General features: G+C 37.8%; 2 protein-coding genes across 17 annotated transcripts in view; one reads left to right on the top strand and one right to left on the bottom strand.

Moving 5' to 3' along the window:
- The first annotated feature begins 14,237 nt into the window (after window positions 1-14,237).
- Window positions 14,238-35,877, top strand: LOC123770877 (uncharacterized). 2 transcript variants are annotated; one of them, XM_069305897.1, is made up of 9 exons: window positions 14,238-14,343; window positions 17,101-17,248; window positions 17,757-17,916; window positions 21,710-21,858; window positions 23,643-23,828; window positions 24,885-25,004; window positions 26,734-26,820; window positions 31,168-31,306; window positions 34,073-35,877. In XM_069305897.1, the coding sequence occupies exons 2-9, from the start codon at window positions 17,108-17,110 to the stop codon at window positions 34,123-34,125; spliced, it is 1,035 nt and encodes a 344-aa protein (XP_069161998.1). In that variant the 5' UTR covers window positions 14,238-14,343; window positions 17,101-17,107; the 3' UTR covers window positions 34,126-35,877. The 2 variants fall into 2 exon arrangements, with proteins under 2 accessions (XP_069161998.1, XP_069161999.1); XM_069305898.1 differs by lacking the exon at window positions 14,238-14,343 and adding an exon at window positions 14,886-15,050.
- Window positions 35,878-53,136: 17,259 nt separating this feature from the next.
- Window positions 53,137-61,313, bottom strand: part of tty (tweety) — a 158,644-nt gene continuing 150,467 nt past the window's right edge. For 8 of the 15 annotated variants that reach the window (XM_069305882.1, XM_069305887.1, XM_069305892.1 and 5 more), the window contains one exon: window positions 53,137-59,595. In XM_069305882.1, coding sequence (XP_069161983.1) covers window positions 59,382-59,595 — 214 coding nt within the window. In that variant the 3' untranslated portion in view covers window positions 53,137-59,381. The remainder of the gene's footprint in view (window positions 59,596-61,313) is intronic. The other 7 variants (XR_011223058.1, XR_011223057.1, XM_069305893.1 and 4 more) reach the window with 7 other exon arrangements.

Here is a 61,313-nt window from a genome sequence, read left to right as displayed (position 1 = left end):
AGAATGTATGTATACTTATACTGCATTACTAATTGTAAAGACTAGTTTCGATAGATTTCTGTGTAATGGTATTTGTTTCATGTGAATGTTTATAGAGCCAATGCTTCATCTTAAATGTTTTTGTAAGTTACTTGCCTTTTTGTGACTTTACCTGATTATTGTACTTCATTTGACTTGATCAGAATTTTATAGCGGTGAATATATGAAAAAACAAATGTAAGGTGACCAAATCACACGTCAGAAGATCGAGAAATGACGATGTTTCGGTCCTTCCTGGACCATATTCAACACAACTTGATAATGGTTTAGGACAGACCAAAACGTTGTTGTTTCTCTATCTTCTGATGTGTGGTTTTGTCATCGTATCCTCAGCCACGTTATTGTGACTCATCGTCTGCAAAAAAAAATGTGACATTTAATTAAGTCAAGTCTCCACTGCTGGATGTTATTAATGTTTGTAAATAAGAGGACTACACAAACTGGGTGAATATAATAATATAATACAGTAATGTAATAATATAACTATAGAATTCCCTCTATTCAGTATTACCCAACATTACTTTTATGTATTCTAGTTGCCGGATATGTTTGTCAAGATTTAAAACAAAAATTGTTGTTCAGACTTATTTTTATATAGTAAAGAAGCTTTGTAAATGTGCTATAATTTATATAAGGTTCTCCTTGTGTACACATTTATAGACTACCTTTGTCAGTCTGCTAATGCATAGTAATACAACTGACAAGTAGTATACAGTAGTATGTACAGAAACTAAAAAGAATTTGCCTTGTAAATCCAGTTTTATATGTAACATGTGACCTCTGTGATACAATTCTTCATTCGTGTACTCATAATCTTTCTTTCAATGAGTTATTGGTAAGTCTGTACTTTGGTAGTGTTTTATCCATGAATCAATGATTCAAAGGCAACTCAATCCATTAGAAATTTGTCTACATGTGTAATGTATTTTTTAAAAGCACAATGGGTTTGTTATGATAGACTTGACTTCTTTCAAATGTAGAAATATAAGTGAAAACTTGTACTTCTACATTTGGCAAGAACATATGTATTGTTTATTTCTATTTGTGGACACAATACAAGTGAAACATTAATTAACAGCAGGTGGCTTTATAATATTACCAATTTTGATTTTCAGTGCTTGTATTGTTGATAGAATAGATTGCTGGGGCACTCCACTGAGTGTATTATTTTATTGTATTGCTTTAATGTATCAGGACTCTTTATTATTCTTGCACAGGTATGATGTAACATTTTTTTAGTGAAAGCCCTTCAGATGCTCGACGAGCCAGAAAATAACCAAGCAGGAAAAACGTGCCGAGTAACATTTCAACGCTGTCATTGAACATCATTTGCACCATTACAAATGACGCATCCTACATCATTGTCATTTGGCCAGAATTCACTGGCGGGTTTATGGTCCATAAAGGCGTCTTATTTTCACTTGACTCTCATCAACCTGTGGTACCCTCGGGAGTAATTAGGGAAAGAAAAAAGTGATGAGTAACTCGGAGTGACCAGTATGCTATCAGAAAAAAGGAGGAGAGGACAACACCTTGGTATACCTTGCAAGTGATAATTGATATCACAAGAATTGCTATATAACGTCTGACTAAACTAAGCTGCCCGTCACTAAAATAACTGTGGGTGGAGCTTGATACCTCACTTTATGCTTAACATTTAGCCATCCACAGTTCACTAGCACTTGGCTCGGGTGAACAATAAAATTTTGTATTTGTTTCCCCAGTCACTTTTCCTTTATTGTATGTAGTATTCTGGTCATTATTACATTTTTTTTTTTTGTGATGCTTCATGCCCAACACTAGCTTCATATATGCCTCTTCTTTCCAAACCTGTTTTGCGTTGGTTTAGGCTGCATCTGTCACCAAGTTGGAACATGCATTGTTTCATCTTTGTCCCTCTTGTTTCATGTAGAACCTTCTTAGTCGGTCTCCCTTCTTAGGAAGGCCTGGTCGGAGACCAGGCTGTGGGGCTGTTGATTTCCGGAAGCTACACAAGGTAGATATTGGCCTAATTTTTTTATTTTATCACATTGGTTGTGAGGTTCCCCATTTTTGGAGAAAGTCTTATTGATGGCTTCATTTCTTCCTGCTTTATCCAGTGGTCATCATGGAGGGGCAGTTAAAGGAATGGTCATTCAGTCTAGGTGATGAATTTGTATAGCTACAACCTCGTCCTTCATTATTGGCCAAGAATAAGTCGCATACTTTCCATTTTGGATCTCTCCTCATTTCACCTTGATTCATCAGCCCTGATCTCCATCATATCCTCTGTCCTGTGGTCACATTGTACTGGAATCTTTAGGCTTCCCATGCCTTTTGCTCTGTTACCCTTTTTAAATCCACACACCTTGATTCCTTGTGCCACGCATCACCTCGTGCAGCTTCATGGGGTGGTTGAGGATTAGTCGGCCTCAACAACATGACCTATAATTTGCCACACTAAGGGCTTTATTTTCTGCCATGTCTTGCTCCAACATTTGGGCTGGTGGGTTCTGAAGATTGACTGGTACAGTATGTTTGAAACATTCCACCTCCGAATTATGCCTCAGTCTGCATTGCTATGTAGCTTTGGTTTGCTTATCCTGCCTGAAGTGGCTCTTTCCATTTACCTTGTCATGGTGCCTTCATTCTACATGTCTTCAACTTAGGTAAGTATCCAGTCTGTTTTCTTGTTCCTGTAGATTGTCAAATTTTGTGAACGTGGGAGTTGGCTCAAAATATCTGAGGGGCCTTAACTTGAATATATGGTGTTGACTGTATTAAAACACTTCTTTCTGAGCTGGTCCTTTGCATGCTTGCATTTCATAATTTTTGTTTCTTCTCTGAACTTGCTAGCGTTCTCTTAGCTTAAAAATTGGATTTCCAACTCACTGACGCTGGTATGATATGTGCTGCCACCTGGTGGCAGCAAGGGTAGCTTTGTTCTTTAACCAGTAATTAGCAGAATGATTATTAATTAACATAATTTGTGTTGCTAATCATTGCTTGCAGTGAGCATTGAGGATAATGCTCTTTTCTTTTGTCTAATAGTGAGCTGGTTTCATAATGGTGGTCGAAGTTAGATTTGTCAGTCACCCTTTGCTGATACTCGAAGATCATTTGCAAAGACACTAGTCATGATGGGGAACAGTTTGATGAAAGTCTACCAGGAAATATGAGTAATTGCTTGATCATAATGGCTCCAGGGGGGGTTCCACAAAATTGGAACCGAAAGAAGTGTTTCACTAAAAAAAAAAAGAAAAAATGCCCTATTTTTATTTCCCTAGGTTGTGAACCTTTACAAATGCATAATGTTAATAGCTCTGAAATCTGTAAATTATTCTTGTCCATTTTTTATTGTTCAACAAAAATTCCTTTATAAATAGGTTCATTTGCCCTGTAATTTATTTTTCTATTTACAATAGCATATACGTTATTTCTTAATAATCAGGATTTGAGAAGTATATACAGTGGCACCTTGACTTACGATTGCCCTAACTTACGATAATTTCGAGTTACTATATAAAATTGATCGGAAAATGCGACTCGACTTGCGATATTTGTTGATACACGTTCGGGTCAACTGAGCGCATGGTTCCAGGTCGCGCGGGCTGACCTGCCTCAGTTTACTAGAACCGCCTACTTAGTGACAATCATGCCTATATTTTTTTTTTTTTTTTTTTTTTTTTTTTTTTTTTTTTTTTTTTTTTTTTTTTTTTTTTTAACATCGCTACAGACAAATGTTAAAACAAAGGGAAAAACAAGTGTCGCTAGACAAATTTTTAGCGAGACAAACTAGCAGTGAACCACAACCAGGTCCTTGTGGTATGCAGGCAAAACGTAGGAGTGTGTACCCCAGAGAAATCATCATTGCCTGATGTTATAATGGAAGGGGACTCCTCTTCCAAACAGTAACACCTCTCTTCTCCCCCCCCCCCCCCTTTTTCTCACCATGTTCCATACGCCAAAAAGAGTCATCAGTAAAGGTAAGTAATAACTTGTACTGTACATACTTTTGTAGTGAAGATTTGGGTGAATTAAGTATAAAATTTACTTTGAAGTTAATTTTTTGAGTCGGGAACTGATTAATTCATTTCCCTTTATTTCTAATGGGAAAAATCGTTTCGACTTATGATACGTCTCTGGTAACGGATTACCATCGTAAATCGAGGCCCCACTGTACTAAAAATATTTTAATAGTGCAAGTTAATAATGGATACTAAGATTGTTAAACTGTTTAATCAGTCACAATATCCTAAGCTTAAATTAAATATTCCTGGAATTCAAATTTTGTGTTTATATGTACATTTTAATATTTCTATGCATGTATTTGTAAATATATTTCAGGAGACAGAACAGTTTCTTTGACATCTTCCATGTTTATATTGTATAGTAGCAAGTGTTCTCATTAATTGGCTTTCACCTTTTGCATGTTTTGATGTTATTTCTACAGGTAGTTGCCCCTCATTCGTAATTACGAATGTTAGCAAACCTTTGTTTGCTGTTAGACATTTATAATGTAAATTATGAGAGATTTAGACAATTGTCATAAATACATACCCTTTGTACAGTCCCACATTGGACAGTATAATGAAAACATTGGCAAATGCTATATAGGAAAAGTATCCCATCGGAGGGGGGGGGGGGGAATTTAAGTGTTGGTTATTCAGCGGTGTCCATAAATACCTTGATAATTTTGTTCAATGAGATGAAAGCAACCTGTAAAATGCATTAGTGGTAATATATTAAAGTGGTAGCATCATTAATCTTAAAGGTTATCAGGTTTCAAAATATCCACTATCAATATGGATACAAAGCATAGTTCGACTTTGAAGTTCCACAAACACATTCTGCATTTTCAATTATATCATTGATCACATTAGCTATCGTATGAGTAAACTTTCCGCGTGTTTTGTCCCATTCTTCCTGGCCGTGGTTTGTTAGTAATGGAACCTGTCTCTCTTTCTTCATCCAAATAATTTACTTTTGGTACAATGCACGGTCTTCCTAGCTTGCCGCCGCCTTTTTGATAATGCACATACATGTATGTATAATGCTTGCTTCTTGTAATGACCCCTAAAGCATTTTCTAACCACTGGTAAAGACTTTATCTCTGTTAACCGTTATATGCAATTCACCCTCTCTACTATCGAAACCATTGAGTATTGTGTTGGGTAGGTTTATCTTCACAATTTTAAAAAGAAAAATTGAATAAGTGAATTTCTGTTCGTGCTAAAATTTTGAATAATATTACCTGTGATACATTATATACATTTTTTTTATTTGATATAGTAACCAGGTTGTTTTAAAATACTTAAAATTTTATGAGCATCCTGTATATATCTATGAAATACAATCTTATCAACCAATAATCTATGACATGAATATGAGAATCCCAACTTTATGATCATACTATAATTGTCTAGTTTCTAGAAACCAAACACTTTGCAGAATTGTTTTGGTTTTTCTTTTGAACATCTCTGCCATCTCTATATTTTATATTTGCTGTATATTTCTGGAGAAAGTTAAAATTAAGAAGTTCATGTGTTGTGCTTTGTTAGTGTTTGATAGGAAATGGACTATGTTGTTTATATTTAATCTGAAAAGCTCAAATTATAATTACGTGCTTCCTAATGCATTTATTCTCATTTTGTGGTTTGACATAACTTTAATACTGGCAGTTAATTGATATTAATATTTTCATCAAGAATGTATTCAGTGTGATTCATTTCATGATGTGCAGGTGTGGATAGTAAGTGATGCAATTGACATCTGTTTTAGCCTCGCACCCAGTACTTGCCGAGTTGCTTAAAGGAGTTGTTACCTAATGATGTTAACATTGATCCTAAAGCAGAGAGATCTGCATAGATTCTCTTTGTGAATTTACAAGTAGACATTAATACTGTAGTGTTTGACAGACAAGCACTTTCCGCTCAGGCCAAAAGAAAAGTGTGCTTATAGCTTTCGACCAATCCAAAGTTTTTTTTGCTGATCCTAAACTTATTTCTTGGGCATAAATTACATAGAGTACATATAAATTTCAGCAACACAGTTATACAGTGTTATGTTGGGATTTAGGCTTGATACTAGGTACTTTAACCAGTTAGGTTATCCAGTGCTGTGTGTGTGCGTGCGCCATCTCATAGCTATTGTACTTGGTACATTTATAGGTATCCAGTGCCATGTGTGCATGCATGCTTGTGGGGTTTGCCTCATAGTTATTGTACTTGGTGAATTTATGCCTCCCAGATTTCCAGTATCGGTACAGTTTTGTCATATTCTTGAAGCTGTGAATGGTGGTCTTAAACCACCTCTGGTTTAATCTTATTCAATTTGTTTTTCACTCTTGGCACATACTTGTTTTTCTTTACATTTATCTGTCTCAACTTTGATTCCAATGTCAATATGCACAGCTTCAGTTTGTTGTCCCTTACCTGGAAAAGATTTTCTCGATTCTCCTCGGTATCTGGCATGTTTTGATAATGTCACCTCTTGTTCTTTTTCCTGTGCCGTTAGTTTCTACAGGGCTGTATTTACTTAGCCCGAGTGTACAGTATAGCTCATTTCCCATATCTCTGGTATCTGTGTTATTGCTACTCGTTGAATTTCTCAGTTTTTTTCATGGTTTTACCAGTTGTGGGTTCCATACTGGAGCTGCATACTCTAGGGCTGATGGGACATATATGCTGTATCTAATATTCTGAATGGTCCCTTGGACAGGTTCTTAAAAGCCATCCTTATGTTTGCTAGTCTTGCAATAATCTTGCACATGCAGTGATGTTATCCGGTTAGTGTGCCACTGGTGTTGTATCATCTCCCAGGTCCTGTTTTTTATAGCTTAACTTCCACAGCTGTGTTCCTTGTATACTGTGCTATACTTCTAGTATCCTCTTCCCATTCCCTAACCTAATTACTCAAAAATGTAGAGTAGGCAATTTAGCTCCAGTAGCCAAATTGTTCACTCATTCCTGCAGCATGTCCTAGGGCATCCTGTAGCATTGTGCAGTCCTTACCCTTCTCATCAGTTTAGCATCATCTGTAAACATTGGCATGTAGAAGCCTACCTCCTCCAGAAGATAATTTATATAAATCGGAAACAGTTGTGGTCCATGTACCAAGCCCTGTAGGGCCCGACTTCATCCTGACCTTTCCTTTCTCACTGCAACCCTCTGTAAGCTATTTTTGCAAATAGAGTAGTGCTTTATCTAGTCTGGTATCTTGCCAGTTACCCTAGCCTGCTTTTCCATTTTGCTTATCAGCCTTTTGTGGAGGACAGTGTCAAAGTGTCTTTGGCAGTTTAGAAATATGCAAATCACCCATCGATCTCCTAGTGAATCATGAGGCATGCTTTTCCTTTCTAAAACCATAGATAATTGTCATATAAAGAGTTAGTTGTCTCTAGATGTTCTAGTGTCCTCTTTCGGATTAGTTTTCTCTGGTATTTTTCAAGGTATACAAGTCGGTGGTGCATGTCTTACTAGCTTAATGCCTCATACCTGTCTCCAGTCTTCCAAGTTTTCAAAACTTCCCTATTCACCAACACTACATTAAAAACCTGGGATGAGGCCTTTTTTAGGGAATGCCACAAGAAGGTAATGATAGGACTTGCTAAAATCATAGTCTTGAGGAAAGTATGTAATATCTACATAATGTCATGATAAAAATGACCATCTGTAAACATGTTACTTAAAAAAAAATAAAAAATGCTTTTGTTAATGTTTTATGGGAGGGTAAGCAACAATAAACACATTATTGTTAGGCCTGAGAGGTAATGTCAACATTTAATTTGTGGATGTTTTATTTGTTGCATTATAAATTCACTGACATTCTCAAGTTTTTTTTTTATGTCTGAAAATAATTAAATACGTCATTGACTATGCATACGAGGTTTTCCTGATTTTTATATAATGCCTTTTACATATTCAGTATACAGTAATCATTTTTTTATAAATACAGTATGGTTATTGCAAACAAGAACTAAATTTTTATGATACCTGTACTGTATAAATGTATGTATACAGTACATACATACTGTATACACTATGGGCCAGTGTACTATAAATTTACTGAATTCTGTACCATTTTTTGTTACATTATTAGCTTTTAATTTAAAAGATGATTAAATTGTTAACAATGGCATTTTCCTGCTTTTATAATCAGATGTAAAGCATCATTATTGTTTATGGATTATTATAGGTAAAATTATTCTATGGTAAAGTAAAAATGAGTAATTTTTCTGGTGAATTAATGATGAGTTGAATTATACTGTATTCCAAATGATTATTTTTTTAAGAGAAATTTGTGATGGTATGATTTTCAGCACTTAACTGTGCAGTACAGTATCTAAATTTAGAATTTTGTAATGTTATGAAATGTTTTCTTCAGATTATATTTTACTTTAGTTTATTTCATTATAAAGGAGCAGGAAGTTAAATTTGTTGTTTATCAGTTACTGTAGCTAACAATCTTGCTCCAGTTTAGTAGTCCCCCCAATGCAATACAGCTGTATTAACTAGTTGATTTTAATGGTAAAGTAGAGGCATACACTGTGTAATTTAATATTAATTTTAGAGGTTAACATGTGTTACGTTACTTTCATGAGATCATAATATAAATTCTTTTTTATGTAGTAATGTTCTGTATAATTATACAATACTGTACTTTACTCTCAACAACTGTCAAATGTCTTGGATGCTTTAGTGTTAATTTCTAATATGATTCGGATAGATATTGCAAATTTGTGTTAATCCTTTAATAATAGTTTGTTGAAGTTCAATGAACATAATAAAAATAATTGAAACAAAAATACTATTAATGTAGTAATATATATATATATATATATATATCTGAGGCAAAGAACACAGGATCACACAACAAGTGAAGACTTGGCAACTATGTGGGACACAAGGGTGTGAGGACATGATTAGATGGTTCCAGTGATAGCCTCAATATGAGCTTTGCAGCATTTTATAGAAAGGAAATAAATATTATTTTGTTACTGTGATGTTTGTTTTATGAACCCTTCCATAATATAGTTATGGTTTACAGAACTTGCTTATTCAGAATAAGTGCTGTATGTAATACATTGATGTAATGGCGTACAATTGGCAAAATTAATTAATAGTATATTGACTGGATATAGGTAGTTACTGCTACCTACACTTTAACCCCTCTTGAATTTGCATTATAATAGATGCTGACCCCTCTACTCAGACTCGTTTAGTGTACAACCAAATCTTCAAGTTGGACTTGCTGGAAGATAGGTTTCCCCTTCTCTGGAGGAGGTGCTACATGTGTGCTCTATGGCTTCTGTCGAGTTGAGCCCTGACCCAGCTCCATCTTTGGCTCACTCTGATCCTCCTCTCACTCCACCCACTTAAGCCGGGGAAGGGTCTCGCATCCCAATGGTGTCGGGCTCATCTGGAGCGATGCCTACACTGTTTGCCTGTCAGTGGTCAGTACTTTATCTAACAGTGGTCAGTGTTTATCTAATTACCCAAGGCCTCATAGCATTACATAAGTAATGAATAAATATGGTATATTTACTCACTATAATGTTGGTGCTGAATGCAGAACATGGAAAAAAATCTATTTTTACTCTTGAAATAATATAATTAACTAACGAAATTAGAAGTAAATATGTATCAGGTGATGCCATGGGAAATCGCATAATCAGTCTATATCCACGAGCTCATTATTTGCCTCTGTAACCCTTTCCACTATCGCCCACAAGATGGGTATGAGGTGCATAACAAATGAACTAAACTAACTAGAAAGGTGTTAAGTTTTAATATTTGTCTGCATATTGTTAAAAGTGATGAGCTTTGTCTTAAAAAATACGTTCGTGGGTGTTGTATCACTCTGTCCTCTTACAAAGGACGCCCCTCCGTGGTGCCTCCTTGCCGTGGTGAGGGGCTCACGTACACCTCCCTGGGACAGGTGTGGGTTGCCTGTGCCCCCTCTTTGGGTGGTGTACGTGCTGAAGGGCACCATGTAGGGGCCTTGTGAGCCATCGGACCACCCGCTGGAGGGGTCGCCTGTGAGAGACCGCCCTGAGTGGATGGTTGGGTGTCCAGGCTGGGGCGATAGGGGGACTGGGGTCTTAGCACCAGTGTAGGAGAATGAACGAAGTAATAGGACTTTCCTGTTGAAAAGGGGGAGCACCGCTGGGGACGACACACCCTTCCTGCACTGGTCCGCGCTCGGCCTCCCTGGCTACCCTGGTAGGTGGTATCCCTTGGTTCCGGGTCCCATCCCTTATATATTGGTTTACTATATGGATGACGACTTGACTACTACTAACCAGGCTCATGGGGTGGATGACCAGGCCCCTGAGTCGGACCGTCCTGGAAGACCGGGATCTGTAGCCCCCGCTACGGGACCCGGTTTAGGCCCAGACCGGACTCTTCCTCCCTGCTCCCCTCCCTCCTCTGTGGTTGGGTCGAGCCCCATTAAGCCTGCTATGGTGACCGTCTCGTCCCCTTGCACGGCTCCATCTCTTCTTGTGACTCCTGCACCTTTCGACCCGTCTCTCTCTACGGGTTCTCATCGCCGTCCCCGCCACGGCCACTCTCGTCTTCTCCCTTCCCATCCTACTTCGTTCCATGCCTTGTTTGGTCCTGCTACATGGACTAAGTACTTTGACCTCCAACCTTTGGATTCAACTCCTCCTGACGATTTTTACCTTCATAGGCATCTTGTCGATTCCGTGGATGCCTCTGTCACCTTCAACCCCACTCGTCTTGGTACCCGTGTCGTTGCTGCTCCTTCTCAGGATGCGGCCACTCGCTTGGCCGCCTTATCCTGCCTTGGCGAGACCCCTGTTCGGGTCTCGAAGAACGCTCGATTGAATGCCAGTGTTGGCACTGTTCTCCTCCCGCACCATGTTGCGACCGGTGTTAGGGATCTCAAGGACTGCCACGAGGATATCAAGCATATCCTCGAGGCCCAGGGTCATTCTGTCCTCCAGGTGGATACATTTACTCGTCCCCCTCGTGGTCATCGCCGTCTGCCCCTTCGGGTTGTGAAGGTTACCTTTGATGGTAGGACCCTTCCGTCCTCTGTCATTCTTGCTGGTGCCAGGTGCTCCGTTCAGGAGTATATTCCATCTCCTCGGCTCTGCAGTAAGTGCTGGAAGTTTGGGCATGGTACCCTCAAATGCTCTAGTCCTGTCTCTCTCTGCCCCCTGTGTGAAAGCTAGGGTCACTAAGTTGGAGTGCACTTCTCCCCAGGCCCGCTGCCTCAATTGCGGTGAGACCCACCCTACCTTATTCTCCCGTGCGTGTATTCGTTACAAACTTGAGGTGGCTGTCCTCAACTTGAAGCACCGGGACCGTTTGTCTTTTCCTGAGGCTCGGCTGAGGCTTTCCTGAGGTTCATCGTCTCCCCTCTTTCGCCGGTGTCTCCTATGCTCGCGTGGTGCGCTCTTCCTCTCCTCGTCCTTCCCGCCTAACTCAGTCTCACAACCGTTAACGAGCCTTAAACCCGGACACGCCCACCACCACCTCCCCTGTTTCCCTCCGTTCTGTCCCGAAGGGTCCCTCTCCTGGTTCTCTGTCTAGGGCTCCCCTTCTTTCTACCCAGTCCGTCACGTCTCCTGTGTCTTCTATTTCCTCTCCTTCTAGTCCTCCTTCCCGTCCTTCTCCTCCGTCTCTTGGCTCTCCGCGCCGCCTGACTGTGCGGGCCGACGTCCATCGCTCTCCTGATGGTTGTGTTGTTCGCTCTCGCTCTTCTTCTCCTATCGAGACACTGGAGTCTGTTGCCCAATACGTTGCTGCTGGGACGCCTGTATCTTTGAGTCAGAAGCAGAAACCTGGCTCCTCTCCTTCCTCCTCCCCTGGTAAGAAAGCTTCGCTTTCTTCACCCCCTATCTCTAATTCTATTGTTCCTTTCCCTCTCGCTTCGGTGGTGGTGCCCCCTGTTCCTACTGTGGGGGTTTCTTTGGCCCCCGGTTCCATCTCGGTTACTGACCTTGCTGAGGTGCGCTCCCCTCTTTCTGCCCCCCCCCTTCTCCCCTTCCTTCTCCTCCAGACCCTGCTCGTCCACCTCTGGTCCGTCCTCCCGCTTCTTGCCCTCCTTCTTTACTCAGTTTACCCATGCCCCCTAACCCTGACTTCGCTGACCCTGATCCTGACTGTGCTTTTTTAGCGTGCTGTGTTCCTTCTTCACCTTTGTTTCTTCTTTGCTCTCTGTTGCTCTCCTCTCTCTCTTTGCTGATGTCTTTTCTTCAATGGAACATCCGTGGATTTTACGCCAATTTCCTTGACCTCCAACTTCTCATTTCACAGTTTTCGCCCCTTTGTGTCTGTCTCCAGGAACCGATGCTTGGTGCTCGTCCTGGTCGCTTCCGTGGCTATTATTTTCTCTCCCCATAATTCTTCTGCTCTCTTGATTCGCTCCGATGATCCCTTTGTCCCCTTACTTTTTTCCTCGCCTCTCCACTGTTCTGCCGCCCGTGTCTTTGTGCGTAGATGGTACACGGTTTGTGTCTGTGAGCTTAACTCACAGACACTTAATGGAGCGCCGCCCTGCTCCTTATTGTCCTAACTGCATTGTCCCTCTTACAGTTGTGCATATCCTTGTTGAGTTTCCTGACTTCCAGGACGAGCGTGTCTTGCTTTCTGACCGTCCCCTGCTGTCACTTTTCCCTCGACCCTCGATAGAATTCTTGGTGAATCGGATACTTTTGATATCGTTCGCCTTACGCGTTTCTGTTCTCTTATTGGCATCCTCAGTGATATTTAGCGCCCTCTGAATATTCCGCACATTTGATGGTGCTGCATGGCCTTCCCGGCTTGGTGCCTTCTTTGATAATTACTTACTTGTTCTCTTATATAAATTAATATTATTATACATAAAAATTCTATGTATAGTTAGAGGGTTGGTTAGGTGTTTAGGTTCTGTTGGCGATTATTTGTATGTGTAGTACATGGGTGAAGCATTTATAGCGTTGTGGTTCGAACAATATTCGTCAGTGAAGCACTTGTTCCGGAAATGTTCGAACGTCCCACAACTCTACCAGGACCTCGACTCACAACTTTTATTTATTATTTATTTATTTATTTATATATATACAAGAAGGTACATTGGGTTTGTGAGAATACATTGGAGAGTACAGTATTTACACTCTTGTAAAGCCACTAGTACGCGCAGCGTTTCGGGCAGGTCCTTAATCTAACAGATAATTTTAAGTAGGTAATTTCTATCAGAATTGATAAATGATAAAGATACATTGCAAGAGAAAAATGAGATGAGAGAGCTTAGTAAGTATATTAAAGCACATTGTTATATTAAAGCTCTGATTGATTACATTGACAGCTTGATTAGTAATTTAAACAAGATTAATAGACACCATACAGCAGATTGACAGCACATATAAGACAGCAATGATCACAATGATAAAGATGTTCAGATTGGGTACATAAAGATTGGGAGACTGGGTACAATAGATACAGATAAACAAGATTAATAAACACCATACAGCAGATTGGCAGCACATATAAGAAGACAGCAATGATCACAATGGTAAAGATGTTCAAATTGGGAACATAAAGGTTGGGAGATTGGGTAGCAATAGATACAGTGCAATTTTAAGGCAAAAAGTGAAAAACTACGAAGATGAAATTAGGTACTTTTTAGTATTGATTTTGAATGATGTAAAAGTTGGACAGCTTTTCAATTCAATAGGGAGTGAGTTCCATAAACTGGGTCCCTTTATTTGCATAGAGTGTTTACACAGATTAAGTTTAACTCTGGGGATATCAAAGAGATATTTATTTCTGGTGTTGTGATAATGGGTCCTATTACATCTGTCGAGGAAGAGTTTCAGTGCAGGATTTGCATTTAAGAACAGGGTTTTGTAAATGTAGTTGACACAAGAGAATTTATGGAGTGAGATTATGTTTAGCATGTTTAGGGAGTTAAACAAAGGGGCTGAGTGTTGTCTGAAAGCAGAATTTATTATTCTGATTTGATTTCGTTCGAACACTTCCGGAACAAGTGCTTCACTGACGAATTTTGTTCGAACCACAACCCCTGTAAATGCTTCACTCACCTACTATAAATACAAATAATCGCCAACAGAACCTAAACACCTAACCTAACCTAACTTATGCCTATATATGCACAATATGCTAATATATTATAATATTAATTTATATTTGAGAAAATTCCCATTTTGAATGGGAATTTATTTTATTAAAATTTATGAATGCGTCTGGGGGGTCGACCGCTGGATGTAATGGACTTTAGTCGTGGACGGGTTGTGGGCGCGTCTCCTAACACCTAATGGGCCTGTTCATCTTGAAGTCCCCCATGGTGTAGTTGGTAAGACACTCTCATGGCGTTTTGCGAGCACTTTGTCCTGGGTTGGTATCCTGGCTGGAGAGTATTTACTGGGTGTCAATCCTTGACGGGCATTTTACGGGCTATTCATGCCCGTGCCACCTCTTGGGGGGGCTTAATCTTTATCATTAACGGGCGTCAATCCTTAGCCTCTGTTTACCCAACAGTAACATGGGGTACCTAATTGTTAAACGATTTGGTGGGTTGTATTCCGGGGAACATAGGATTAAGGACCTGCTCGAAACGATATGCGTGCTGGTCGCTGTACAAGCATGTAAGAACTCTTGTATAAATAAATAAAAATAAGTAAGCAGGTACCAATGAGGAGTTAGTCAGTTTGTTCTGGGAAAGATCAGTGATTCGACCCTGGGGAGAGGGGGAAAGACCTCGATATAAGCCTAACATGTATATATTAATAATTAACGTATATTAATTAATTATATACATATATTAATTATATACACTAGCTGTCTGTGCCCCAACACAATGAATTATGATGATATTGGGTTTTCATGAAGACGGATGGAAAGTTGACGAACGTTGCTGTGTAAACACAACTATCTATCTCTAACAAACACCCGCCCTTCACTGTGATAACCTTACTTATTCAGCTATCCACGTGTAGGGCGCGTGTACATCTCCTCAGATAGAGATCTTCTTTAATAGTAATAAGTCACCAGGAATTGGAGGTAAGACTGTGATTTGCAAGAAAACCTGCTTTGGGGGCCTGTAGGCTGAGGTGCTCGGTAGATTTTTTTTCCCCCTATTTCAGTTTAAATCATGCTTTTGATCTCGATTAGTTTAAATGTTTTTCCCATTTCCTGCTTGAAATGCTATGCGTATTAGTGGCTTTAGGCATGGTATGTACTAGCTCTATTTACAAATCCAACATTGTATCTCATTTAGTATGTACAGTGGTCCGTCTAATTACCACAAGCTACACAAAGCTTCCTGGCAATACGTTAGTAATGAATAAATATAAGTTAGGTTAGGTTGACCTGACCTAACCTAACCGACGCTTGGATCGTCGATTTGATTTGGCGTCACCAGCTCTTTATTTTCGTCTAATTTCTTTATAAAAAGATACTTTTCAGATTAAAATTTGTTCATGTTGTACATTCGGCACCAACATTATAATGAGTAAATATATCATATTTATTCATTACTAACGTATTGCTAGGAAGCTTAGTGAAGCTTGTGTAGCTTGTGGTAGCTTGCGGTAATTAGACGGACCGTGTACAGTATGTACTTTTACCTGAATAAACATCATTAGGTTAAAAGAATTTCCTCATGTCTACTCAAAACCACTAAATCCAAGTCAAATTACCTGAAGGCCAAATAAAATATATGAATGCTTAGATAGCCTTTACCTCAGTTAAAATTTTGTTCATATACTGAAGGGAAGCTTGTAACTACCCAAGTGTAGTTAGAGGATGAGAGCTATGCTCGTGGTGTCCCGTCTTCCCAGGACTCTGTCATATAACACTTAAATTACTGAAGGTTTTGCCCTCCACCACTTTAACGTGTTCCAACCCTCTACCATTGTTTATTTTTATACACTGAGTAATCACGCTAACAAAATCCATAGGAGCTATGCTGAAGCTTCGAACCTATATGCGGGGTGTTCAGGCGCATGCTCTAGACATCTAGGCCACAACATAGTCAAATAGATTTAAAGGCTTTAGTGGAATCCTCGGGAATCCTCGAGGGTGCAATAGTACCAATCCTTTTTGACGATGTTGTTGTCTCGAGTGTGTGCCTCTGAACACCCAGCGCATAGGTTCGAACCCTCATCATAGCTCCTATGGATTTTCTGAGTTTTTTTTATAGTGCTGACAGTTTCATGAGTTATTGTTAACTAAAAAAGAACTTGGTTATCCATGACATTTTTTATCTTCAAAAGCAAGCATGTTTTTATACAAGTCGTTAATATTTCCGTAACATATCCGTTATAACGTGAACACATTATGTATTCTTCATTTAAGGTAAGATTTATTTTCATAATTCTTCTTGAAATTTAGTAGGTTTTGATAAATTTTGGTGGTCAATAATTTGAAATACCTTCTTGGAGTTTCTTGTTAACAAAACTTCTGCGACTAATGTGACACTTTAGTATGAAGTAATCTCGGGAAGATGGCATCTGTGAGGCACCAGGGCTCCTCCAGAAATTGGCGTTTCATTGCTGTACATGCAACATTGGGTTTTCTTTCTTATTTTTTTAGAGGTATTTAGAAACAAATATTACATTCAAGGCATGCATCTTCAATCATTTTTAGAATTTACTTTCTCCTTTGACTATCTCAACTCTTGGATCTATAGAATTAACCTGTTCTTGCATGTGCTGTTGAATATTAATATAGTATTGCACATTTCTTGAATTGTATGTACAGCATCAATAAGTTAAATACAGCTCTTTATAAGGCCTAGGCAAAGTGATTTTTACTGGCTTAAGATGTGATATAATACTGAAGTACAGTATTAAAGAAGAAATAGGACCAGCCTATAAATAATTGATCGTTGTAGTGAAGAGGTTCAGCAGAGCTTTAATTACTGTACATTGCTTGTAAAAATACTTGAAAAGATACTGAACATTAAAATGGGATTTAGGTTTGTAATTACTGTATTGCATAAAAGTGTAAAAAAAAAGTGCTATAATTATGTATTTTTTTAGTGCTGTATAAGGAGTATGCAGTACACTTTACAGTATTTATTATCAATATGATAATTTTGTTGTCATAGGTGTGTTATGGAAGGCCAGGGGGGCAGCTATCTATTTCCCAGCGATGGCCAACAGCAGCAACCTGAATGGGGAAGAGACCGCCCAATTTCCTTTGAAGATCTTGGGATACCAAGGTCTCGGGCAACTCGTGCTACAGTGTTTGGCAATGTAAATATAAATGGTGTTAATTTGTAATTTTTACTTCTTGATGCTTATTAATATTTGTACAGTATTTAATGCATGGTAATTTGTTACTTATGATAACAGGTAAATTACATACTGTATACTCTATACAGTATTTTATATACTGTATATAAAATTTATATACACACATACTGTAAATTCCAAACTTGAAAGGCATTGTATAGTGCAATACCATGTATCAAAGGTACAGTATTTGGTACTGTATTGCAATACTAGTACAGTACTATTTATTTTTCGGAACACCAATGTTGGGTGTTCATGGCACCATTGAGTTTGCAAAAAAGTATGTATTGTATATATTGGCATCTTCACTCCTCTGCTGTTTCTTGTCATGATTATTTTGCTACATAATTATGCACAAAATAATTTGTTTATTACATTAACATATGCACTGAATGTAGACTTGTAGAAATGTTGTGGATATGTTCAATTTTTTTTTTAGCATGTACAGTATTTTATTTAAAATCTACAGATACGAACTTGCCAGAGTCTTCGCTTCTTAGAGTGGGTCCTACTTATTGGAGGCTTGTTATCAACATTAATGACAATTGGCTTAGCAGTCTACAGATTGCTCTTCTTACCACCAGGGGCATCAGACTATGTGTTTGCTATGTTGCTCATTTTTCATTCGGGTACGTATTTATTAGTTTTCTTTCGTTGAACCGTTATTTTGGAGAGGAAAATGACATTAAGTATAGAGAGAAAAGTTCTGAAGTATCTTTTTGTGATAGGCTTCGTTTTTACATACTGTACATATTTGTCTTTCTGAGCGTAGGCCCTTCGGCTCTTTTATGGAGTACTCTAAGCACCTAGACGGTTCCACATCTTGATGCAGTATAACAAACTGTCAAAAATGGGAAACTATGGTTAATCCCAATTAATTTTGAAAATTGTTTATATTTGCCTTTGGATGATCTTGGATTAAAGTTTATTTTCATTGATTCCAACAGATGGAAATGGGAATGAAATATTAAATTTAATTTAAAATTTTATACGGTGTAACTGTTGCAAATGGTAATGTCTTCTAATTCTAACGTCTAGCTAATTCTGTTTGCCAAAGCATTAAAAGTTAATAAAACTGTCTTTTTCAATTAAATCAGTTATATAGTCATTGTTGTTATCACAGCAAATATTTATGATAATACAGTACTTGAGTAACTTGACAAATAAATTATTAATGTCTCTTCAAAGCTAGCTGTGTGTGTTCCTGCTTGAGTAATTAATAAAGATTACTTCACAGATAAAATGGTTAATTCCGACTTAATAGCATCGAATCCATCCATTCTTTTGATCATCTGACTAACAATACCTGATCTTCTGAATGGCTTTAAAATCCAAATTTTAGCTCCATATCCTACTATCCAAACAATTTCGGAAGTCTACACATGACAAATAGTGCTAATAATGCACTATTTCAGATGGTTATTGAAGAAAAGGGACTCAATGATCATATTTTATTGCCTCTAGTACAGTAAGTATATCTCTGCTCTTTAAAAATCATAATCGGAAAAGCATTCCATCGCTCAAGGTGAATAAACAGAAGTGTTTCTTAAATTATTTGTCTTCCAAATTGATTTTTTTTTTTTTGTCCAGGAACACATCCCCCATTTATGGCATTGTGCCTCTGGGGAATCTGGTAGTTAAAAGTGGTCGACTTGCAAATACATCCTATTCATAAGTTAGACTCGGCCTGTATATTACCATTCTGAACAAGGCACTTTTGAGCTGCATCAACACTGCAAATTCAGTATATTTATTAGCTTTTCCATGTCATTTATAGTCTACATGCTCATTTCCATCATTGTGTGATAAGACAACCTTGTACACTGCATCCAACTCAAAAAATAATGCAGGCGATGAGTCACAATAACGTGGCTGAAGAATGTTGACCAAGTCACAGTCGCCTTGAGAATGGTCCAGGACGGACCGAAACGTCGTCGTCGTCCCTTCATTTTCTAGTGTGGATTGGTCATCAAAAATAATACAAAAAAAAGGCTAATTAGGCATATTTGTATTGCTGTTGGTGAAGTGTTGACATCACCAATAGTATTTCCTGTACTATTGGTTATATCCTGGACCATATGCAATGAACTGTAAATGAAAGATGAATGTGAATAACAGAACCATTAATCAGACATTAGTTTGGTTGATTATAAGGTAGGGCAGACTGAACAGTCGTCCAGGGTCCTCCATGAAATAGTTGCTGTGGGGTCCTCCATGAAATAGTTGCTGTGGGGTCCTCTATGGAACCGTTTCAAAAAGTTTTAATATAGTGTTATTGGGACATATTTTGGAGTACAATTATCATATGAGGCAGATTTATATTCAAATGTAAACAGTTAAGTTGTGCTGTGATTTTCAGTTTGTAATACCAAAACAAGTGCATATGTCGTGTACACATTTTTATTGGAACGTGATGTAAGGCTTTGCTTTCTACATAGACTTGATAAGGCATTGGGAACTGAAACAAAAAATCTACTCTTCTTAGTACTGTACATTAAATTGCAACCAATTCTGTAGTTGGCAATTCAAGTACTGTATGTGTAGAATATTTTGTTCAGTGCTATCTGCTTTAAATTAAAGATATGGGATATACTGTACAGTAATATATTTATTCTTGGATATTTAACCTTCAGACAGCTTTGTTGAATTCTTGCATTTAACTTATCTAACACCATCAGGAATTAAAGTAATTGCAATATTTAATAAGAAATGCTTTGCAGCAGCTTTCTGTTCTTAAAAATGAGAAGCAATGTATATACAGTAATACTGGAAGATGTGCACTAACTCGTCAAAAGCCGATTTCCTTTCTTTAAATTCTTGTTTAAATTTGTGGTAACTCTTAGAAATCCTAGCTGCATTCATCAAAGATCACTTACAATAGATAGAAAATGTATTATGAGTTATGTATATGTTCTCTTGTCTCATTATCTAAATGTTGAATGTTATTTATTTGTATTAAGCCCTGCTTATACACAGTGGAGTCTCCCTCAGTCCCCCTTTCAATCACCGTAGTGTCTGTGCACAATGAGCAGGTGAAAATTGCCCAGTTAGGTCTCTCGTAAATGAATTAATTGACACAAGTGCTATTGGAGTAAGAATTGTTCCATATATTATATCAAAACATTGAAGAGTACCAACAATCATTACACTACACATTAATGATAAATACAAGTATTTAAAGTGACAAACTGATTTTTAAAGCAGAAAACACTCTTGCTCTCTTGCCTTCCCCCCCCCCCTTTTTCACCTCTTCTCCACTCCTTCACCCCCCCCCCCTCCTTCCTTCTTCTGAATCTCTGATCACAGGGCTCGTCTCCACCTTTCTTCTGTGCTTCATGTTTGGTCTGTCCTGGGGCTGGTTTTTTTTGTCAGCTTTGGGGTGGTCTAAATGCTTTGGCTTCGGTGTTGGCGATTGTGCGCCCTTTTGCCTTCAGTTGGGGCTGTGGTGGATGTGCTCGGGTTGTGGTAATGGTTTTCTACTTGGCTCGGTTGACATGCCAGCGAGCAAGCAAACAAGTTGGCTGGATGTGCAAAATAGTACCATTAAAAAGCAGACATGCAATAGACATGCCGAGAGAGAACTCGAGCAACATCAAAGACACAAGATTTTTCTACTCTCTCCCACTACACATACAGGGCATATCTGGCCCACTTCTTGCAGTATTCAGAAGAAAACTTGACAGACAAACACCTTCAAAGGATACCTTGTCAACCAGGCTGCGAGCAGCTGCATTGAACAGCCAGGTTGACCAGACCACAAACCAGGAGGCCTGGTCAAAGACTGGGCAGCAGATATTGATCCTCGGAATCGTCGACAGGTATATGTCGGTTATAGGCCCCACCTCCACGTTGTCCACCGCCTTGTTTTTTCCTGTTCATGTTTCCAGTGGGAGGTTGTTTCTACCATTTTGTAGGCTGTGGCTGTGTCTTTCCAGCCTCTCGGCCATGTGCTGCCACAACAGACTTTCCCTGCACCTTCTGTGCAGGGATGGTCTTCCATGGTTAGGGCCTCTCCTTCGTGGTCAAGGTAGGAATCTAAAGGTCCCCGTTTTTTTGAGCTCTAGTCACACTGGCCCTGACTGGAGTTTTCAATGTCACATGGGAAGCAAGATATTTCTAAGGTGAGCAACATAGATAAAATACTCCTTTTCAAACTGGTTACCATGTTCAATTACATAATTATATATTATTTACCAAGAAATGGTGAAAACAAATAGTCTCGATACCCTAGCAAAGTTCATCCAGTATGTGGGGTTCAGTCTTGGTTAATCCATTAGAGGGAGTCTTCACTGTATATAATTTAGCATAGTTTTGTTTTTATAGTTTTTAGCATAGTTTAGCATAGAAATTCTAAGGATTATTTTTATTTGTAATGGAGAGAATAATGCCATTAATATTATTCAACAATTTTATCAATTGCAGCCTTCTGCATAATTTACATCTTAGATGGAGTGTTTCGCGAACAGGCATTTGAGGTGCTGGCATTCGTGGCCTCATGTGTGATCCTGATTGTCTACGTTGTGATAAACTTTGTCAAAGAATCTACTTCTACATCGGATGTATTCAAATTGGTATTTATACACATACTGTACTTGATCATTTTAATACTGTATAGCATTTTACTTCTAAATAGCGCACATGTATTGACAGCTATTTAAAATTTCATATTAACATTTATTATCTAAATAGGGTAGAATTTTGTTAGTCTCTTAGGTTTTCTCTGTTTTTAAGTAAAACATTGTTTTTCCTTAACCCTTTGGTTTAAATAGTGATAGCAGTTGAATCAAAGAAATAGGGCCTTGGCTGTGATACGTGATCTCCATCCACGTGTGTGTAGAAAGACATTTCAAAGTCAAATAAGTTTTGTATCGGTCTAATGACCTTCAAAACAGGTGCTTGGATCTGGTAAATGCTGCCATCCGTTAGGAACAAAATTGAATGTCAACCTGTGCAGTAGTACTGAAAATTGGCAAATATATCTCATTCAAACCATCACATACATAAATATTTCTATCATTTTATCTGAAAAACTGGGACCTGAAAGGGCCAAGACGACTTGAGAAGAATATATGAACGTTGCAGCACCAAGTGAATGGTTGAGACGCTACACTGGACGGTCTGGGAGCTCCTGGTGGTGGTGGTCGGCAGGTGTCACTAGCGAGTAAACTCTATACTACTGTGTGCCTCATTTTCAGAATTGGTTAGATTTGCCTTGCGGTTGTCTGTTTTGTTCCACATTATTTGTGGCAGGAAATTAGAGAATTATTCTTATTTCTTGGTTAGTGATCTAGCATTTTCTGTGAAGGAGCCAGATTTCTTGCCAGGAACCAGAGGCATCTGGTTCCTGGTAGACTTTGTGACTTGCAAAGAGCCTGGTTTAACTAGGTGGCTAGCAACAGAGAGCCACCAAGGATCCACCAGAAAGACACATTCCATTACATTAAACACTGGGGAACCCCGTGGCATCCTGTAGCTATTTCGCCGAGATTGGTTCCAACTTCTTGGTCACATCAGTCGTGTAGTTTTGTTTGGCTTACCAGGGGACCAGAGCTAGAACCTGCCCCTCTTCCCCCCTCCTCATAGAGATGGAGAGAGTGGGTGACACCCCACCAACCCAACAGGAAAGCATAGTCAATGCACCAATATACACCACAGCTGGATTCAGTAGAACTTAAGCCTCAAAATTTGCCAAACTCCTTAAACAGGGAAAAAATGATTGACACTTCTCAAAAATAGCTCGAACTGGTTAGTAGCAAAGTACTACCATCAACAGGGAGCCCAAAGCTCCACAACCCTCCCAGCTCAGTTCTGTCACTGAAGTGGTTAACTTTGTCCACTGTAGTGCTCCTGAGTCAAAGCAGTCATGCTGGTCCCAATGCTTCAAGCCAACCTTCCTTAGACTTCTGCATTCTGTGGGGGCCATTTACTTGGTATTAGTCTAACTTTTAGCAAGATTCATGAGCATTTTTTCATCTGACTTGTTGTGTGGATCTAGATTTTTTTTTATTTTTTCTCTACGTGGAGCTGCACACATTCAGGATTACTTCGCTGGGTGCTCCCTGGCACTGCCCCTGCACTGGCAGTGTTACTTCAAGCTATTATCTTGTTCCATATACCCTGGTCACTCATAATTTGTATTGTGTATATTACAAAATTTTTGCATCCATGTAAATAACTTTTATGTAAATTAACAGCTTGCTTTATTTGCTAGTTTGCTATGAAATAAGTTTTAGGAATTATAATAAAGACTTGGATGAACATATATAATACAGTACTGTTATTAATTTGGGAACTAATAATATGAGAAAGGCTTGCCTCGGAAAGCAAGGCAATGATTGCTCTTTTTGACTTGCAGGTTCGACTTGTTTTGACTTCAGTGTTTGGTACTAGTATGGGAGGAGTTGGATTGGTTCTTGGATGCAATTACTGGCAATCTGAGAACCTCATCTTCAGAACTGTGGGTGCAGATAGCTCTATCCAGGCTATGTGTAGAACTCTGTTCACTGCCATCACCCTCATTCTATTTGACACCCAGATTGTGGTGAGTAGTTGTTACTGCATGTTTAATAGACGATAGTTTTCGTCTTCACATAGTTTTAGATAAATTACGTTTTATTATGCTAAGATAGTGATGTGATCCAGAGATTTGAGGTTGGCCTTTCTTAGCTGTTCGACCATCTGAAGGTGGATGACTTTTGCTTGGACAGGGGTCAAAGGTTTCCCCTCTTCTCTCTGCTCCATTTCCCCATGGTGTTGGTGAGGTCTGAGATGTTGACTGGTTGAGTTCTCTTGGCTCCCAAGTGGCTGGCTCAGTCCTTTTGTAAAGCTTTTCTGTCTTGTCCTCCCAATCCCCTTTCCCTCTCGCAACCTCTTGGGCTGTACAGTAGAGCGACGGTCTTGCTTCATGCAGGTCGGTGTTCAATCCCCGACCGTCCAAGTGGTTGGGCACCATTCCTTTCCCCTCGTTCCATCCCATATTCTTATCCTTATCCTGGGCCCCCCTTCCAAGGGCTATATAGTTGTAATGGCTTGGTGCTTTCTCCTGATAGTTCCCTTTTCAATATTAGAAATTTAGATTAATTAACATTAATACTATCCACAGGTTAATTATTTCTGATAAGCCAACAGACAGAATACTGTTATGGATAAACAGACAGATACTATGGAAGGGAAAGAATGCTGTTTATTTAATGTTTGGCTGTTGCGTTAAAAAGGTAGGGTGCCCAGGAGGCCTCAAACAGAAGTAATTCTCCAGACAAAAATAATTATTGCTGCCATCTTCATTTATTACTATTTATTTAACAATAATTTAGTTGCATGCTCTCCAATCTTACAGTTGACTTCAGATTACAAGTAATTTGCATTAAATCCCAACCCAGTCACTAGAAATGGTAACCAACAGTTAAACAGGTCAAAACTTGGTCATCTAATTTCATAATAACCCAAAATTACTTGATCCCCAAGTGACATATTTGTCAACACGATGCCTGTTCTTATCTGAATTATTGCTGGCTACCAAGCAGAAGCTTGCATGAAATTATCCCATGTGTTTACTCCAACAATTTTATATTAAATTTTTATATTTTTTTCCCTTCAGGGCAGTGTAATCATCATGGCACTTCACCATGGAATGAAGCAGCTTGATCTGGAGGAGTTGTTAACCCTAAGTGTAGGCGCTCCAATGCTGTTAGCCTGGGCAGTCATTGCATACCTGGGGGTGAGATCTTGTTCTGAATTCTCTTCACATTGGAGGATAATAGACACGTGATGATTCGGTGTTCTAGGTTGTAGGGTTTGCCATAACTTATAAATGAAATTCACAGTTTGCTAAGTAATCTTGTATGTAGGTACAGTAAATTTAGGGGTACAGTAGAGATGGGAAGTATAGTTTGGGTCCCATATAGTTTGCTGAATTGAGATTACTCTTGTATAATAAATTTTTGTGGAACATTGTCAGAAATTGTGCATATAATTAAACTTGTAAAATACTGATAAGACCCTTATGGAGAAAATAGGATCTTGCTATGTATAGGATTGGTCCAAGATACTCCTCTCTGAGAGCTGTGAAATGTAAGTGTGATTTGATGGGAGAGGGATGGAGAGAGAATAAGATGTAGCTCTTGGGGAAGGAGAAAGGTCTCGACCCTTAATTATTTGTACTTGTGTAGAAGTATTTCTTGTTGCTCTTGTACTTTGTTGTACTTGCTACTATCACTCTAAATGTAGACTGCATTCATCATCTCTGATAACAGCTTATTCTGCTGTTCACATTATATTTGTTCATTATCATGCATGTTCTGATCATGTCTCCTATGGTCTTTCTCCCTTTTAGTTTTATATTATTGAGTTCCCTTAACCTATTTTTTATTGTTCAGCTTCTTTATTTCTAACACGAGTCTCAAAGCAAATTGGGGAACTTTCTCTGCATTCTTGTTCTTCATGATGATGTGATTGAATGTCAATGCTGCACATTCTAGAATTAATCTGATAGAAAATGACAATGTCTGTAATGCCTGACCATTGGCACTAGTAGCATACATCACTAACTGTAATGCTTGTGGCATTGTGTTGTATTGTCTATGTGCCCCTTCTTTGATTCCCATAACTGCCTCCGACTTCTACTCTGACATTCTGGCCTCTTTTTCTTCTCCTAAAATTCATTGGTGTATATTTCATGAGATTAAACAATAGTATAATTGGGTCGCTTGTGATTCAATGTACAGAAGAGGATGGAAGTACAGAAGAGTTGTATGAATATACTGCTCCTAGTTATTCTTGACTAAGATTGAATGTTATTTAGTTATATTCCACTGCTATTATGACCCTACTGGGGTCATAATAGTGCTAGAAAGTTAGAACAGTTAGAAAATAGTGTTAGAAGAGCTTAGAGTTCTCAGCGACTAGTGGCAGTCTATTATAGTGGCAGTACAGTATAAAGAAATCTGGTCGAGGACTGGGCCGCGGGGGCGTCGAGACCCGAAATCATCGCAAAGTATATTGATCTGTGACCATACATGACCATGTCCTGGAAAGTCTGCTAATCTTGCCTTGAAGAGCATCCATATGATCCACTTGGAAAAAAAAAAATTTTTACGTACATTAGTCAAAAGGCTAATCTTGTCTAAATTAATGGCATAACTACTCCATATATGAATATTTTCCTATCATAAAAATCAACAATCTCGATACAAACTAAGGAGAGAGAGAGAGATTTGCACTTGTTCTTACATTCTTACGTATGTGAATAGCACTGTGGAGCAAGTCTTGCCATTTGTATTGTAGTACTGTACTGTACTTTAGTGAAATGATTAAGCTCAGTCTACCCAGTTAATACCTTTACAATTTTAAAATAGTAAGCTCATAACCCCACATATCTCGATGCATGGTATTTTTCTTTTTTATTGGAGATCATCTTCTTGCTCTAACAATGAAACCGTTTTCCACAGTTACGTCTAGAGAGTAACTACTTCTTCACAGTTGCAGTGATGTTGAGTCCGGGCCATGTAGCATTTATTTTGCTTGCTATAACGCAGGTAAGTTTTTCATTAATGATGTTTGAAATTAATAGTTAAATAACTTGCTAGATAAATAATATACAGTACAAAGGTCACTTGAAAAGTAATTCTTTCATTTATTTTGCCAAATGCAGTTCACGCCCAGTGTTTTACTTCTCAGTGACTACAGGAGAGTGAGATCTAGCTCTTTATGGCCTGCCTCCAAGCCATTTATACCTGGCATGCTAATTGCCTCTTAACACTTTCGCGCTATCTGGACGCGCCGGCGCGTCCTGTTTCGTCTAACGTAAACGCATAGTGGACATAAAGTTATGTCCTCTTTTAAAATATTTGTATAAAATTCAATTTTAATCCGATTTCATTGGGGTTTGTTTCAAATGACGCGCCATGAAGTTCTCTTTCTCACCACTAGGCCGCCTGGCGCGTTGGCCTACCCGGTCACGTGACGGGCCTATTGTTTTCGTGTCACGTGTCGTGAGTCGATCACGCTCCCCTCGCGCGCCAAACTCGAGCATTTTTACCCGTTTCCGTGTGGATTATACCCAATTACTTCATCAAAAATGGATCCAGGTCAAGGCCCAAGCACTTCTACGCCCAAGGAAGCCTCCAGGTCATCGAGAGTGGACAAAATAACCCAAATTTTTAAGAAGTGGAGCGGAGTGAAGCTCACACCAACGAAAATTCCAGGCCTTGTGGAGGATTTATCAGAAGCTGAAAGTGATGTAGAGGTATTGGAGGAAGATTTTGGAACCCACAACGATTATAGTGTACCTAGAGCTAGAGGGAATGATACGGCAACGAGTGATGAGGAGACTGAGGCCCTCACCGAGGAAGAGGAGGCACCGCGACCCCCTCCTCCTCCTCCATCTCGGCGCACACGTGGTGCATCTAGGCTACCTAGAAAAGTAGCTACCAGACATGTTACTCGTCGTAGGAACACACGACAAATTGCGCCAAGTGATTCTGAAAGTATAAGTGATGAGGAAAGTGATGAGGATTCATTCGAGCCTGCTGAAAGGCGTACACGTACAGTACGTACTCGGCAGGCTGGGGCTGGTGAGGGCTGGAGTCGTAGCAATACTTCTCCAGTTGTTGATGATTTTACTGGAGATCCTGGACTGAAAATTCCCAAGCCTACTAGTGCACTGGCTTATATTCAATTGTTCATCACGCGTGCCCTCCTTGAGTTCTTTACCGTTGAAACAAATTTGTACGCCTCGCAGTTATTCCGGATGGCCAATGAAAATGTATCAGATATTTGGACCCCAGTGAAGGTGAGTGAAATGGCGCGATTCCTAGGACTGTTCATATTGATGGGCATAATTAGGCTCCCAGCTATGAGGATGTATTGGCAAACAGCAAAGCCATGGCATGCTCGTTTCTTCAGCTTGTTCATGCCGTCCAGACGATTCCAGCATATAAACCAGTTTTTCCACACATTCAATACCAATGCAGTGCCCGTGAACAATCGTGATAAGTTGATAAAAGTGAGACCAGTGATGGATTACTTGAAAGAGAGGTTTGCTCAAGTTTACATCCCCAAGAAAGAGTTGTGTTTGGATGAGGGTACAATGGCATGGCGAGGCCGACTATCCTTCAAAGTGTACAATCCAAACAAACCAGACAAGTATGGTGTGAAACTTTATATGCTTGCTGAATCTGTCTCTGGGTACATATATGACTTTGACGTATACTCAGGTATTGGTAAGACGATAGTGGATACAGTAACGGGGTTGATGCAGCCTTTAGTGAACCAGGGTTACCATTTGTACATGGATAATTACTACAACTCGGTTACCCTGACAGAAACATTGAGAGAACGTGGGGTGTACACATGTGGCACAATTAGAATGCTACGTGGTGCCCCAAAGGTATTGCAAGCTCTAGCCAAGGGTAAACTTCCACTGGATACCACAGTATACCGCCGCAAAGATAACACCTTCATTCTCCTGTGGAAAGACAAGCGAGTGGTTTCAATCATTACCAACATCCACAATGCAGACACTCAGCGAGTTCAGCGAAGGAAGCGAATTCGCAACCGAGACGGAACAAGTGGAATACAACAGGTAACAGTGAACAAACCGACTGCAATTTGCGAGTACAATAAGTTCATGAAAGGTGTGGACCACTTCGATCAAATGGTTAAATATTACTATTTTACCAGGAAAACTCACAAGTGGACCAAAAAGATTACCTTTTATTTCCTGCAAATGGCATTGCATAATGCCTATGTTTTGTACAAATACAACACAACTGATCGAAAAAAGCTAACATTGCTACAGTTCCACGAAGTGGCAATCTGGGCCCTATTGCACTGGGACACAGAGGAGTGGCCTAAAACATCATCATCATCTCAACACTTGCGGCACGCTCCAGACATAAATGATGACACAGCTCCTGCCAATGCTGACGCCATGCCAACTCCCGGACCATCTGGTGTGAGGCGGCCTTTGTTCACTACACCACCTCAAGATGAAACAGACAACGAATCTGAACCCGACATGTCTGCCACACTGCCAGTTGACGAAACTGTTTTGTCAGATGAATCTGACTCTCCTGCAACTCCTGTTACACCTCCAGCGAGAAGACCTGGCCCTATTGTTGATTCAGAAAATCGCATGAACTACAAACTGAAACATGAAATTTACAGACTGCCAAAACGTCTCAAGTGTCATGCATGCGCACGGTCTGGTAAAAGGAAGGACACGAACTATGGATGCAAGACCTGTGGTGTTGCACTCTGTGTTCCCTGCTACACCAATTACCACCGGAAAAAGGTGTATTGGGTGGTGAAGAAGTAACCACCCGCAACAGCTTCACTCCACCTACAAACCATCTGTTGAGCAACTTCAGGAATGAAGAACCTGAAGAAGGTGGAGTGAAGAACAAATGCTCAACTTACTGTTCCACAACCAGCCTTCCCTTGGTAAGTACACCTATTTGGTCCAAGTTTGTGTAGTATAATTTAGCTCATAGAACATTCTATTGCGAAAACATTGCCACAAAAATGAATGACATACATACAATAATAATATCAGAACAGTGAAATAAGTATAAACTTTCAAAGCAACGTTTCGCGCGTGTGTCGTCCGGTCACCATTACCGGGTAACAGTGTGCCCACTTCCCACACTCTTGCGGGTGGGCCGGGACCATTATTCTACGATTATATTCATATCACTGTGTTGGGAATTTTATTGGGAGTCCATTGATACCAAAATTAAGGCTGTAGGACAATTGTAGAGGTGATAATAATCCCAAGAGTAAAAACATTTTGTTGCTGTTGAGCGCTCACGGCGACTCATCTTCGTAGTTATTTATTTCATGCTGGTATCTCTATAGCTTTCGTGACTTTTTTTACTGATGTTCTTCTAGAGAATTTTATTGCGAACACGTTGGCATCAAAATGAAATACGTAGCATGAAAACTAAGGTCAGAAAAGTAAAAAGAGTATACACATTTTTGTTTTTACGCTTAAGCGATAAAAACGCCGCGCGCACATACGGTTGGCTGAGTGACCTTCGCCGAGAGCGCGAAAGTGTTAACATTACTATTTCCATAATTTTTATTTTTAACCCTTGAAGAGCAGTTATCATATAATTCACGGGATAATGCAGTTATCGTCATATGATGATTTAAACTACAGCATTTCATTAATTTTACACATATGATGCAAATAAGTGACTATTTCACTATTAGTAATCCAATTAAAAATTTTTAAGATTGTCTTAATTTTGGAATTGCTGTATACACAGAGTAATCACACTATTGTGATGCATAAATGAGCAAATCTGTAGGAGCTGGAACACCCAGTGCATAGGTTCGAACCCTCTTCACTGCTCCTACGGATTTAATAATTGCTGCATGATTTGCTTTAAAAATGCATCTTTTTAATGAACAAATCCACTAAGGGCTGTGACGAGGGTCTGAACCTATGCCTGGGATGTTCCCAGCTGCACCTTAGTCAACTGTGCCACGACATGGTTAAAAGAATTGCAACCTGGAGTGCTACTGCCCTCACTAGGATCCCAAAGCTACTCCAAAGCCCAATTGGGTTTTCACACAATTTCCCCATTTACCCGGGCTCTGTCAACCAAATGTTCTACCTCTACGCCCTGACTTCAATACACACACAAATTACAATAACATGATATATCTAATGAACAAATTTGATCTAGAGCCTCATCACGGCTCTTGTGGATTTGTTAATTTAATATTGTGCTATTGTGATTTCAGTGTGCATCTTTTTCCTGATGGAATTTGCATTTCACAGGCAAGAAGGGAAAGTTAGTATTCATGAAGAATTAACTCTTCTTTTTTCTTAATTATTCCTTTATTATTTTGTTCTTGTTTCTTTTATGATTCAGACTGCACTCAGCAAAGAAGAAAACCTCATCGCTGAGTGCCGGTATGCTGCCAGCGCAGGAAGTCTAATTGTACACATAGTCTTGATTTACCTCATGGTCCGATGTTATCGAAATTTTGGATTAGGACTAAAAGAAAAAGGTAAGGTTTGATTGTTACTACAGTACTTTTTCCCAAACAAAAAGATTACTTAAGCAGAAGATAAAAAGAAAATAAATGCATTTGAAAGAAAAATTAAACAATATTTAGTGAAAAAACAGGAAAGCACAATTTAAAGGAAATAAGAAAGTTCAGTAAAAGGACTGATAAAGTGTTTGGAATGTTAGATATAAGTGAGAGCATATGATCAGTAGTAAAAGGGAAATTATAGGTATCTGGAGAGAATACAGTACAGTACAGTCCTCTGGTTTGAAAGTTTAATTACCATTATTGACCAAAGAGGTGCAAATGTGAATAGGATTTGATTTGGTGGTATAAGCCGAGATACAAGTCGAAACAATAAAAGGCAGTCGAGAAAAATAGATGGAGTGGTTCTGGAAAATTTGCCAGTAGACTTGGGGAAGTATTGCAAATGTTACACTCGACCCATGTGTCTGAAAATAAATTTTCGGGGTTTTAGTCCGTCCAAGACCATTATGAAGTTGAGTAAAGAGTGATAATGTAGTCGGTATCTAACATGTATCGGTAAGAATAGAAAGTGTAAGGTGAGAAGGTAGGAAGAAAAACAATGGAATATAGAAAGCTGCAGAAGATGTAATGGCAAAGACTTATATTTTTGTCTGTTTCACCTCTTTTTTTTTTTCCACTATTAGGCCTAATGCAGTTTTATTTATTCATGTAGTTTCTTCTTGCCTTCTCTACTTTCACTTTGCATTCTTGACTTAATATATTGATTTACTCCACCACTCTGTTTGCTAGACTGAAATGTCATCACTTCCTTTAGTTTCAGATGTCTGGCTTACTTTTTACAGTATTGTTGTTTCTGGTGATTAGAAATGAGCAATGATTACACCTCTGAATAAAAATAAAATAGGAATACTATGAGTAAAAGTTATAGTAATTTGTGTACAAAATGTAGTAGTAAAAGTATGACAGAATAATTAGAATGGTAGAGAAAATAAATGAAATTGAACAGTGGTGAACAAGGTTAGTTGTCTGGTGGAAGAGATTGTGTGGATAAGAGACAGATATGTGAGAAAGATTGTACAGTGCATATAGCCTATATGGACTTGGAGAAAGCATATGCCTATATTAATAGTATCAGGCCCAGGAAATTGCTGAACTTGTATGAAATTAGTCAAAATCAGTTAATCCCTCAAAATGCAGTCATAATTTGTTAATGTCCTAGACCAAGTGCTATGGTCAAAGTATTAGAGAAAAAAAGTGAATTTAGTGTGTAGGGTGAATAAATGGAGCACATCAAATTTGATGGATATGTTTACCTGCTTTTCGAACATTGCTGAGAACCAGGTTTGTCTGAATAGTCGAGTCTGCCCTCCTGTATGAGACCCTGGTTTGTCTGAATAGTCGGGTCCGCCCTCCTGTATGAGACCCTGGTTTGTCCGAATAGTCGAGTCTGCCCTCCTGGATGAGACCCTGGTTTGTCCGAGTATGCTCTCCTGCTTTTGACAAGTCTACATGTTATGGGCAAAAATTCCTGACAATTCTATACAGGTTCACTATAAAGTATACTGTAAAGTAAAGGCATGCTAATATACGAAATGTAGAAATATATTGAATAATAAGGGTGCTGAGAAAGGGTCTAGATGTTACACAGATCATCATTCCAAGACTAAATGTTAAGTTAGGTAAGGTTAGGTCTCAGCCTGCACAATTTCAAATTTGGACAAATGCATAAATAGATATTCTCTTAAAGAAAATAGTTGGCCTTCTGGATCTTACACCCTGCCACTTGTATCTGTTTAATTTCACATTTGATTGTACTATTGCCAAAATGCACCAATAAGACATAAATTTAGCCTGGCAGACTACTTCCCTTTTGCTGCATATCATTCTAAGGATGCTTGATTCCACCTCTCTCTGAGTCACTTTCTACTAAAAAATAAAAACATGTTTCCTCTTGGGGTTTTGCTGCATGTTGGAGTCTTGTTTGATGCATTGTCAACATGTTTTGGAAGCCATGGTGGCAAAATGCTTCAGATTTAAAAAAAAAAAAAAAAAAAAAAAAAAAAAAATATATGTAGGAGAGAGATCTTTAATGGTGCACAACAAAAATGTATTGGGTCGCAGCAGTACTCTTGGCTTTGTGGCACTGTGGTCGGTCATTTGGCAGACAAGGTGTCTACTTGTGTGGGATGGGTCAGGGAGAAATTAATAATGGTACTTTTTAATAATGAGAAATTAGTCAGCAGGATCGACTCTTCATGTACTCCTTGTTATTGGAAATTATAGATTAGTTGAACATTATTTTGGTGTGTGATGGATGACTGCTAAAAGTTAATGTGAACAAAAGTAACATTTCTGTACATTGGTAGAAAGAGAAGGGAATTGTGAGTATGGGTATAGTGTGAGTGGAGATATGAATGACCTCTTTAAATACAGTACTGTTTAAATTTGTTTGAACAGTATTTTGTAATCATCTTATTCAGCATTTCTTTATACAGTACATTACCTTATAAGGGTTGAAGCAGAAATTACTTAGTATACAGTACTTTATCCTAAAAAGGTACAGTAGATACAAAATTTATTTTATATTCCCTAGTTATTGATCAAATGTTCTTGGACTTTAAATAATTTTCAGTCATTTTTTTCTCGATAAGAAAATCACTCTTTTTAAAAATTAATTTTCAAATACAAACTACAATACATGACTTAAAAAAAACTAGATAAATAAGGAGTTAATCCAGATTTATTTACTTATGCAATACTCTTCTTCCTGTGTTTCAGTGTACCCGCGGCAGACCACCACCACTGGAGTGCAAAGCAGTCTGGTTCAGTAATCGTGTGACACAAAATAGTTGTATCAGTATACTTACACTAGTCCTTCAAGTGACTTATTTTACTTATCAAAGTTATAGCTCTTAAGAATAGATATTTTATTATATAAGCAAGGCCAAAGATTATGGAAAACTGTAAGAGAAGTAATATGCAGCAATAGTATGCCTAAGTCATGTGGAATAAATGTTGATATTTTTGTTTTGTTATAATGCTCAAGTTCGAGTGATAGTAATATATATATATATGTATTTTAGATGTTTGAATGATAAGTTTCAGAATATATTTACACAGTTGTTAAGGAGTGAGCAATTGCTTACACAGACCAAGAAGTAACATGTATTATTTTACCAGTTTCAGTGTGTGTGTGTGTACTCGCCTAATTGTGTTTGCTTGCTTTATTGTCGAGCTTTGGCTCTTTGGTCCCGCCTCTTGACTGTCAATCAACTGGTGTACAGATTTCAGAGTTTATTGGGCTCTATCATATATACATTTGAAACTATTAATGGAGTCTGCTTCCACTACATCACTGCCTAATATATTCCATCTGTTAACTACTCTGACACTGAAAAAGTTCTTTCTAACGTCCCTGTGGCTCATTTGGGTACCCAGTTTGTGTGTGTATACTCAGTACAGTGTGTGTATACACACAGTACTCAAGTACTGTGTGTGTAATTACCTAAATGTAGTTACAGGATGAGAGCTATGCTTGTGGTGTCCCATCTTCCCAGTACTTTGTTGTATAACGCTTTGAAAGTACTGATGGTTTTGGCCTCTACCACCTGCTCACCTAACTTGTTCCAACAGTATACCATTCTGTTGGTAGTGTGTGTGTACTCACCTAGTTGTGCTTGCGGGGGTTGAGCTCTGGCTCTTTGGTCCTGCCTCTTGACTGTCAATCAACTGGTGTACAGTTTCCTGAGCCTACTGGGCTCAATCATATCTACATTTGAAACTGTGTATGGAGTCAGCCTCCATCACATCACTAATGCATTCCATCTGTTGACTACTCTGACACTGAAAAAGTTCTAAACGTCTTTGCGGCTCATTTGGGTATTCAGTTTCCACCTATGTCCCCTTGTTCGTGTACCATGCATGTTAAACAGTTTATCTTTACCTATCCCTCCTAATTCCTCTTGAGAATTTTATAGATAGTGATCATGTCTCCCCTTACTCTTGTCTTCCAGTGCCGTGAGTTTCATTTCCCACAGCCTGTCCTCTTAATTCATGCCTCTTGGTTCTGGGACTAGCCTAGTTGCATACCCATGAAATTTTGTCTGTGTACTCTAGTTGTGGTTGCAGGGATTGGGCTTTGGCTCTTTGGTCCCGCCTCTCAACCGTCGATCAACTGGTGAACAGATTCCTGAGCCTACTAGGTTCCATAAACTGTGTGTGTGTCTGTGTGTGTGTGTATGTGAGAGAGAGAGAGAGAAGTTCATTCTCATGGCCAGTTTTAACAAGTTTTCATATTATATACATCTGCAGAGGATGATGTGTATTTTGGTGCTTGATTTGTATGTTGACTTTAAATTTCCTTTTTAACACATTAATGTCGAAAGTGTGATATTAGAATTTATATGGACCGAGATTAATTTAGTTTGTCAAGTTATGGGGCCAATTGTGATAGATGTTTTAGGCTAAGTACAGATATTTCTTTATTGTCTAAATATTAGTCATATACTCTTATTATGCTCCCTTTGAGGAAAATTATTGTTCCAATTTTTTTTTTTTTTTAAAGTATAAGTCTTTCATTTTTATTGGTGCTTTTATCATCCTTAGTACTGTAAGTGTTTTATTATATTTTATCATAGTTATCATATTACTGCAATATTATATTTAAACATATATAAATTATACTTTATAATTTACATTTTAATTTTATTTTATTATTTTATTAATTTACATATATATATATATATAATATATATATATATATATATATATATATATGTCGTAGCCAGAACGCACTTCTCAGCCTAATATGCAAGGCCCGATTTGCCTAATAAGCCAAGTTTTCATGAATTAATTGTTTTTCGACAACCAAACCTACCTAACCTAACTTTTTCGGCTACCTAACCTAACCTAACCTATAAAGATAGGTTAGGTTAGGTAGGGTTGGTTAGGTTCTGTCATATATCTACATTAATTTTAACTCCAATGAAAAAAAATTGACCTCATACATAATGAAATGGGTAGCTTTATCATTTCATAAGAAAAAAATTAGAGAAAATATATTAATTCAGGAAAACTTAGCTTATTAGGCAAATCGGGCCTTGCATTGTAGGCCGAGAAGTGCGTTCTGGCTATTAGGTACGACTAATATATATATATATATAATATATATATTATATATATATATATATATATATATATATATATATTACATATTACTGAAGGTATTTTTCTATCCTTATGAAAATTAGTCTTACACATTTGTTGGACTATTAATGCAAATTTGAACATTACATATTCTACCTATTCAAATAGGTACTTTTCCTATCCTTATGAAAATTACTTTCTACATTTGTTGGCCTATTATTACAAATTTGAATACCCATTCTATTTAAATATGTACGACCTATTCAAATAAGTACTTTCTACCTATTCAAATAGGTACTTTTTCTATCATGAAAATTGTTGTCCACATTGGAATATTAATGCAAATTTGAACATACCTATTCAAATAGGTACGACCTATTCAAATAGGTACGACCTATTCAAATAGGTACGACCTATTCAAATAGGTACGACCTATTCAAATAGGTACGACCTATTCAAATAGGTACGACCTATTCAAATAGGTACGACCTATTCAAATAGGTACGACCTATTCAAATAGGTACGACCTATTCAAATAGGTACGACCTATTCAAATAGGTACTTTTTCTATCCTTATGAAAATTATGGTTTTCCACGGAATATTAATGCAAATTTGAACATATACCTATTGTACCTATTCAAATAGGTACGACCTATTCAAATAGGTAAGACCTATTCAAATAGGTACTTTCTACCTATTCAAATAGGTACTTTTTCTATCCTTATGAAAATTATGGTTTTACACGTTTGTTGGAATATTAATGCAAATTTGAACATATACCTATTGTACCTATTCAAATAGGTATGACCTGTTCAAATAGGTATGACCTGTTCAAATAGGTACGACCTATTCAAATAGGTACTTTTTCTATCCTTATGAAAATTATGGTTTTGCACTTGTTGGAATATTAATGCAAATTTGAACATATACCTATTCAAATAGGTACGACCTATTCAAATAGGTACTTTTTCTATCCTTATGAAAATTATGGTTTTCCACTTTGTTGGAATATTAATGCAAATTTGAACATATACCTATTCAAATAGGTACTTTCTACCTATTCAAATAGGTACTTTTTCTATCCTTATGAAAATTATGGTTTTCCACGTTTGTTGGAATATTAATGCAAATTTGAACATATACCTATTGTACCTATTCAAATAGGTACGACCTATTCAAATAGGTACTTTTTCTATCCTTATGAAAATTATGGTTTTCCACTTTTGTTGGAATATTAATGCAAATTTGAACATATACCTATTCAAATAGGTACTTTCTACCTATTCAAATAGGTACTTTCTACCTATTCAAATAGGTACTTTCTACCTATTAGGTACTTTCTACCTATTCAAATAGGTACTTTCTACCTATTCAAATAGGTACTTTTTCTATCCTTATGAAAATTATGGTTTTCCACTTTTGTTGGAATATTAATGCAAATAGGTACGACCTATTCAAATATGTACTTTCTACCTATTCAAATAGGTACTTTTTCCATGAAAATTATGGTTTTCCACGGAGTATTAATGCAAATTTGAACATATGCCTATTGTACCTATTCAAATAGGTACGACCTATTCAAATAGGTAAGACCTATTCAAATAGGTACTTTCTACCTATTCAAATAGGTACTTTTTCTATCCTTATGAAAATTATGGTTTTCCACTTGTTGGAATATTAATGCGAATTTGAACATATACCTATTCAAATAGGTATGACCTATTCAAATAGGTACTTTTTCTATCCTTATGAAAATTATGGTTTTCCACGTTTGTTGGAATATTAATGCAAATTTGAACATATACCTATTCAAATAGGTACGACCTATTCAAATAGGTACGACCTATTCAAATAGGTACGACCTATTCAAATAGGTACGACCTATTCAAATAGGTACGACCTATTCAAATAGGTACTTTTTCTATCCTTATGAAAATTATGGTTTTCCACGTTTGTTGGAATATTAATGCAAATTTGAACATATACCTATTGTACCTATTCAAATAGGTACGACCTATTCAAATAGGTAAGACCTATTCAAATAGGTACTTTTTCTATCCTTATGAAAATTATGGTTTTCCACGTTTGTTGGAATATTAATGCAAATTTGAACATATACCTATTCAAATAGGTACGACCTATTCAAATAGGTACGACCTATTCAAATAGGTACGACCTATTCAAATAGGTACGACCTATTCAAATAGGTACGACCTATTCAAATAGGTACGACCTATTCAAATAGGTACTTTTTCTATCCTTATGAAAATTATGGTTTTGCACTTTTGTTGGAATATTAATGCAAATTTGAACATATACCTATTCAAATAGGTACGACCTATTCAAATAGGTACGACCTATTCAAATAGGTACGACCTATTCAAATAGGTACGACCTATTCAAATAGGTACGACCTATTCAAATAGGTACTTTTTCTATCCTTATGAAAATTATGGTTTTCCACGTTTGTTGGAATATTAATGCAAATTTGAACATATACCTATTGTACCTATTCAAATAGGTACGACCTATTCAAATAGGTAAGACCTATTCAAATAGGTACTTTTTCTATCCTTATGAAAATTATGGTTTTCCACGTTTGTTGGAATATTAATGCAAATTTGAACATATACCTATTCAAATAGGTACGACCTATTCAAATAGGTACGACCTATTCAAATAGGTACGACCTATTCAAATAGGTACTTTTTCTATCCTTATGAAAATTATGGTTTTGCACTTTTGTTGGAATATTAATGCAAATTTGAACATATACCTATTCAAATAGGTACGACCTATTCAAATAGGTACTTTCTACCTATTCAAATAGGTACTTTCTACCTATTCAAATAGGTACTTTTTCTATCCTTATGAAAATTATGGTTTTCCACTTGTTGGAATATTAATGCAAATTTGAACATATACCTATTCAAATAGGTACGACCTATTCAAATAGGTACGACCTATTCAAATAGGTACGACCTATTCAAATAGGTACTTTCGACCTATTCAAATAGGTACTTTTTCTATCCTTATGAAAATTATGGTTTTCCACGTTTGTTGGAATATTAATGCAAATTTGAACATGTACCTATTGGACCTATTCAAATAGGTACGACCTATTCAAATAGGTACGACCTATTCAAATAGGTACGACCTATTCAAATAGGTACGACCTATTCAAATAGGTACGACCTATTCAAATAGGTACGACCTATTCAAATAGGTACGACCTATTCAAATAGGTACGACCTATTCAAATAGGTACGACCTATTCAAATAGGTACGACCTATTCAAATAGGTACGACCTATTCAAATAGGTACGACCTATTCAAATAGGTACGACCTATTCAAATAGGTACGACCTATTCAAATAGGTACGACCTATTCAAATAGGTATTACCTATTCAAATAGGTTCTTTTCTACATACTGTATCCTTGTAAACACAAGTCTTATACATTTGTGGGAATTTAATAATACAAATTTGTTCATGTACCTATTTATTATCACCATGGGAAGATTCATGGACAACAATGCGAGGGGTAAGGAAAACGGACTTGCGCGTGCACGCGCGCGCACACACGCCTGAAACATAACTCCAAGTTTAATGCATTCCAAGCCATGCGTTGCCACCTATTCTACAAAAAAAAATCCTGCAGGTAGTTTTTTTTTTGTACATCCTATCATTGTCCCGAGTTAGGTAGTGCTAAAAATCGACAATGAATGTTATGAAGGGCCTTTGATGGGTCCTTGCAACCCTCCTTTCTCCATTTAGAGGCTTTGGTTTTCCTGTTTTCCTGGCTAAATGACAGATTCAAGGCTAGAGGATTAGAGATAGCGAGTAAGTACCTTGTAGTGCGCAGGTGGAACTAATGAGTGAAGTGCTTCATGATCGAGTTATGTTTTGTGGCATCGTGGCCTCATTTTCTATGCTGTGTTTTCAATTTGGCCCAAAGTTCAAAACAAAGGTAAACAGATTGATTGAAACTGTGAACACCAAGAAATCCAGACTCCACCTGCCAAAGATTATTGGGGAATACAAACGTGGGTATGCGTATGGAAATATCAAGACACACAAGCCTGGAAACCCACTTCGGCCAATCATCAGCCAGATACCCACACCCATGTACAGACCGGCGAAGCGACTCAACGGCTTGCTGACTCATGTACCTTGTGCTCTCAGCCTGAAGTCTCCAAAGGAATTTGTTGACTTACTGCGGGGAACACTTGCCAAAGGGATAAGAGCCTCGTTGGACGTAGAATCACTGTTTACCAACGTACCTGTGGATGAAACAATTGGGATGATAGCAGAGTATCGTGATCCGGCTTGTACTCCTCTCGACATACCAGAATACACTCTAAGGAAACTACTCCAAGCTTGTACTAAAGAGGCACCCTTCTTGAGCCCAGATGGGCACATGTATAAGCAAGTAGATGGGGTCGCCATGGGTTCTCCCCTAGGTGTCCTGTTTGCGAACTTCTACATGGGTACCATTGAACAGGTCTTAGTTGACATGAACTTGAAACCTGCCATATACTGCAGGTATATTGATGACATTTTTACACAAGTACCTGATGTCAGACGTCTGCAGGAGCTGAAGGAGGTATTCGAGCGGAATTGTGTTGAGTTTCACTTACCAGATGGAGAAGGATGGGAAGCTGCCCTTTCTAGATGTAACAGTCACGGAAAGGAGCGGAGGTTTCTACACTGCAGTCTACACTAAGGAAACAAACATAGGAATGTGCCTCAATGCCAACAGTGACTGCCCAGACAGATACAAGAGGAATGTTGTCAATGCTTACGTCGACCGTGCTCTCAGCCACAACTCAGGATGGAAGCAAGTCGAAGAACTCTGTAGGGTAAGGCAGGTCCTAGTTAACAACGGCTTCTCCAATAGTTTCGTTGAAGACATCATAAAAAAAAAAAAAAGGCGAAACGCCATGCAACCTCTGAAGTCAACTGACACACCTGTACCCCCTATTAGACTATTTTACAGGAACTTCTTTTCAACAGCTCATAAAACGGAGGAAAGGGTCCTGAAAGATATTAATAGGAACGTTATCCCTACAGACAAAGATCAGAAGATACAATTGACGATTTACTATAAAACCAACAAAAACGGTCAACCTACTCATGAAAAACTCTCCAGACACAAAGCAGAACACCTTAAAGGAGACCAACATCATCTATGCCTTCAAATGCCCACTTGGGGACTGTAAGCCCCAAAGAACACAGTATATAGGCAAGACAACATCATCTCTTTCCAGGCAATTAACAATGTATAAGCAACAGGGCTCCATTAAGGAACATATAATCTCTTCCCACAACCAGACCATCACCAGAGAAGTCTTAACAAACAACACAAATCATCGATAGATACAGCGATAGCAGGCGACTTGACACCTGCGAGGCACTACACATCAAAAAGTCAACACCATCAATCAACAGCCAATTAATGAACAACTATATTCTACCGACTTCAAGACTCTGTACCAACATAGAAGCATCAAGAGGAAGTATGGGCCAATAGGCCCTTTGCAGTTACTTCCATTCTTATGCTCTCATATATCCAATTAATACCCCCATTGATCTGTATTCTGTCTTGTTTGTCACAAGTTTGTTCACCTCATCCAAAACTGTTGTACCATATCACCTCACCCAAATGCGAGTATAAATATGGAAGTAAATGGCGTGTTTACAGGTTACAGTTGCGTGTGTAAACTAAAGAGTCACGAGTGAGTGTGCAAAGCTAACAGAGTCACAGTTCAGTATGTTGCGGGGCTCTCTCTCCGCTGGACACTGAGCAGAGGCAAGGCTTCTTTTAATGATGTCATTGACTTCGTCGTGTCTAGTGTGCCAACCACCAGATTTTCCACAGTGCAGGCCATGCACGCCATATTCGTCAGCATCTGCTTCTCCGCAAATACACCTATGAACAGTGTGGATAGGGGCAGCAAGGTGGGGAGCGACTGCAATACGGAGCTTCTGCGGATCAAGTCGTGTGCCTGTCGCAGACATAGGGACTGCCAAAAGGAAGTCCCCTGCATGGGGAACCTGCACAGCTGTGAGGCATGCACGATCACTGGGGGTTGTTGCTGCCTCCAGCAAAGCTGTGGCTTCTTTGTCTACAATGGGGCTGTCCCAACTGGATTGTTTCTTGACTTTCAGCATGGCTGGTCTGAGTGCTGGGTCTGCCATGGCACCCCATTTCGTGTCGCATTCCGGTTCTGTATCCTCGCTACATCACTCAGGGTGTCGGGTAGAATTTCCTTAACCAGGTCATCTGATGCTGAGGAGGAAGACAGGAAGGCTGGGACAGCAATTTGGGTGGCGGTGCAGACACTCAAGCCACCGAGCCTGACAGGAAGAGTGGCTTGTTTCCACTGGCATTCGTTGAGGGAGAGGTTAACAACTTTTTCTAGCATGGTCTTCAGTAAGAGGTCATACTCTTCAAGCTTTCGGTTATCGTAAGATGGGGCGCACCTCAGAAAGTAGGTTAGCCTTGGAAGGGATAGGCATTTGGTGAGGAGATATAAAGCATCGTGGGCATCGATGTCGCCTATTCTGTCTTCCATCGTCCTAAGGTCTGCGATTTTCTTGTCAAGGATCTCCTCAATGGCGTTAGACCCGAGGGAGGCTCCAAGGAGGGTGCTGTTCTCGGCCCTAATGACATAGGCTCCAGGCAAGGCAGACCTTATTCTAGCTAGGATGTCTGGGTTGGAGGAGACTACTTCACACTTGGAAGGGTTCAGGAAGAGACCCAGGCTTACTTCTTGCTCCCTTATTTTCCTGATATCTGCCAAGAGGTGGTCTACGTTGCCAGCTATAGTGCCATCATCCAAAAACCAGGTGTTGAACTCGCTGGACAAGCTTTCGATGATTTCTTTTTAGACTAAGCAGAAAAGAAGGGGAGCAAGAGGATCACCTTGCTGAACATCTTCACATGATCTGATTTCATGTTCACCAAAGAGCAGTTTTGACTCGCCACTGTAGCACTATAGTATGAACGGGTAGAGGGGCTGGAACTGGCGATGTACGGCACAAAGTACTGCATCTCTTCTGACTATGTTGAAGGCATTCTTAAAGTCCAGTTTGAGCAGGGCCTTTTCATCAGAAATGTTGGTGATGTATGCTCGTGCTGCATGGGCAGCTGCTTCACAGCCTTGGGGGATCCCAAATCCTAGCTGGATTGGTTTCAGCAATTCAGCCACTTGCTGGCTGACGACCCTCGTAGCAGCCTTGGCAATCAGGCGTCGGAGTGTGTTGCCAACAGAGATTGGCCTGATTCCTTCGTCTTTCTTTTTGAGAGCACAGAGGGAGGCACCAAAAAAGAGAGGCCTGATGACCTCAGGTATATCACCAGCCAGGCACATGTTGACGAACCTTGTGAGTTCCATAAGAAGATCTTATAGAACTCTTATCTTATGATAAGATCTTATGAAATATATATATATTATAATATATATATTATAACGTGCCCCTTTCTTTGTATATATATATATATATATATATATATATATATATATATATATATATATATATATATATATATATATATATATAATCCTTGTTCTTTTCTGTTGTGTGTCATACATTTTATCTTTGTTCAGTCCTGTTGATTTGTATAAACCAACTTAAGTTATGAATGTCATATTTTCATTTAAATTGAATGAGTACTGGTATTATGACTTTTTTTATTACGAAGACTGCCTCTCTATCTGTAATAAGTTGATGAAACGACTTGTATATTAACATGTTTGGTAGCTAAATATATCTATATTGATACATTATAATACAGTGATACATCCCATGTTTTAAAAAAAAATTATTATACAGTACAGTGATACATCCCATGTTTTCAAAAAAATACATATTCTTCCTGTCCATCTTACCCAACCACTAGGGCTGGACAGTAGAGTGATCGTCTTGCTTCATGCAGGTCAGTATTCACTTCACGGCCATCCAAATGGTTGCACCCCTGTCCCCCTCCTCTTGTGGCAATCCAACTTACTAACTCATCATATTGGGGGTAGGGGCAGTCTGACTCGGGGATCAACACCAATAGTAATGACATGTCTGATCTTAGGACTGACACATAATACTGATTTGCCAGGTCTTGACAGTTTCATTGGCAGTGGCTTTGGTGGCAGTGGACCATAAAGTGCACCTGATTGGCAGAGGTTCTCCACTTTTGTGCAATGTAGATTTATCGGGATGTTGTGAATCTATCTCTGTGCTTTAACAATGGCTTACTTTTCTTCTGCTCCACGTTTTGCTGTTTCCAAGTAGTTTGCATCTGAGCACTTAATAAGCCCAGGTATCAAGCACACAGTTAAGTGGTGTCTTCAGTGGATTTGGTCCACTATCCCTCCAGTGTCTACTCGAGGTCATTAATGTCCCACAGGTTGGCACTTTAACCTCGTCTCTCACGTTCCTTGGCCTGTGGTCCATCTTGCCCAGGTCGTCCAGAGGGTAGTTTGTCTTAGTTTGGCAAATGTAGAGAAACAAACATCAAATAAATTGGAAAACAGTATGTGGCATTGGGTAGGTGGAAAAATGGGCAGCAAATATTAACTGGTATTACAATACGGATTGAATGATAAGAATAAATACAGCAATGTTTATTTTCTAATGTATTTAATTATAAAACAGTTCAGAAACACGTTTATGTAAATTGCACATTGAGCTTTATACAGTGTGTTTGCTGTTATTAATATCCAATGGAATGTTTTTTTGGTGTCAGTCTTTTTATTTTGGTTACTCAGAAAATGGCAAAATTTGATTACAAGTTAGCGCCTCTGCTGATGCGCACTTATAAGAGCATTGATTTCACAAAGCCTGTATTATTTCTCTGATGAAGTACTGTATATAATTTCAGTGAGGATTAACAAGTAAATACTGAAATGTTTTTATTTCTTATTAATTTAAACTACTTAAAACAGCAGAGGGAGCTCAACTCTATTCCAACAATACTCTTGATTCTTAGCAAGTATTTTGAAAGGTATTGGAGTAATTTTTATCAATACAGTACACGAGACTGCTATGAGTAGTATCAATATACGGCAGTTCTGACACCATATAAACCAAAACAATAACAATCTTATTATTTATTTTGTACACAACCAAATAAGCAATGGCATATTAACCCTTAAAGATCAATTGTCACCTTTGCCTGCGTGCAAGAAAAAAATATCATTCTTATAGAATGATACATTTGTATGCAAAAATTAAGGGAAATGCTTCACTTGACTTATGTACATATAATTGAAAAAAACAGGTCTACAATATGTACACCTATATGACATGTAACCCTGTTCATGGCATAGCTCATAAGATAGAACTCACTCCTTTGCTGTCTATCTGGGAATGTCATCCAGAAATATATGCAAACACTGGCAGGAAAAAACCATATTGTGATTTCACAATAATTGCAGGCCACTGGTATGATAACCTCATCACATAGTAATTCTAAACAATAGCAAAAATGTTTTATGGATCTTCATTAATGCCATTACATCTATACTTACATCATTTCACTGTGAAAGACCAGGCGATAATAACTAAATTGAGCAAATGACAATAACTGCATTAGCTCAGGAATCAACACGTAACGATAACCGACCTTTAAGGCTCAAGTCCATAGTTAATACAAATACAAAAATTGTATACATATATTTGTGTATGTATATTATATGCAAATGAAAAGAAACAGCAGGGCTAGTGTAAACTTTTTCAGGTTTTATCATGACCTTAAAAGCCTTCAAACTATTATTTTTAAATATTCTGTTAATTGAAGTCAACATCCGTGAATAATCTAATATCATTGGGTCAAGTCGGATTTTCTGTATTGTTATTACTTTTTTGTATCTAATAACCAAACCTGAAACTTTGTTACACTGAGAGTTTTGGCAACAGACATGAACATTGTTACAGTATGTAAAATATGAGAAACACACAGTTTCTTTACTCCTGAGCTAATAAACCAAGGTTAATGATTTTCATCATAGGTTTGTCAAGTACAATATTTGCTAATCTTACATTACACTAAAACATGTTTATAAATCAAAATGTAATATGGTCTTGTAACATTGAAATACAGTACAATAACTTTAAATCAGAATTTGTTTTGTTATACAAACCTATTTGCATTGTAATAAAATCTCATACCTCTGCATTCTTGTCAATTTTTATACCTTGTTCTTATGTACAGAATGGCAATACTCTGGCACTATTAACAAAAATACTGTGGTAGCTTCCATTAATGCAAGCCTAGATCATAACTGACCTCTTCCATCAACGCATTTTTTTTTCTTCGTTACTTGAGAGACTGAGCTTGCTCAACAATTAACTGTGAACTCAACTAAACTTGCACATGACCTATCATTCATAATAAATGTTCACTTGTTGCAGTTTATCTCAGTTTTAAGATAATCTGTGCATTTGTTAACTTTAAAGTCTGCCAGTTATTGAGACCATTTCTTGCACAGGTTACATATAGATGAGGAAAACTACAGTTCCTGGGGCCCCTGGATCCTATAGCAAAGATAAATTGCTGCCACGAGAAAATATATATAGTAAAAAATAACTACTTAACCCAATGAAAATATAACAAACATTTCAATATGGAAAGAATTTTTCTTCATCAAGTAGTAATATGCCTTTGTTTCCCTACATGGAGAACAGCAGGGAAAAAAGTACACAAAAAGAGAGATTTTATATTATATTATATATATGTATATATATATATATATATATATATATATATATATATATATATATATATATATATATATATATATATATATATATATATATATATATTATATTATATTATAATAATAATAATAATAAAATATATATATGACCACATGCTTTCCACACACCACTTGTCCAGATATGCCTGTTCATTTCCAGTTTGCCTGAGTAAATTTTGTGATAAACTAGTGAGGCAAACATCTCCAAAATATACAAGAGGTGAGACAAGCAGACACCAGGCATAACTGCCCATCAGAGAAATAATACTGGCAGTAAATTGGTGGTCAGGGGTGGGAGATGGGCCTAGTTTGCCCACTGACCATACAAGGCACCACACGAGTTCTTCCTTAGCCTGTCATAAGCCCATGGCCCACTATTTTGATTTGTCACAAAGGCATTTGAGAATTCATTCCCGTGAATTTGTTGTCTGAATCTCCAAAATTTTGGAACATTTTATTTCGACTCCAAATGCAGGCATTTTGTCAGTGAAAGCATCTACCAGTGAGGAAACTAAGAAAAAGAGGTCAATGCTGACATTTTAGAAGAACATTGAACTAAATAAGTAGGTGGAGAGTGGAATCTTGAGAAGTGTTGTGTGTGTTCAGTATCAACTGAGCAAGACAACAATTTCAGACATTATTACAACTAAATCTACCATTGACTTTTTTTCTTAGAAGTAAAAGTGATAAGTAACTTTGCCCCTAACATGCAGCTTGAGATTTACATGCATATCTGCCCATGTTTAAAAAAAATCCTCAAAGAATGTTTAATTTGGATGCAAAATGTAAGAAAAAGTTGAAATAATTTGAATATCGACATTGTAGCTGGATTTGTGTACTGCACAAGTTAACCATATGATGGCCCAGCTCCTCCTGTCAATGCCAGAGCTCGCTATCAGCAACCCCCACACACTTCCCAAGCCACTCTCAATGTTCACCTTGGATGTCTAGACGATACTGTACGTATGCATGTACAGTATCGATGAATGTATTTATGACTTAATAAGTGTATGAATGAATGTTTCTATCAATAACAACTAAGGAAACTGCAGAAGGCCTATTGGCTTATATGAGTTTAAGGGTATAAATAGGCACTGCCTCCTATTCATATTCTCCCAAACTCATTCATGTATGAGCAATAGGCTCTCTTTAGTTTCTTTATCATCATGCTCAAACGATGACTGGCTAATCTGGTATACTGTACTTCATTATTACTATCATAGAGTTGTGAAACACCATATGAACATAATTGGAATACATATACTGTATAATTATAATGGAATTTTATACCATGATGATTACTGCATTAGCATATTAACATTTGCAATGATTACCGCATTTGCATAGTAACCAATCATTAACAGTAGCAGGATTTTTTCATGTGTCAAGGTAAACTTCACTCCATCCATATTTATCTGAATTTACCCGAGAAACACTAATACTAGCGGCCTCGACGAGGACAGGAAGCCAGCAGCTTGTCAAAAGTCCCCCCATTTGCCCTGATCTTTTCCAGCTGTATTTTGGTTTTTACGGCTTCAGCGGGTAGGCAGTTCCACGGGTTTACAACCCAATGGGTGAAAAAGTATCTCCTGTTTTCAGTCCTACACTGTGGCTTGTTAAGCTTGAACCCGTTTCTCCTCGTTCGTGTTACATCTGACCTTTTAAAGAAATTGTCCAGATCAACATCCTCCAAATTGTTCAGTATTTTAAAGGTTTCGATGAGATCCGCCCAGTTATGCCTGGTTTGCAGGGTTGTTAGCCCTGTGGCCCTCAACCGTTCCTGATACGAGAGATTACCAAGCTCTGGTATGATTTTTGATGCTCGGTGTTGCACCTTCTCCAGAGCAGCTGTCTTTCTGAAGATGAAGATGAACCAGAGACATATACAATTGAGTGACTACCTTCTTTTCCTTAAAGGTAAAGGTACGCTTGATTATTCCCAGGGTTTGGTTAGCTTTTTTTTAACCGCCGTTCCCACTTACTGTGCATAATAGAACTATTACACTATCCATATTAGCATCATCGGTGTAAAATCCATACAATAATAGTTATAAATTTATGATGATTAGTGTACTTTAGGGGTTAATAGAAAAGCCACAAGAAGAGCAAAAGTGCAAAGTGTTGATAATGCAGTGTGGGAGTGATACAAGCACTTCAACATCTGAGGGTACCTCATCACCATCAATCTCCACTTTGGTCAACTCAACACCATTAACATCTACCATCTAAACAACAATGCTCCATCAACACTAATCTTTGGCTTCATAAATGTATCTGGACTTCTCTGAGTACAAAGTACTGTTGAATTTTTCCACTAGATGTTTAGGGTCTTGTGTACAAATAAGTGGCCTTTAAAAGGCCACTTATTTGTGCACAACATGTTACTCATTCGGTCTTGGTCCCAAGGCATCCAGAAAGCATGTGGTCATCTGCGTGTGTGTGTGTATATAAATTATATATCAATAAAGTGATTTTCCAATTTATATGATGAGAATGTGAAGACCTAAATATCTCTTGTATCACTCAGTGGCGCTCCAAGGATGGCTTAAAGTCTCAGTTGAATACCAGTTAGATATTTCCGAGATCCTTCCTTATTTTGAGCTGTCCATTGTGTGGTAGAACTACGGGCTAGAAATTTGTGGTTCCCAGTTTGAGGCGCCTATGGTCCTAGTGAATGAAATAGTATACAGTATACATATATATACATTATGTATATATAAAATCTGATCAACCACATACAAAAGGAGAGGGCTTTAGCCTAATTATGAGCTTCTTCAGAGACCGAGACAAAGAAAGGGATGGTACCTCAGGTACCATGGGACTAAAAATGGTTAAGTAGGTCTGCATAAAAAAAAGCATCTATAATTAAATTACAATATTAAAAAATGCACAATGACAATTAGAACCATGTCAAGTATTGTAGAAATGAATTAAAATAAACAATTAATAATAAAATAGAAATGAAAACAAGACCAACATGCTAATTAAAGAAAACAGCACAGCTTAATTAAAACAATTAACAGGCAAATAGAAATGTAAACTAAATAAATAGTAGAGAAAACCAACCCAGATTACAGGGTAGACTAAATTGAACCTAGAACAATTAAGCTTTGAGGCAATTTTTACATCCCAAAAGTGAATCTCATACAAACTAAGACTAATATTCAAGATGATATATTTCACAAGGAGCAATTGCATTATATTTCTATCTATAAGACAATTTTTATAGACCAAGCATTTGGCACTGGACCAGTCAATCAAATGGATGCATAAACCAAGATAAACGAAGAGAGCATTTGATTCTTGTCCAGTATGAACAGAGTGCAGTGGAACCTTAGTTTATGAATGCTCCAGATTCCGAATTTTTCGGTATACGAAGTCAATGTCCTAAAATTTCACTCGGTGTACAAAGTTTGTCTCGGAATACGGGTGTTTGTTGATACATGTATGGGTCGAGTAGTTGTTCTGCTAGGTGTAGGGTGAGGCACGCTCAGTTTACAAGTGTATCCCGCCTAGCGACGACCGCACTTGAATTCTTTGTGAAGGATTTCATTGTTTTTCTACTTTTATTCTTGAGATCTTGAGGTTATCTTGAGATGACTTCGGGGCTTTAGTGTCCCCGCGGCCCGGTCCTCGACCAGGCCTCCACCCCCAGTTAGCAGCCTGTGACAGCTGACTAACACCCAGGTACCTATTTAACTGCTAGGTAACAGGGGCATAGGGTGAAAGAAACTCTGCCCATTGTTTCTCGCCGGCGCCCGGGATCGAACCCGGGACCACAGGATCACAAGTCCAGCGTGCTGTCCGCTCGGCCGACCGGCTCCCTAGAATTATTGGTTTCTGAACATAAAAAATCTTATTATATATCATGCCATGAGTCTCAAGAAAGTCAGTGGTAAAGTTCAACCTAATAAAATAGTTGTGAGGATGACGATAGAGGAAGAACAAGAGATCATTTGTAAATATGAAGATGGTATGGAGATTGTTGATCTAGCTCGGCAGTACAACAAATCTATTTCAACAATATGCTGAAAACTCACCCAGATAAAGCTGTAGCTGGCCATTGCATTAACCTTTGTAATGATAATGTGATGTCTCACTACAGAGAAGTCTTCAAACATAGGGAAAAACAAGTGTCTATAGACAGATTCTTAGTAAGACAAGCAAGCAGTGAGCCACAACCAGGTCTAAGTGGTATGCCTGCAAAACGTAGGAGATAAGAGTACCCCAGAAATGTCATCACTGCCTGATGCTATAATGGAAGGGAACGTCCATCCAAACTCTAACACCTCTTCTCCTCCCCCCCCCCTTCCCCCTCCTCACTGTCTTACATTTAAAATAATAAAATAAAGTGTTTATTCAGGTAAGGTACATACATACAAGAGATTTTACATAAATTGATCGATTTATAGATAGAGCTAGTACATACAATGCCTAAAGCCACTATTACACAAAGCGTTTTGGGCAGAAATTTGCCAACAAGGGTCCTCAATAAAGGTAAGGTATACTGTAGTAAAAAATATGAGTAGTATTCTGCGTAAAATGTATTTTTAAGTTAATAATTTTGGGTGTGTGGAACAGATTAATTCAATTTACGTTATATCTTATGGAAAAATTGATTTCGGTTTACGATTTTTCAATGTACGAACTGTCTCTTGGAACGGATTAAATTTGTAAACCAAGGTGCCACTGTACTTACACTGTGCCACACTTTTAGTTCAACTTTGTGTGATTATGTTTATATTGGTCAGATACGAGAACCTTTAACTTTACAGTATGTGTGCCACAGCATAAGAACTCTGTTCAGACTGGACAATACAGTATTCAAATGCTCTCTTCGCCATAATATACCGAGAGTTGGGATCCTTTGGTTCCTAATTCTTCTTAGTTTATTATGATTTATTTATTGAAATAGATTGATCTCTGCTGACTTACTTAACTATTTCTGATCTCACAGTCCCTGTGCCCAAGTGGTAACAATCCATCTGTTTATCTATCTTAGTCTTTGAAGACACTCGTAATTGGGCGACAGTGTTAATATTCCTCTCCGTTTATGTGATTCTTCATACATTTTTAGGTCAAATTTTTTTGTGACCTGTTACATTAAATATTATATATATATTATTATATATATTATATATATTATATATATATATTATATATATATATATATATATATATATATATATATATATATATATATATATATATATATATATATATATAATATATATATATAATATATATATATATATATATATATATATATATATATATATATATATATATATATATATATATATATATATATATATATATATATATATATACACACATATATACATACATATACTCAACTATAACATTTACTACTGATACATGTACACAACACAGCTGTAGATCATCCTCCATCTATTTTGTTTTTAACACCACCTCTTGATACCGGCATTTCATAATATAAAATACTTTATGTGGAGGATAGTACAATAAATGATTCTTCTAGAAAATAAACTGAATTGAGGCTTGGAATTGACACTACGTACAGCAATGACAAGACATCGTTATTTCAGGTCTAGTCAGTGCTCCCAGCTAGCCATATTTACCAGCGTTAGTCAATAGCATTATAGAAAAAAACCCTAACACAGCAACAGTCATTCACCTTCACTCTAAAATTACACAAAAATGTCTTGGACCGTTTTTACCCAGAGTTTCCACTTTTTGCTCAAACTTATAGATCTAGCTGATTTGCTAAAATGTTTTTCAGCTACACTCTGTTAAAGATCACTGTCACTGATATTTCTTTGGTAATCTTCACTGCATCCTAAAGTTATGTAATACTGCCTCTTAAGCACTTTGAGCATGGACACAATTCTATCATTTTTGTGCTTTTCTACCAAAGAAAAGCACATGCTATCCTGCACTTGTTAAATTTTTCACAGTAACGTACAAATGAGCTTAAAGTAAAATCTCATCAATTACATTTTTATATTTACAACCGCTCAATTTTGACTGTACAACCTACAAAGTGCCACTACACTGATCTACAAAATGTGATATAATGAACACTTATCTTTCAATTATCTAGCAGTATCTTGTGTCTCTGGCCACAAGTAAACTTGTTGAAGTTTTCCCACACTCATTTTGTCATTTGTAAGCTTCAGGGACACTCCTCCATGTCGATCACTGATTATACTGGAAAATAAGTTCTTGTGGAAATATATATACATTAAGAACTACTTAACATTGTTGTCATTAAAGAATACTGGTTTCTTACCCTACATGGCTTTTAGCTACATGGAAATACTAACCCTTTAAATTACATGAACCACGTAGCCACGTAAATTATATAAAAAGGGAACATTATTCTTATAGAACCTAGTCATTACATCTGTAGACTTTTTGTTACATGTCTTGGATAAAAATATAAACTAAATTTGCTCAGCAGCAACTTTCCACACCTAGCAATTATCTGGACAGTTGAATATAGATAACACTGACAATTAAATGACTAGATTAGCTAGTAGAGGAAAGTGTGTGTTCATAGAGAAAGATTCCAGTAGTTATTATTTGGAATGTTGTGTTCATATTTTAAAAGCTTTTTGTGTATGTAAAAATTAATTAACAATACTACATATATAGTATAACTGCCAACTAATGTATTTATTTTACAAATTTCCATCCTGTTCAAGGAGAAGAAGAAAAAAAAAGAAACCCCTTTACAAGAAACTCTCCAAGCTAGAGAAAATGAAGTGTAATTATAAATATTTACATGTGGCAAAAACTTATACAGAACATCTCAAGACAATCATGCATGACAAACTTTTAGAGACAAAGCTGTGATGATATGGGATACATTCAGATGCTGTATGAACAGTTACAGCTCAAGTTGTTCATAATAATGTTCTCTTACAACAACAACAAAAAAAATCAGATTACCTATTTCTTGGACATCAATATACACTACTGTATTAGTATACACTTGAAATAAATTCAAATAATCTATGAGTGTGCTAATAAATATAACTTTAAATTTAAGACAATGCTAAGTACAGTACATGTACTTCGGCTTTTCTCAGATAACAAACGTCAAATAGAAAACTTTCAAACACACACTACAGAAGGAAGGAATAGCATTCTACCCAAAATAATCATATGATCTTTTCTATGACTTTCTTGACACACTGCCAACTCCTAAAGTTATATAGCTCATACACATGTCAAATGGCACAGCTTATGGTGCATAAGTGGAGGAACGGGGTGGAGAAGGATAAGGTTGAAAGAGCAAGAGGGGGGGAAACTGAGGAGGAAATATTATATAAAAATAAAGGTGTGTGTATACTTACCTAAGTGTAGTTACAGGATGAGAGCTACGCTCATGGTGTCCCATCTTTCCAGTACACTTTTTTGTGTGTTATGTTTTTTTTTTTTTAGACCTGCAACTTCAAGAATAGGCCATAGTTTAAACTAAAGAAATAACAGTGTTGAAAGACATCAGAAAGTTCCTTTTTTTTTCCCCCAAACAGTGTTGTAGGTGGAACAATTTAAGTGAGAAAGTGATGGATGTAAAAACTATAAGCAATTTTAAAGCATCATATGACACCTAGTTCATATCCTGTAACTTCACTCGGGTAATCACACAGTACTGTACAGCATAACCTCAATTTGGCGAACCTTGTTTCGGTGAATCTCTAGTTGCTGTGCACACTTTCCAGGGCAGATTTACCCACCAGCTTTGCCAAATAAGTGAAGATTTAACGTACAGTAGTAGAGAATGTGCAGATTTGCTTAGGAAGCAGACCCAGAGTTCAGAGATCTAGGAGAAAGGTTATCTATCATATGCAGCCCATCCTCCTGTTTTGATAGTACTTATAGGAAGGATGAAGACCATAGTACATATACCAATGTACAATGCAATTACAAACAAACTGGTATTATTGAATTTGGACAAACCAGAAAAACATTTTCTACTTATGTTGCAAAGACAAACTAAACTAACCTATCTAAGCCAAACACACACTATCCGAGGCCTAATATGGAACATGTGTGCGCTATACTAGGCCGAGGTATATTTGTTTTTTAGCTTCATTTTTTTGGACTCTACAAAGTGAATAGTACAAAATTCTACTGTCTAATTGCTTAGTACATCAATATTTGTACTATGGTGCACATAGTTACAAAAAGTAATACCTAAACAGGAGGATGGGTTGTCATATGCAGTCTCCGTGGTGTAGTGGTAAGACACTCGCCTGGCGTTCCGCGAGCGCTATGTCATGGGTTCGTATCCTGGCCGGGGAGGATTTACTGGGCGCAATTCCTTAACTGTAGCCTCTGTTTAACGCAACAGTAAAATGTGTACTTGGATGAAAAAACGATTCTTCGCGGCAGGGGATCGTATTCCAGGGACCATAGGATTAAGGACTTGCCCGAAACGCTACGCGTACTAGTGGCTGTACAAGAATGTAACAACTCTTGTATATATCTCAAAAAAAAAAATATGATGCCCACAGAGCATGGGATATATTAGGCTATGAATGAAAATATGGCTCCAATCGTATCTTTAATAATTTTCAAAGATGGATGCAATATTAAAAAGAGGGTTAGACGCTTGGATTAAGCACATTTAAAACCAATTTCTCCTATTTAGTTTTCATTGAGCCCCGGCTGCCTTTGAAAATGAGGTTCGAAGCTGTGGCGTTGAAAATTGCTAGACGTGTTAAAATCTCTTTGGACAAATTCTGCTGGTACTTGTCCATTATATGACCAATTAAAATAAAAAATTTGTTCAGTGAAATTAGCCCATGGAGCTTGGGAAATATTAGGTTATGAATGATCTCTCTTATTATGCCTGCAATCATGTTTTTCTAATTTTTCGTAGAAGACTGAAACATTAGGGGAGAAAAAATAACAGGCATAGCAATGCATTTTAGGCTTATAAAATCAAATGGCATCACAAATGCATCCTAAACCATTTTCAGTTGCAATGAATCCCTCGCTCCCAATGAATCAGGGTCGATCCCATATAATTCACCAAATTGAAGTTGCACTGTATAGTCCCTTATTTGGGCAGCCCTGTTTTTCCTGCCCTAAAGCTCTCTTTCTTTCTTTCATGACACAATTTTGCCACCAAAAAATGCTAGCATGACATTATAAAACACTGGGCAAAAGAAATGTGTAACATTTAAAAATAAAATTAAAAATGTTTGAAGACAAAGATAGATTTAAATCTAGAACATCAAATCCTGAGTAACCAAGATCAATATGGTAAGTAATGCAAAAACGACGCATTACAAATGCACCAGGACCATTAGAGACAAAATCATACTCGATACCTTCATGAAAAGTTGATAGAAAATGTATCTATTTGTCATATTAACAAAAAATTATAAAGGTGTATACTGTATATAAAACTAAATGCAAATACAGTAATAAACATTTACTAAAAACATTTTAAAACATAATATCAAAAAATGAAAGTGATATTTGCTTGATGTTTGAAGTTTGTTCTTAAAATTTAAAAGTAAACTTAGTTTGTCATTTACTTAGACAAGTAAAAATTAGATTTATTTATATACTGTATGTATGTAATTACCTAAGTTTAGTTGCTTGATGGAGGGCCTGACAGCCGAGTGGACAGTGCTGCTGATTCGTAGTCCTGAGGTTCCGGGTTCAATCCCCGGTGGAGGCGGAAGCAAATGGGTAGTTTCTTTCACCCTGATGCCCCTGTTACCTAGCAGTAAATAGGTACCAGGGAGTTAGACAGCTGCTACGGGCTGCTTCCTGGGTGTGTAACAGAAAGGATGCCTGGCTGAGGACCGGGCTGCTGGAACACTAAGCCCCAAAATCACCTCAAGATAGTTACACGACGAGACACTTAGTTCGTGGTGTCCCGTCATCCCATAACACTTTGAAACTACTGACAGTTTTGGCCTTCTCCCTCTTTCTCACTCAAACTTCTTCTAACCATCTACCACTTGGCAAAAGTGAACTTTATAGTGTTCTTTCGGCATCTTTGTTTCCGTAGCTTAAATCTATGACCTTTTACTCTTGAAGTTCCAGGTTTTAAGAATTCTAATCAATTTTGTCTATTACCACTATTTTATACATAGTGATGTGTCTGTATATGTGGTATATACGATGTGTGTCCCTGTAGTATAGTCGGGTTTGTTCTCGGTGCACAATTGGGAAGTCTAGATTTGAACCCCAGATGAGACAAATGGTCGGGCACAATTCCTATCACCTAATGCTCTGTTCACCTAGCAGTAAATAGGCACCCAGGAGTTATTTAGCTTGCTGTAGGGGTTCCATCCTGGGGAGTGTCAGTAGTTCAACCTAAGGGGAGGAGGGGTGGGGACCTTGATATAAGCCTAACATGTATATGTATACAGGCTGCCTGTCCCCTGACAAAATTTATTAAAAATAAATTAGGATAATTCTTTTGTCTTTACTTATCTAAAAAAATGACAAACTAAGTTTGTTTCTCAATTTAAAGAACAAATACCAACCAAATGTTTATATTTATCGTATTGGTTATTTTATGAACAAAATTGACTGCCAATGTTTTTTATTTTTCATCATTCAGTGTGATGATATGACCTTAGAAAATTCAAAATTATATATATATACTGTATATATATATCCCCTTAAATATTAATTAGTGGAGTAAGATTTTTGTTATCCCCTATGAAGTAAAATTAAGAAACTTGGCACCTGTAATTAACACAGCATGTTCCACTCCCTTGTATTGCATTCTGAAATCAAATTGTTTCAAAATATTTCAAAATTTAAAAATCAAAATATTTCACAAAATATTGAATAATGTAAAAAGTACAGTGCTTCTAGATTCTTAAGATTACAGCTTTGCGGTGAAAATATTTCATTTGCTTAAACATGTGAGAGACAAGCCATATATGCGACAACTGGCATTACCATTTCACACACGTCTTGCTCTGGCAGTAAACCAGCTATTCATCTTTACAGCCTTCTACTCTACCTAACTTTCAACCCTCAAATTTGTTCAGAAGAAAATTCATGTTCATTAAATCATAACTCACACACCTATCAAGAACTTACCAAGTAATAACAATTTGTAGCATTTATAAAGATAAGTTTGCCTCTAATATTCATATAAGGAGATAGTTTAGCTAACAAAAAATGCCCCGCTAAAGAAAATAACCACACTGAAATTTAAGTTATTTACGAATTTATGAAATCACCTTTTAACTAGCTGCATACAAAAAATAAAGACATCTTTTGTGATAACAGGAAAGTCTGGAGACAGCACCAAATGAATTATAAATAAATTCTCATAAAAAACAAAGTACCTTTGAGAATCCAAATTAACCCCCAGATAAATATTCTGCTATACAGTATTTACAAAATGGCACTATCAAGACCAAGTACTCAACTATTGGTCCCGAATACTGAAAAACAGTCTGTAGCATGTGTAGCCGATGAACTTCAGCTAGTCCAAAAATCTTGACGATTTCTTATGCATCAATAATAACTGGTAATTACCAAATAACATTCAAGGCTATTTTTTTACAACTTCAAAAAATTTCATAATTTCTTACAGCATACTAAGCCATATATATTCTCAGAAAAACACAATTTAAACAGCATATTCCACCGATTAAAAAAAAGAAGATCTTGAACACTAATAGGAATAAAATGCAAGTATTCAAGATTCAAACCCTGCAAAGGAAGCATGCACACATACTGCAACTATTATTCTACATTCAATAACTTAACCAAGCCACTCGTAGATAAAGTGCAGTTAGTTAACATCCAAACAAATTAAAAAATGGCCAACTGCATCACATTGAAACAAAATGAAATAGTAGTTTCTCCCAGCATCTTTATCTACAAGACTTCTTACAATACACTTGTTTGTTCTTAAATACATACAGAAAGACTGAAGACACTCTTCCCCTACTAGATACAAGCGTTTCATATCCTTTGGCATATTACTGTATATTATGACCACAAGAATTCTATCTTAAAGGATAGAAAAAATATATCTCCTTAAAATTCTGGTGAACACTAATGTACTCCACATGCTTCCCCACAAGATTCCGTGAATTTCATGAAGACTTTGAAACTTGTCTACAGTTTTAATACTGGCACAATTAAGAATCCAGCAACACCATGAAGAGAACCATGCAGTTAGTTAGTGAGCCAATATCCTTTAGTAGAAGTCAGATGATTCGAGAGTCTTGCACTGCTTGGACAGAGTGGCATACTGGCCATGGTTGGGCCCCAGAGAGTGACTATGACTGTGAGTGTGGTGGTGATGGTTGTGGTGGTTGTCATTGCGGCCCATTGTACTTACTGTTGTTGGGGCTGACCCACTTCCTCCTCCCATGCTACCCATTCCATCGCTGTGGTACAGTCGACCATTTCTGAAACAGTAATGAATATGTTATGATATAAATACGGTGTTAATGGCATCTATAGAGTGCTGAATAAAGAAAATGTAACTTTAGCATAAAAATCAGGCTTGATTGGCTATGAACAGCTGCTCTCTGAACATGACACTGATGGTCCCTATGGCAAGCTGAATGAAAGTCAACTGGACAGATTCATGATAGTCAGGGTAGGGTGAAATTCTGCTCTCATAGTAGGGATCTTGTCACAATATCCCTGGCAAGTCAATACAGGTGCTAGGGAGGCACTGGAGAAGAGTCCAATTTGGCTTGGAATGACCTCAGAAAGTGCTCCCATAAACATGGTATGCCTTACTGAACCCTACCTGGCATCTCACAGAGCAATGCCGTTAGTCTCCAGCTGCCAAAAATATTGCACCACTTACCCCTACACCAGTTCTATCACATTCAAACTAAAAAAAAGAAAGTATGCACAGGAGATTCAAGGAATCACACAAGGAAAGGGGAAAACTTGAGTATCACACTCAGAAAAAAGGTTTTCTTATTCATGTGAAGCCTGATTTCTGAGCTACTCTACTTGGATGTTCCCCAAGACAAGAGTATGTAGATGCAACGAGATACTAAAAAAGGGGAAAAAATATTAATCTTTTCTGAAGAATGGAGACTTGGAGTTCAAGGCAAGATGGTGATGATCCTGAAGAGCCATTGCAGACTTTCCTTAGACCCTCCCAGCAGCAGAGGTAAAAGTCACATGGAAGAGAACTCTCCAGTTGCAGGTATCTATTGGCGAAGGTGTGACTGGACTGCAAGAATGTCATAAAATGACATAAATAAGAAAAACTGAGTATGTTATACTGTTGAATACCACGCATCCCAGGGTACACCAGGGACCGACTTGAATTTACTCAGTGAAGTATGCGAAATGCATGGCCCTTAGTACAAGGCAGTATGCTGCAAGGATTAAGGAAGTTGTAGCCCGTGAGAGACTAGGGGCCCTGGAGATAAAGATGTAACACAACTAATGTACCAGACAAAACATATAATGAACTCTACACCAGACAAACCAAACCCAAAAGATGATATGGCTGTGGCAAAATAAAGGAATTAAATTTTTTGCTAGGAAATTAGGGTTAGGTTGTAGATGAATGACTAGATCTCCAAGCTAAAATATGTTAAAACCAGGAATTCCAACTAGAGCACGAAGTTCGCTCACTCGGTTGCCCATAGCAAGGGTAAGCAGGCACAAATTTGTAAGGAAGAAAGGAATTATCAGGGGAAAGCACCAAGCCATTACGACTATATAGCACTGGGAAGGGGTCAGGATAAGGTTTTGGGATGGGATGGGATGGGATGGGGGGCAGGAATGGTGCCCAACCACTTGGACGGCCGGGGATTGAATGCTGACCTGCATGAAGTGAGACCGTCGCTCTACCATCCAGTCCAAATGGTTGGACTCACAAATATGTAAGGATGAAGTTTACAAATGAAGGTGAATCCTGCAACCTCTAAAGACAAAAGAAACCTATGACTATATTGGGAGACCAAGTGAGCTCCAAAGAGTTGAAACAGCTGAGGAGGCTCCATATGGGCAGAATGATTAAAAGTAATTATGCTGAAGCATAATTGTCTCCAAAAAAGAGTAAAGAAAGAAAGATCACAAAGAAGGATTGACATACAAAAGAACTGGCAGAGAACAATATATGATAAAGGTACCTTCCTGGTGACCTCACATA

The sequence above is a fragment of the Procambarus clarkii genome, chromosome 56 (genome assembly GCF_040958095.1).
Source record: "Procambarus clarkii isolate CNS0578487 chromosome 56, FALCON_Pclarkii_2.0, whole genome shotgun sequence".
Lineage (NCBI taxonomy): Eukaryota > Metazoa > Arthropoda > Malacostraca > Decapoda > Cambaridae > Procambarus > Procambarus clarkii.
This window is presented reverse-complemented; position numbering and strand designations above follow the sequence as displayed.

What these genes read in the sequence shown, in the direction of transcription:
- LOC123770877 (XM_069305897.1), top strand. Translation starts at nt 17,108, where the DNA reads ATGGAAGGCCAGGGGGGCAGCTATCTATTTCCCAGCGATGGCCAACAG. An exon ending in CAGTCATTGCATACCTGGGG is followed by an intron (nt 25,005 to 26,733) that starts GTGAGATCTTGT and finishes CGTTTTCCACAG; the next exon opens with TTACGTCTAGAGAGTAACTA. An exon ending in ATTAGGACTAAAAGAAAAAG is followed by an intron (nt 31,307 to 34,072) that starts GTAAGGTTTGAT and finishes CCTGTGTTTCAG; the next exon opens with TGTACCCGCGGCAGACCACC.